This window comes from Miscanthus floridulus, chromosome 17 (assembly GCF_019320115.1).
Source record: "Miscanthus floridulus cultivar M001 chromosome 17, ASM1932011v1, whole genome shotgun sequence".
Lineage (NCBI taxonomy): Eukaryota > Viridiplantae > Streptophyta > Magnoliopsida > Poales > Poaceae > Miscanthus > Miscanthus floridulus.
In genome coordinates, this window is record NC_089596.1 from 64,419,744 (window position 1) to 64,491,832 (window position 72,089).

General features: G+C 45.8%; 1 protein-coding gene and 1 pseudogene across 1 annotated transcript in view; both read right to left on the reverse strand.

The window, feature by feature from the left end:
- Positions 1-3,080, reverse strand: part of LOC136516726 (cyclin-dependent kinase D-1-like) — a 12,919-nt gene extending 9,839 nt beyond the window's left edge. The window contains 4 exon segments of the mRNA XM_066510207.1: positions 386-511; positions 1,375-1,483; positions 1,545-1,846; positions 2,666-3,080. Coding sequence (XP_066366304.1) covers positions 386-511; positions 1,375-1,483; positions 1,545-1,846; positions 2,666-2,797 — 669 coding nt within the window. The 5' untranslated portion in view covers positions 2,798-3,080.
- A 3,085-nt stretch (positions 3,081-6,165) lies between these two features.
- LOC136519107 (uncharacterized) lies at positions 6,166-56,551 on the reverse strand (annotated as a pseudogene).
- Positions 56,552-72,089: the final 15,538 nt, after the last annotated feature.

The window sequence follows — 72,089 nt, forward strand, 5'->3', positions numbered from 1 at the left end:
TTAGTAGTTGGTCGTGTTTTATTTTGACAGGCGCGAATGTAACTGAAAGTTAAGGGGTGTGTGGGTGGTGTGCATGTTGTATTTTACAACTCTTCTTCTTAATGCAATGATACGCAGCTCTCCTGCGTATTCGAGAAAAAAAAAGCAGGCTGGTTGCAGCATCAGTCCTTTCACCTAACTAGGAACATACAGTTTTCCACATAAAAAATAGTCTGGTCCTGCTGCAAAAATGACAGCTGATGTACAAATCTAGTTAACACATGTAGTTAGTGCATCATCAATGAACAGAGACTTAGCCATGGACATTAACTTCTCAGCATACAAGCATTTCTTAGTTTAAATGGAGCAGGGTGAATTCCATTGAAAAAATTAAGAGGTTCTTAACCTGGAGAAAGGCTCTGCGAGTAAGCAGTTCAGCAAAAATACATCCAGCAGCCCAAATATCCACCCCAGATCCATACTGCTTCGAGCCAAATAATAATTCTGGTGCCCGGTACCAACGAGCAAAGACCTACATGTAAAAATAGTTAAAGCCACGTGCCTGCCACTACCAGGACAAAATAAATCTAGTCTAGTTAATAAAGGAATGAAATACAAGGAAAACGCTAAATAACTACTCAACACAGAGAAAACTAGAGCTGGCCTTTGACTGCATAAAATATTCTAAATAGGAACTATGATTAGCAGACCTTCCAGGTCTGTAATGCTGAGATGAAAACCAGTGATGGTAATTATGTATGAAAAATGATATCCTTCACAAATGAATAATACACTAGAATCTTCGCTAATCAGAAAAGTTGACTAGCTGGAAGCAACTTCCCAAATAAAAAAAAATCAGCATTTTTTCTAGTAGTGCTATGCAAGGAAAACAGCAATCTAAAAGCTTGTATATGAAGTAGGATGTCCACTGGGATATCCTGGAAATACACTAAGATCTTCCTCACGTATATGTATTTTGTTCCGTACCAGATTAAGCATTTTTCACTATTTAAGGAAGTCAGCAGTTACAAAGATACTTTGGTGGCTTAAGATATTGCATCGTTTGTATTAGCAGACAATTTCTAGCAAAAGGGCTATAATAAAGCTCCAAAATAGATTACATTAAACAAAGTACAAAAAGAACTAAAATAAATTTACTGACACAGTTCCAATTATCACTGCTCTTGCAAGGAAATTGCATAGAATCAACAAATTCTGGCATGCACATGTCATGGTTTTCCTTGGTAAAAGGAAAATTAAATCCATTTATCTGAATATGCATCAGAAACATAATGATAAAAGAAGGTGCTCTAAGTGAACCTTGCTTCTGCAACTAGCTCCTAAGTTCAGGGAACAATTAACTAGATGCACATATACATAAGTCTATAAAAATACCTGGTGAGTGAAGTTCCTTCCTGGACTCCCAAACATACGGGCCAGACCGAAGTCAGCAAGCTTGAGCTGCCCATCGGCACCAATGAGTAAATTATTTGGTTTCATATCCCTGCAACACAGCTTATCAAATGCTGTTTTTGTTAGAAGGGGATTAGCAAGATAGTAGGTACCTGTGTAGCACCCATTTCTTATGGCAGAATGCTAGGCCTTTTAACATCATCTGGACATATGATTTTGTGTCAGCTGGAGATAGTATTATGTTCTTATCTTTTATGAGAGCTTCCAGATCAGTCTCCATAAACTCAAATACAAGGTGCAAATTTTCCTTGTAAGGGAAACAATCAATCAGCTCTATAATATTAGGATCTTTCAGCTCCTTAAGTAGTTTAATTTCCCTCAATGCGGTGAAGTTGACACCTTCCTTCTTGTCCTTCCCAATCCGGATTCTCTTTACTGCGACTGTATTTCCAGTCTGAAAAGGAACAGCATCCAGCAACTCATGAACAAAACAGGTCAATCAGAATGAAAAACTACTACTCCCTCCATTCCAAATTATAAGTCATTTTGGCTTTTCTAGGTACATTGTTTTTATTACGTATCTAGACATTTTTTAGACCAAAGACGTTACGTACAGTACATACGTATCTAGACATAATGTATATCTAAGTGCATAGCAAAAGATATGTATCTAGAAAAGCCAAAACATCTTATAATTTGGAATGGAGGGAGTACAAAATATGAGTGAGCATTAAGAACAGCTGGAAGACTAAACTGTGGTGATGCTATCGCAGCCACATATACTTCACTGAGAAAAGAATAAACCGTGACAACACCACTTAAGAGTTAAGACCAGTGAGAACACACCCCACATCTGCTGTCACCCTTACACACCTGGAACAATACACAAGTCCACCAAAAAATCAATCCCGGTATCCAACAGAACACGAGAACTACAGCTGAACCATTCACATCGTAGTGTCTACACTAACAGTTCAATCAACGCACGGCTAAACAAAGCAACACAAAATCACCAATTTTATTCTCATCAGAGCGAATCGCAGTAGAACTACCCGAGTCCGAGTCAATCCAGAGCGAAGCCCCAACCACTCAATGACGCCAATTCATGAGCTACACCGTGCAAAACCCTCTAACCCCTAAAGCTAAATCCCGCGACCACCCTGGCCAAGCTCGAAGCCGCATGGATCGGACTAGCAAAAGCTCTAATTCTCGACTTGGTGGCCGCCGGCAGATCAGAAAGGGAGGGTTTAGGAGATTGGTGTGGGAAGGGGACCTTGGTGTCGATGGCCTTGAAGACGACTCCGTACGTGCCCTCGCCGAGGACCTCGCCCTTCTGGTAGCGATCCGCCAGGAGCTTCCCTCCTGCATCGTCGTCCCCGCTGCCGCTGTTGCCGGCGCTCGCCATGGGGAGCGGGTCCCCAAGCACCTCCGCCTCACACCGGGAGGGCGGCGGCGCGTCCGAGTGGGGCGGCGCGCGCTGGGCCAAGCGGGTCCGGAGGCGACGGCGCGGGAGAAGGGAGCGCACGCCTGGGCGAGGCGGGTCGGGTGCGGCGGGCGGCGCGAGCTGTGGTCCGGACTCTCGGCAGCCGCAGCACTGCCGTTCGGCGTTCGGCACCGGCGATGAATTGATTTTGGTTTACGTTCACTTTATTGATTCCGGCTCTCTAGTTCTGATTTTTCCTTTCTCGTTTTTTACGAGTAGTTTCGACCGTTCGACGGATGTGTGGGCAGTGTGAGGTGGCTGCGTTCCGTTCCGTTGCCCGTTGGGACCGGTTCTTCGCGCAACCTGCTCCCTGACCGTTGGGACCCATTTGATACTAAACCGAATAGAGGCAGAAGGACAATGTATTCTGTATCGCTAATGATAAGCGCGCCGCACTCCATCTGCGTATTAAAAAAAAATCGCTCATCTTCTCCGGCAGGGTCACTCATTGCAGGCAGCGCACCCTCCGTCGTGGTCTTCTCCAGCATAGCGGTGCCGCAGTCACGCCCCATCTCTAACTGCTCCGCGGTCCGCGCCACCATCCACCTCACCCATTGCGAAGGGGAGGCATGCGCTTGCGCCCGGGAGGTTGTGCCTACGCCCCCATCAATCTCGCATGACGGTAGGAAAGGGAGGCTTGTGCTGGGGTGTACGTTGGGCCATTGACATCCCTCGACTAACGCATATTGAAAGAGTATGTTTCAAATGTTTCAGATACTGTAGAGATATGTTGCAAGTGTTGTATATCAATGTTGCACGTGTTGTAATGGCTATATACACGTATGTTTTAAGTGTATGTTTTAAATATTTCATCTATTTCAGACGTACGTTGCAAGTGTTTTATCTGGACGTTGCAAAATTAGATCTGAATGTTGCATATACATACATGTTACAAGCATATGTTTTCAAGTATTTCATATGTATGTTTTCAAGTGTTTCATTTGTTTTCAATGGTTTTCAAATGTTTTTCAGGCGTTTTTGCAAGTGTTTCGGATGCTTGTTTCAAGTGTTTCATCTTTTTTTTTATGTTACAACTGTTGCATCTGGATGTTTCTAGATTAGATCGAGTGTTACACATGGGATACGCATGTGAAGCGGCTGATGGCGCAGGGGATGTTTGGGGCGGCGTGGACGACGTCTAGGGCAGCATGGGCCACAGCTAGTGCGCTCGCTTGCGAGCCCAACGCTAGGCACTCGCTCCTTCCCTATGTAGGCATCGTCCGAACGCTAGTGCTCGAATCAGATGTCCGAGCGCTAGCAAAGTCCGATTTTATATGGATTGTTCGTCTTATATTTTATTTATAAAATGGGTCAATAATTGGTCAAACGATTCTATCTAAACGGAATGGGTCAATAATTGGTCAAACGATTCTATCTAAACGGAAATGATATATATATATATATATATATATATATATATATATATATATATATATATATATATGAAGAGTATATTCAGTAGCCAGTTACAAAATAAGTTATTTCGTAGCCACCTCCATTTACGATAATTTTATATACTAATTTACGATAATGTCAATATATATTTATGATAGTTGGGTTACTATAATACATGAGGGTATTTACCATAACGTTAGAGTAAACTACTTAGTAAGGAGTTACTATAATCTCGTAAATTAACATAGTAATTATCGTAACTCAAAGTGGCTACAGAATAAGTTATTCTGTATATATATATAGACGGAAGTGAGCATGTAGATAGGTTGTTTGGTTTAGGCCTTGTTTAGATAACTGTTAGGAATCAGTATTCGACACTGTAGCATTTTCGTTTGTATTTGATAATTATTGTCCAATCATGGTCTAACTAGGCTTAAAAGATTCGCCTCGTAATTTACAATCAAACTATGTAATTAGTTATTTTTTTATCTACATTTAATACTTTATGCATGTGTCCAAAGATTTGATACGATGGAAAGAGAGTGAAAAAACTTGGAATCTAAATAAGGCCTTAAATAAGAAATGATTTGGAATGAGGTGGTACATCATGTGTTTATTACATGATTTTAGCTTTTGTGTTGCTTCATGGGGCAGGATCGGATGGGACAAGGCGATTCTAGATTCATAGGATGTGTTTGGTTACATGGGCAGCATGGGCCGAAGATACTAACGCCTCGTTTAGATTGCGAAAAAATTTCAAACCGATGAATAGTAGCACTTTCGTCTTATTTGACAAATATTGTCCAATCGTAGACCAACTAGGCTCAAAAGATTCATCTCGTGATTTCGAACTAAACTGTGCAATTAGTTATTTTTTTACCTACATTTAATATTCCATGTAAGCGGCTAAAAATTGATGTGATGGAAAGAGAGTGAAAAAACTTAAAATTTAGATGGCATCTAAACAAGGCCTAAGACCGCCTACGGAGACGCAGGAGACCGCCGCCAGAGACATCGCGGGCCGAGAGGGATGTGACGGGATTCTTGTCCGAAGGCACTGATAGCTAGCACAAGAGCACTGATAGCTAGCACAAGAGCACTCAGGAGACCGCCGCCAGAGACATCGCGGGCCGAGAGGGAGGTGACGGGATTCTTGTCCGAAGGCACTGATAGCTAGCACAAGAGCACTGATAGCTAGCACAAGCATGGCTTACTGGAAACGGCCATCTCTCTCGTTTCCAGGAAGCCTGGCCAAGGTGTTCCATTTGCACTAGTAAATCTGGCTACAACCGTAAAACAGACAACCAAACAAGTTTAGGTTGTACTAGGGAAGCCTGGTTGGGGGCTAAGCCACCCAACCAATCACACTCACAGTGTTTGGACGAGAAGCACATCTTTCCAGTGACATTTGCGGATATGAAATTGTACTGGGGTTGTCCTATCTTTGGTATGTAATGGCCACGTCATGCTATGCGTTGGATATATGGAGCTCCTACTGAAACTACTCAGATGCAAGGTCAAAATTTAAAAAACGACTAACTGAGCTCATCATACGCACCATGTGCCAAATCATGGGAGGGCACAAAGAAGTGAGAGTAATAAACATAATTCAGCTTGAGTAGATAGAAGCACATGCACGATGTCAAATCTTCCAAATTCTAAGAACAGGCACATCATGACTTCATTTGTCAAATTTGATGAAATGACGAGATTCATAAGACTAGTACTAATTGTTAGTTTACGAGGAATGAGCTGAAGAAGGATCAACCCATTTCATTCTACAACCAAACAAAAAAGCGAGAAATGAAAATATGATAAATAACTCATTTCTCAAACAAAACACCCTATAAATATTATCTGATCGCTCTCATGCAAGAAGGGTGTAATACTGTAATGTATTATTCATACGAAGGGTAACACAGGACACAAATCACGAGCTCCGACTACGCCAATACAACAATGAACTCCCCCAGCAGTAAACAAAATGAAAATTAAAGATGGAAATGAATTAATTTGCATTTGCTGTTTCCTCGGGATCAGTATCTCTGCAATTAGCCCCTTTCTCCGCCAACTTGTGACAAACACAAATGAAATGCGACTCTGGATCTTTGAGAACATAGTCAGGTGGTAGTTGACCATCGTCTGTGAGTGCAACTTCCTCCATGATAGGCTGTGGAGCACCTTTACTCATTCTCAGTTGGTATCCAGGTGTGGCTGTGAACAAAAAAAATAGATCTGATGTCAAGTCTGTACAATTCCAACATTAAGGTATCCATTTGCTTTCGCTATAACTTTTTTCATTCAATATTGTTTGTTGCAATAAGAAGTTTTTTCATTATCAAAGAACCTTTTGAAAATTTCAAATGCTTTTTGGCTTTGATTGGTTGTTTGCGTGACCCCTTATCCAAACCTTGTAGTGCAATTCACCCCTGATTGGTGCAATTCCAGTAGGACCCTTATTTAAGCCATAAAACAAAATTTGAGGGTCATAGAAAAAAAAAACAGCTCCAACAGACCTCCTGCTAGGACCCTAAATTTGAGAGGCCCCTCAAATCTGTTGGTCCCTCGACTGCCCTGCACTGGTAAGCAGTAAGCTTATCAGCATACTCACTCATTATGCCTAGAGGTAGAAGAAGATATTGAGAACAGCTCACACACACAGCATAAGCCCAGCGCTGGCCGAAAGCTCTGCTTCTGGATGTGGCAAACTGAACTGCATTCACTGAGTTGCAGTGGGAAACTATATATACAACTCTACCCATTTAATCCTAGTACACAAATATGTCAGGCTGCCATGCTACTACAGTGACTAGATGTGACAGCAGGGCTGACTTTGGCGTTTGCCCCTGCTGTGGCTACAGTGCGGCAGGGGAGCCTTTCGGCGCCTGCTCCTGCCGCGGCTACAGTGCAGTAGTTGTGGAGTCCTTTCGGTGCCTGCCCCTGCCGTGCGTACAGAGGGAGAATCCTAATCCTGCTGCTAACCCTAGAACCTCCACCATGCCGATCATCTTCTTTAGCTCCGTGAACCGAAGATGGCCGAGCGGCTTGGTGAGGACGTCCGCGAGTTGCCGACCAGTTTTGACGAACTCGATGACGATCTGCCTCCATCGACACAGTCCCTGAGGAAGTGGAACTTGACGTCGATGTGCTTGCTCCGGTCGTGGAGAATCAGATTCTTCGCGAGGATGATGGCGGGCTGGTTCTCCACCATCAGTGCTGGTGGGTGAGCTTCCACACCGGTCAGCTCGGCCAGCAGCTGGCGCAGCCACACAGCTTGGCATGCCACTGTGGCCGCCGCCACGTACTCTGCTTCGCACGTGGATAGCGCCACCACCTTTTGTTTCAGTGACAGCCATGAGATTGGAGCCGACCCGAGGAAGACGAGCACGTCAGAGATGCTCCGCCGTCCGTCGATGTCCCCCACCATGTCTGCATCGCAGAACACAGTGAGTTGCATCCCACTTCCACCGGTCTTGGGGAAGACGATCACCTGATCCACCGTCCCCTTGATGTAGCATAGCAACCGCTTCACCGCGGCCCAGTGATCCTCTCGGGGATCCTCCATGAAGCGGCTGGCGTAGCCCACGACGAATGCAATGTCCGGCCTTGTGTGGACTAAGTACCACAGACCACCGACGATGCTCCGGTAGAGTGTTGCATCTACCTTCGCCATGGTACTGGCCTTCGTCAGCTTCAGCCGCTCCTCCATCGGAGTCACACACGGCTTGCACTCAGCCATGCCGCTCCGCTCCAACAGCTTCGAGGGGTACGCGCTCTGACCGAGCGTGAGTGCCTCCTTCCCCTATCTCACTTCTATGATGACGTAGTAGGAGAGCGTGCCAAGATCGCTCATTCGAAAACGAGCTACCATCTCGCGCTTGAAGCTACCGATGTCCTCCGTACACGCGCCGGTGACGATCAAGTCATCCACATACACGTCGACGATGAGCTCCTCCTTCCTCCGTCACCGCGTGTAGAGCGCGTGCTCGGTTGCACACCGCGTGAACCCAAGCTCACCGAGCGTGGTGTCAAGCTTGGCGTTCCATGCTCGTGGGGCCTGCCATAGCCCATAGAGCGCCTTGTGCAGTCGGAGCACCCTGTGCTCCACTCCCTTGACGGTGAAACCCGGAGGTTGCCTGACAAAGACCATCTCCGCCAGCTCGACATTGAGAAAGGCCAATTTTATGTCCAGGTGATGGATGCGCCAGTCCTTTCACTGCTACCAAAGCCAACATCAGTCAGATAGACTCCATGTGCGCTACCGGCGCAAAGACTTCCTCGAAGTCGATGCCCTCACGCTGGACAAAGCCTCAGGCGATGAGACATGCCTTAGTGCTTGACAATGGCACCACACTCGTCCCGCTTGACCTTGTACACCCACTCTAGGCTGATCGGACGGCATCTTGGAGGTGTATCGATGAGCTCCCAAGTCTCGTTTTCCTCGATCGCCTTCATCTCCTCCAGCATCGCCCGTCACCAATTTGCATCACGCTCAGCCAGCGTGAATGTGGATGGTTCCTCTACACTGATGAGAAGTAGCTCTGGGTCATTGAGCAGCCGACTCACCAGGCTTGAGGACACTGTGCCACCGATGATGTCGTCTAGCTTGTGGAACCGCACCTCTTCACCACCGTGGAAGGCATCCATGAACTCGGTGATGTCGCTTGGAGGTGAGGCGAACTCGATCGATGTCGATGGAGTCCCCTATTCCGCTGGAGTGGTCGGCACAGCACATGGAGTGCTCGGCACCCTGGCTGCAGTGCTTGGCACTACTCCTAGACCGCTCGTCACCACTCCTAGAGTGGTTGGCACCACTATAGGAGTGCTCGACACCAGAATTGGAGTGGTCGGTACCACTACAAGACCTCTCGGCTTCGCTACGAGAGTGTTTGGCACCCATCCTGGAGTAGTCGGCACCACTGTAGGACCGCTTGGCACCACTCCTGGAGTGCCCGACACCCCTCTTGGAGTGCTCAGCTCTTTTGCTGGAGTGGTCGACACCTCCTCTCCAGCGTCTCCACCACCGTGGATGACCAAGTGCTCGACAACGAAGGTGCTGGTGAAGCCACCAGCTTCCCCCATGCCCGGACTATCCTAGTCCTAGGCCACCTTCTTGTCGAACACGATGTCGCGCGAGACAACCACCTTGCCTCCATGTGGGTTGTAGAGCTGGTATGCCTTGGTGCCCTCCTTATAGCCCAGGAGCACCATCGGCGTGCTCCTATCTTCCAGCTTGTCGAGGTGAGGCTTGGTGTTCTTCACATGGCCAACGTAGCCAAATGTCCTGAGGAAGGACACATTCAGCTTGCGTCCATGCCAAGCCTCGAATAACGTCTTGCCCTTCAGGGCCTTGGTGGGCGCACGGTTGAGGATGAACACCACCGTGGTCACCGCCTCTCCCTAGAACTTTGCCGGCATGCTTTTGGCCTTCATCATGGATCGAGCCATGTCGACCACCGTCTGGTTCCACCGCTCCACCATGGCATTATGCTATGGCGAGTACGGCGTGGTGTGGTGCCACATGAACTAGCTGTAGTCATCCATCAGCAAGATGAAGTACTTGTGCTCGCCGTGCATCGACGGTGTGATCAGCCCACAGAGGTCACCATGGACCAGCTTGAGGGCCTCTACCGCGTGGTACTTTGCCATCTTCGAGAATGACAGCCTTCTTTGTTTCTCGACCAGGCAGCTGTCACACAGCACGTCTACGTGTTCGATATGAGGCAACCCAGTCACCATCTTCTCTAGCTGACCAAGAGCATCGAAGCTGAGATAGCCATATTGGGCATGCTACAGCCATGGCTCCTTCGTGTGTCGTGTAGCCAAGCAGATGGGCTGCTCCACCTTCAAGTCGAGCAGGTACAGCTGATTCTAAGACCTCTTCACCTTTGAAAGAAGCCGCTGCTCCCGGTCCCTGATCCTAAAATGCCGCCCTTGATCAGTATCTCGCTGCCGCGCTCATCCAGCTATCCAATGCTTATGATGCTTGAACGTAGTTGCGGGATGTAATATACATCCACTAGCCCGCGGTGCTCATAATATACACACCTGAAGATGATGGTGTCGTGCCCTCAGATCACCACCCTTGAGCCATCACTGAACTTCACCGTGTCGGTCACATTGCCGTCGAGCTCAAAGAAGGCTTCCTTGGAGCCCATCATGTGGTTGTCGGTGCCGAAGTCCAGGTACCACCGCTGCTCCTGCTCATCGCCCACATGTCTGAGGTGGACTTGGACGCATGGTTCGTCGAGGTTGACAGCCTTCAGAGCCTTGCCATGCCCTTCCACCACCATCACCTCTCCCTTCTCCTTGGCCTCAATGTCGTGCAGTGCATAGAATGTCATCATCAGGAGAGTAGCCTCATCATCCTCATTTGCCTGCACTAAATGAGCCTCAGCTTTTTTCTCCTGCTTGTGATTTGGGCACTCCTTTGCCCAATGGCCCGTCTTCCCGCAGCGTCGGTAGGCGTTGGGGTCGACCTTCTTCTTCTTTTTCTCTAAAGAAGCCTTGCCGCGGCACTTGCCATCGCCACCGTGGCTGGAGGAGGCTTCCTTGGACTTCTTCTCCTTAATCCAGGGTAGCCCACTCCTCCTCTATCAGCAGCAACTTGCCGTTGTCCGTCATTGCAATGGACTGCTCCATGCGCTCATCCACCGCCCGCAGATGGCCTATCACATCCTCAATGGTGAGGGTGGACAAGTCCAGCATCGTCTCTATGGAGAGAGCGATCTGGATGTACTTCACCGACATGGAGTGGAGGTACTTGGAGACCATCTCTTCTTTGTTGATGGTGACGCCATGGCTCCTCAGCTTGCTGATGAGCGACTGCAAGTAGAGGGAGAAGTCCTCCACCACCTCACCATTCTTGAACTTGAGGTTGGCATACTCCTGCTTCAGCAGCTAGGTCATCGCCTTCTTTGCACGGTCGAAGCCGACGGGCTTCGCTGTAATGGCCTCCCACGCCTCCTTAGTAGAGTTCTTTGCCCCAACGGCTCCCTGTACTCCGCTAGCACAGCAGCGAGGATAGCCTCCAACGCTGACATGTCATCTTCTTCATTGTCGGTGCCCTTGTCAATGGCATTCCAGAGTCATCGGGCTCTGAGCTTGACCTTCATGGTCACCGCCCACTCGCCATAGTTGGTGCGAGTCAGCATCAGCCAACTAGTGCCACTGACCTTTTCACACCATGCACATGACGACCTCTTATCGTGGCTGGGTAGCCACAGCAGCGCCACTGCTGTCGCCCATCTTCGAACCGTCCATCTTCGTCAGCGGTTAGTCCGGTGATGGCGCATGTACGGCTCTGATACCACTTGTTGGTCCCTCGGCTGCCCTACACAGGTAAGCAGTAAGCTTACTAGCACACTCACTCACTCTGGCTAGAGGTAGAAGAAGGTATTGAGAACAACTCACACACACATAGCACAAGCCCAACGCTGGCTGAAAGCTCTGTTTCTGGATGTGGCAAACTGAACTGCCTTCACTGAGTTGCAATGGAAAGCTATATATACAACTCTACCCATCTAATCTTAGTACACAGATATGCCATAATGTCATGCTGCTATAGTGACTAGATGTGACAGTAGGGCTAACTTTGAGGAGCCTTTCGGCGCCTGCCCCTGCCGTGGCTACAGTGCAACAGCAGGGGAGCCCTTTTGGCGCCTGCCCCTACCGCACGTATAGAGGGAGAACAGCAAATTACTTTACAAAATCACCCTCCCACCCCTCATTCCTAGGGACCCTACTCCAAGCCCTCAAACAATAGTTATGCTTGTTTCCCTCTCCACCCATGTAGAATTGCATCCGCGCCTTCCACATCCACCTCGCGCCACCCTCCCTTTTTCCTGGCTCTTCTACACTGGCAACCTCTCTCCTAGCGGTGACCTTCAGCGCGACAACCTCTAGCATGGCTCCCTAGCGAGGAATATTGTCCGACGTAGCTCCCCTATCGAGGGTCCTCGGCCCGATGGGGACACGCATCAGTGTGGCTCCTCCCTTTCTCGCCTTCGCCCGACGCAACTCCCCGCTGAGGGACCTCCATAGCTCCCGCCAAGGGACCTTGACGCTCGATGCACCTCCACAAGGGACCTTCGCCCTCGTCGACCTGACATGGGGTGCTCGGCATAGTTCCTTCCCTTCGCAGTGACGCTTCCACCGGCATAAATCTCTCTATGTTGCCCATAGCTCTATTGAATAGAGTGACACTAGATATGGGAGAGAATGAGGAGTGTACGACGCTGGATATGGGAGAGAATGAGGGGTGCGTTTGGCAGAATAGATTTGAGGGCTTTGATTTGAGGGGAGTTATTGGAGTAGATGTAAAAAAAATTAGGCCTTTAAAAATAGGAAAGTGCCTCAAATCAAAAGTAAGGGCCCTAATTTGAGGGCTCCTGCTAGAGTTGCTCTTACATGCACAAATCCATATGCAAGCTATCACTATCCTCAATCCAAGCCCAACCTGCATCCCACAATTAGGCCAAATCCTACATATCTTTCTATGCACCCTCCTTCCCACACCCACTCTTTCTTCTCAAAATCCCAAAACAAAAGGTGATGAGTTGCAATCCCATTCTAAGGATTCTTTTGGTTCCGAGGAATCCAGTTATAGGAGAACCAGGAATGGAGAGCTCTCCCCCTTTGCCGCCTGACTCTTTGATCTTAACTTAAGAATACTAGTTTTAAGAATGAGTGATTGCCCTTCTCCGACCCTTACTGCCCAACCAGAGAGTGGATGGCTAATGTGTTCCACTTATTGAACAGGATCTATAGTTGGTCCATGACCCTTGGATGCCGAAGGCGTGCATGGAACCTATCACACATATAACACCGAACAACCTCCTATTTACACGAACCAAACAACAGCTAATTGTGTATCCTTATGCAGATAAGGATATGCTGCATAACTAATACGATGCAATAATAATGCAAGGAACCAATTAGACCCTTTGAGTTTTACAGATATGAATAGAAGCGAATGAAAAGAATATTCATTTAATTTTTATCATTTAGTGAAGAGAATCCTCAAAAATAAGGATCCCATGTTACTAGTCATAACAGAGGACATGTATTAAGAAACAACAGACTAGGGCAGAGTGCTCTGGCGGAAGGGAGAGTGATTCAAACTTACGCATGATGTAGAGTGTAATACTCCAGCTGCATCTAGACTGGTTCAGAAGTGGGACTCGTTCCTTAGGAGTACCATATGTTATATGCCAGAAGACAATCTCTCTTCATATAATAATCTCATTAGGATTCAGAACATAGTGGTTTTTGAACTCAAATGATGTACCAATAAGTAGACCCCATGAGGCATCAGAAGCCTGCACGAATATATACAGTATACATAAATTCAGGAAAACTGATGCATCAGTCTAGATTGTTTGATAAGCAAAGAGTGAAGAAAACTTTTGCCTTAAACCTTGCCACTTCTGCTAGCATTTTGGAAGCACCATGAGCATCATCAGCACACTGGAAAATTATAGCAATACCGATCTCAACAAATGCCTAATCAGAAAGCTGATATGTACTTCACTTGGTAGATAGTGCTTACCACCATAGCATCCAGGGTTCCTAAAGAGAAAGGTTCAACAAACTAACCCATAAATGAAGTAGCACAAAATGGATCGATTTGTATGACATTCGTAAAAAAAGATTTCAATTGAGCACTAAAGTAATGAAGTAATTCCATTTTAATGGCTTTGGAGTAAATGTGATACTAATAATTTACCTTTATCAAGGACACAATCAAATGATTCATCACCAAAGAAACCCATGTCCCTAATATCCATCTGCATATCTTAAAGCATAAGAAAACGAAGTCAATAGACTAATATAGAGGCCCTAAGTTATGAAGATGAAACTATCACAAGCACTACATGTTAGCTATGTGATCTCCTTGTGTTTCTCTCTCATCTGCTCGATGACCACAGATGAAATGTCTATGTTTACAATGTCCTCATAACCATCCTTCGCCATATCCTCTGACAAAACTGACCAAATCAAGATAAGAACAATATCAGGTAGCATCACGAAGTTGATTGCTCAGTACACGTGATACCAAAATAATAATCTTCGGCAGCCAAATTACAATATAACTTCAGTGTCATCAAGATTTTAAACCCACATTGCTTACCATAGCTAGCTTGCAGAAAGTGGGATAGAGCCAGCCAACATGAAAAAAATGCATGGAAGAAAGGGAGTCAAGGGAGCACTGAGCAAAGGCATACACAATTGGAATACCACAATGGATGAACGGTATAGTTATGTAGAGCCGAAGCTAACAGACGCTCCGAGCTGCCGACAAATAAGCATTTAAATAAATTGGTGAATTTTTCATCAAAAAAATTAGTGAATTTAAAATGTCTATGACTATCATTTTGGAACGCAATTCAAATTAGTTCGATCTCAGAGCAGCCGGATATTTCAGACCCGGTGTCGGACACCAATACTAGGGTACCCGAAGAGGAGGAGCTAATGACCATCAACACTGACTCATCCGAGCAGTCAACAGCACGACTACGGCTCTAACCGACAACCCAGCGCGCAAGCTCCGCTTTGCCAGGCCTCTAGGAGAGGGACCACCTCGCCTGACCTTTTGGGTCTGCGCTCTGCCTCGCCCGACCCTTGGGTCTGCGCTTTGCCTCACCCGACTCTGAGGCCGTGGGCTCCGCCTCGCCCGGCCTCTGGGGGAAGGACTTCGCCTTGCCTAACCCTGAGGTCACGGGCTCTGCCTCGCCCGACCTCTGGGGGAGGACTCCACCTCACCCAACCCTGAGGTCACGGGCTCTGCCTCGCCCGATGGAGACCCATACCGTCGCCAACCACTCTAGGTCCAAGCGTATGGCCCTGAGTCAAAGCTCTGACACCAAGGAAGAGACCAGCACGCCCTGATGTAACCCGTGGCCTTGGCGGGCCATACCGGAGGATTCACATCAAGAACAACATCGGGCGTACCGGTGCTGTTCTGCCTAACCCCCGTATGAACACTGATGGGTGTGTTAGTTCACCACAACGTTCGCCAGGACAGAGTGGAGTGCCATGACCAACATATGACGTCTGCACATGGCGCTAGAGACGGACAGGACCGCGACGCGAAGCCATCCCTGTTGACATCTATAGGGTCGGCGGGACCTGCATGAAGGAGAAGAAGGACCCAACGATCCTGAAGGCCTTTGGCTCTCTCTCTCTCATTCTTCTTTTTCCTCCGCTGTAACCCATGCTTTCCCTTGGCCTATAAAAGGGAAAGCAGGGCATTCCATAAGGGGCATCGCAACACATCACATTGATTTAGGCTAGATCCGATCAAACCATCATGAACCCATCGAACTCGAACACACGGCGGAGTAGCAACCAAGCTCTCTCAGCACCCATTCACTCCTTTCACTAGAGACTTGGGACATGTCCCTCTCTCACCCATTTGTAACCCCTACTATGAACTTTCAGTGCTAGTAACACGAGCAGCAGCAACGAACTGGACGTAGGGACATTCTGCCCTAACCAGTATAAACCCCATGTCCTCTAAGCACACCATCTGAGCCAGACGCACAATATTAGAAATTTACTTGTTGGTGATAACTCAAAACACTGACAGTTGGCACGCCAGGTAGGGGCCTTTTACATGTCTTGACATCCACACTAGGCCTCGGATGGCTAGTCACAACCTCAACTGGGTCTTGGGCGCGCACGTGCACTTCGAGAACCTGGACTTCATCGTCATGACGGAGGGAGAGTTGGCATGGCTCCCGCCGTCGTCCGACCTCTCCACTCCACCGGCCTCGACCCGATCGCTGAGGCGCTTGAGGAGTTACAGCTGCACGCACCGGAGGCCCACGCCCCCATAAGCGACCAGCTCCTTGACTTTGACTATGGGAGGTTAGAGCATCAACTCAGCGCCTTCCTGGGACCCTGACTGTAACACCTCGGGTGTTAGCCTTGCATAACTTGACTTGCATAACATGAGCATGATCATCACGCATTCATAAACAAGCATTTACAATTGGAACATTGAATTGAAACATATGCAACGTTGCTTGTTATTGCATGTTTCTTTGTACATATGCAAATGATCATGAATGTAAACATGTACTTGGTAGATTTGAGGCACCAAAATATTTTGGCAATGCTTAGGTTCACAAATGGAACATGGATCATGAATGTCATTTTTCATGGTCAAGTCTTTAAGGCATATTTCATGTGATTACTTTAAATAGCTCTATGAGTGACTACTACATGAAATGATTGAATGGCCTTGCAAATTGCTTAAACATGCTTAGGATATCTTTATGAACAACTTTGGTATTTAGGGCTAGGGCTAGTTTGGTCATTAAGCCATGCTTTGATGTGTATCATCATTTAAAAGTGACATGTTTGACCAATTTGGAACTAGGTGTTAGAGACCTTGCATGGAGGAGTTCACTAAAGCAATGTTGTAGTGTTTGACATAAGGAACAACTTTGATTTTTGGGTTTTGGACTGATTCAGCTCCTAACATGTTTGAAATTGGATCACAAAAATCAGTAAAACACTCATTGCAACACTTAACAAATTTTTTCTAAGTCAAGTTCGCTGACAGCCTGACAAACCAATCTTTGTGATGATATAACTCGAGTTTAGTTGAGGGTTGGCACATGATCCCTTAACAAAAGTTGTAGCTGGTACATAGGGCTATGAGTTTTGTTTAGATCGTTTGCACTTTGGAGCTTCGGTTTAGCAGTTAATTCACCGTCAAAACGCGTCGTCAGGCTCAGCTTGCTTCTCTGAATCGACTGAACGAAGCCGTTCAGTGGCCGACACCGGTAGGCTTCGCACACCACGTGGCGTGGGAAACGGCCGCGCATCGCCACCAGTCTGTTCGCGTAGGCCACGATGTGCCTGGGCGCGGCCTTAACCCCGCCAACGTCCGCCCGACCCCTTCCACGCTCCGTTTTTCATTTCCTCGGCCTTCTTCCTCGCCCGCTGCTGCAGCCATTCCCGCACCAAGAGCCGCTGGCGCCATTGCCGACGATAGCTCATCCTCGCTGCTCCTCCGCCACCGCAACAGCACCACCGTCACCCTAGCAACTCCAGATGTCCCCCATTGCCCGCTGTTCCAGCTTGGTAAGCCGCAGCAACGCACACGCTTTTGCCGAAGTTCGCCACCGTGTTCCGTCATCGTGACCACGCCATTGTAGTCTACCATTCCACGCGATAGCTAATGCGCTAGGTCCGCCGTAGTACACTGGTGCTCGTCCGAGCTTTAGATCAAGCCACCGAGGTCATCACCGGCGTTTTGCCGTTGTTCTGCCCTGCCGTGCCATCATAGCCGTCCGCCATGGTCGGCGGTGAAGTGCTTCGGTGCTCCTTCCATCCATACGAAGGCCACCACCGGGTGCAGGTGAATGAGTAGACCCAGTAGGTGTAGTCGCTACCGCCGGCAAGTTCACCAGCGATGAGCTAGGGCTGTGCCACGTCGAACGGCACCGTCTCTGTAACACCCTAGGTGTTTGGCTTCCATTTAATTGCATTTCATTTCATAAACATGTGCATCATCTATGTCATCATGCCATTTGTCACTGAAACATGCATATGCAACATTTGCATATTCTGTCTGTTCATACTTTCTTGCGTATGAATGGTAGTAGTGCAAAAATGAGAATGCAACATTTATTTCTCATACCTGGAAACATGGCACCATGGTAGGAATGTGGCAAGTTAGGCTTGCAACAAAAGTCATGCAACATATGAAACATTGCATTGCAACATATGAGTGAATTGCTTGTTTTAGTGCTTTATCACATGTGATCGTTAGAAGTGGTATACCAACTTGGTAAAGTGGTTGATCATGGTCTATTTACACCTTAACTACACTTAGGTTACTGGTTGGAACATTGTTCATGTAGATCAAAATGACCAAATTACCCTCAAGTGAAGGTTTGACTAGATTTGACCCTTGGAGTGTCACGGTTTGACTGATTCAAATGACCAACTTAGAAACCTTGCATGGCTTTACACTCTTTACAAAAGTTGTAGCTAATTTATTAAGAAACAAAAGTTGTTTTATGACCAACTCATGAAAATGTGTGGAACATGTTCAAACAAGGCCCACAAGTCAAATATCCATGTTGTTTTCACTGAAAATTTTGTCTAAGTCCTAAACTGAAATTTCAGTTGGATCAGGTCAACTTTGGCTTCATGTAACTGCTGATCCATGGCGATTTAGGGCTTGGTCCTTGAAAAGAAAATGTAGCTGGTTGGTACATCTACAATTTTCATGAATACTGTTTTTACAAACGAGCAACGGATTAGTCAGGATATTGTGTTGAAGTGGCGCTGTCAGTCATCATCGATGAACCTGAATCGCTGTTTTCAGAAAACGGTCAGTGACCGTCATGGCCGACCGGTTCAGAATCCGCTGGCCGTGTGGCGCCACTCGTCGCCGCTCGCCTGAGCGCGCTGGACACGCGCCGTGGGCACCCTGGCATGGCCAGCCGCGTCTTGAAGCCACCCACACCTGCCCGACCGAGTCGCCAGCCCCAGTTGCTTTTCTCACCTCCCACAGCGCAGCCCGAAGCCGCCCGCCATTGCCGCCGGAGCTTCGCCCTTGCCTAGCTCCCGCGTTTTGGCAAAAACGTGTTGCCCAGCTTACCCAAAGCCCCGCCGTGATCCCCTCTTCCTTTTCCACCGTGTTCACGAGTTGATCGTGCATCGGTATGGGTCAATCGCCGATCTTTTCCCCACCACCACCTTGTCGGACCTCGCCGGAGTAGCGCTTCTCACAGCCAGTGCTCCTCGCGTCCTCCCATTCCCTCCTCTGGCTCGCTTTAGGTCATAGGAGTACCACCAGAGCCCGTAGAGTCACCGTTAGGAACCTTGACGCCGTAGCGTCGTCGGAGCCGGCCATGCCGCGGCCGTGCGCCGCCATTGCTCGTCGCCGGCCCTGTAGCCGCGCCAAAAGCTTCAATCAAGGGCACGGCTAGTTGCACATTGCTTTAGTGAGCACCGTAACGCCGTTGGTCTCGCCGGAGAAGCCACCGACGGCGAGTCCTGCCGTCGTCTTCTTCCTTCCCCTGCTTCTTTCTCTGTCGCGCGGGTCCATTGTCTGGGCCGCGCCAGCGTCGCTCGCGGGCCGCCGTTCTTTGGGCCGGCCCAACAGCAGTAGACTGTCTTCTTATTTGTTTTGTTTTTATTATTTCATAGATTGGTATATAGATTCAAAAATGTATATCTCCTAGTTGGTAGATCCAATTGCTATGGCTCCAATTTTGTTGTGTTCCTAGTAATGTCTAGTATTTAATAAAAATATTATATGAGCACATGTTTTAGAAATTCTGGATAAATTAAATAGGACTTTGAAATGTGTTTTTGGATACATGCAAACTTGTTTGAATTTTATCTTGAGTTTCTGTGGTCCAAAAATTATGAAATTTTGTGGGTGAGCTCTTCTTGATGAGTAGAATCTCTGGTAAAAGTTTGAGGGTCATTGCATGTATAGTTTTTGAGTTATAGATTTTCCTTTTATCATTGGGCAATTCTTGTGTGAATTTTAGTAATTTATTTATGAATCTAATCACTATGAAATTTATTGGAGAATGTCCTAGTACCTTAAGGATGCTAGGAAAAATATGAAATCTGTTGCTTGACACTTTTCACTAGAGTTTCCTATTTATGCCATTTTAAGCCTTTATGCCTTGTCATTTTTGTGTAGGATGAGATACTTGTTCAATTGAGGTGAAATTTATGTAGTAGCCTATTGGAGACATGTATATGCTACTGTAATTTTTGTGGAATTTTATGTACACTTTGGATATGTGTTTATTATTTAACCTAAGTATCTAAATAAATTATTAAAGGCATGAGAATAATTTAGTTAGGAATGGACACTATGTTTTCTGGTGTTCTTTCAACATGTATGATGAGTTAGTAAAGTTGGTCTTGTCCGTTGATATGTTTACAACGTAAGTTAATAATTATTTCTTGCGTTGTGTCTTTCTGGCTAATTCTGGGAACTTTATAAAGTTCCCCATGATAAATTGGTTTGCTGGGAAAATGGTTAATAACAAGGTTGTAGACAATTTTATAAGCTTTTCCAGAAAGTCTTAAATCATGGTATTTGGATCTGTAGAACTCCAGTTATGGATCAAACTTGTAGCTGCTGTTTACAGCCTGAAAACTATTGAGTGCAGTAACTGACTGGTTTGCTTTATATGAGTCGATGTGATGATTTAGATGCTAGGCTAATTTAAGATAAATTGTTAGTTGCAGGTGCTAGACCTCTTACCGAAGATGAACAACTTTATCTTAGGTTATTAGAACTTGGTGAGTGTGCCATTCTTGTTTTCTAAAAAAGATATGCACCTACTCGGTAAAAATCAATGTTAATCTTGCATCATTATGTCTTTCATGCGTCCATTCATACATGGCTATACATTTCATCATCATCTTCCATCTCTTGTGCATGCACGATTCTTACTATGCATATGCATGCAATAGGTGTTCCGGAGGGAGTTACGCTTCTGGAATTCGAGCAGTACTTCCGGAGGAGCAGCAGCAAGCTCAAGAGCAGGAGGTGCAAGCCCCCGAAGAAGGAGTCAGCGAAGAAGTTCTTGAGTGCCCCGATCACCAACCTTCATCTTTTCTGAAAGGCAAGCCCCGGAGCATTCTAAGACTCCTATGTTTTCAAAATGGTTACTTTGAGTATCTTTATTTATTGCTGCATTAAGTGATAGGAAATTGGATGCGAACACTTGTTGCATATATATATCTATTCCTTGGCCAGTATACGTACCCTGAATCCTATTTAGGTCCAGGAGCGAATCAAAGCTTAGCCATGCTTAGACCGGTAAAAGTCAGGTGATTTCCTATCACCTGCATATTAGAAAAATGTCTGGTCACGGTTGGCTATAATTGCTATCGTGGAGAATAACCATGTGTTAATAATGAATTGTGACCGGGCGGGAGGTCGATAGAGAAGCAACAAGGCAAGGAGGTCTTGGTTGTGGATCTATCCCCGTCTGTGTTGGTTAAGGACTGATTCGCTGTACGTCCTCATGTCATGTTGAACGCATGCCTATCACTTAGTTGGCTGGATAACTCGTTCCGACCGCGAAGCCGAGTAGCTCAACTCAGGCCGGAAGACCGAGAAGTGAAAGTGTGCACCCTGGCGGTAGTAAGGATGTGTGGGGAGCTATTGGCGTAAGTCCGAGGTGAGATTGACCACCTGGCAGAGTGGACTCCCTGAGGGTGCGGCGCTGCTCGGAGCCGCAATTCCTGAGATGTACCAAAGGTGACCTAAGGCTGCCTTCGCGAGGTATGTCTGGGTTTGTGTTAGGAATACCCCTCCAGCTGGATAGGAATCGATTCGAATCGCCGTCTCTCCCGGATAGTGAGAACTTGACTGAGCAGCGGCAATGTAGATGCACTTAATTGAACTTGATGGTTAAATTGATGATGATGATACCACATTATACCAGATATGGTTACTAATGTTTGGAGTTAATCAATTGCTTGCTCTAGTACAGGTGCTAATCTAGTTGATAGGTTAATATTGTTAAATTGCTGCTTACTCATAAAGCAAATTATGCTCTCGTATCACTAAAGCGTTTTTGCAAAATGCTTGTCAAGCTAGATCCACCGATAAAGCCTTGCATAATCCTTGGTGTCATTTATTTCTGGTTTACGACGGGTAAGTCTAGCTGAGTACCTTCTCGTACTCAGGGTTTATTTCCCCCTTGTTGCAGATGACGTGCTATATAACGGTTACTGCAAGTATTGTCTCCACCCTGCGGGGGATGAAGACTAGATCATGGGCATGATCATCTATGTTATCTCATCTTACTGCTTTTGCTGGATATGACTATGGTACTGGCTTGTATTTGAACTAAGTGTGTGTGATGGTGTTAAACTACTTTGCTTCCGCTATTTGTGAACTCGTTTTGTAATAACTATGTGTACTCTGATGTATGTGGTACTTATGAACTACTTGTGAAATGGATGTAACATGTGGCTTGTTATGTTGAATTACTGTGATCTTGGTTGTATGCAAGTTGGTTTGAAATTCTTCGTGGTTTCAGTTGACTACCGGGTTTATATGGGTTCAAGTATGACGGTTTGATCACTCCGGTGATTGCTTTTGTACTTGTGCTCTTATAAATTGGTCGGTTCTGTTACAGCTGGTACCAGAGCTAGATTCAACATTAAACATGTCATATGTGTATTTAAAACAAAAGCTTTTGTTTGCAAAAATCAGTTTTGACAAAATTATAGTTATCGTTATATAGGTGATCAAATCTGAAATTTTATCTAAAGTGCCAGTTGTCATATCCTCTATGCCCAAATAAGGACTTTCAGGCGGCTTATTTAAGTAATAACTTTTGGGGGATAATTGCTTTCATTTTATTTCGTCGTCCATACGGCGTGCTATTGTATGGATGCCATCCGCTTGGGTGGTAATGTATGGACCAATTGCCTCTGCACCCAGGTAAAGTGAGTTGTGAGAGCATGACCGTCCAACTGTCGGTCTAGGGGAGAGTTAGTTATGGTTACCGGAATATTTACATGTTGCACACATGTACATATGAAGGAACTTAATTGTGGGTGTATCCATCGGGTAGCTTTGGATACCGAAGTATATATATCCGGGGATGTATATATGGAGAGTATCTTAGTTTACTGCTTTCATTGCGTACTTATTTCTTTTGTTGGGATGGGCTGCAATGAAATTTTCTGCAGGTACACTAACAACGCAACGTGTAGCTCGACTAGATACGTATATGAGAGAACGTATGTATGCCACCGCCTATGTCGCTAGAATGTTAAATTTCTTAAGATTCGTGAGGACGTACGGAACGTGCATGCATCATGTTTACTCATGCCATTACATTTTTGCATTACTCCCTCCCTTATCTAATTATTCCATTATAGTTTCTCATCCTGTAAGGTAATCCTCTCACACCCAAGTTGCCATGCTACTACTGATGGCCGCACTACCACTACCGCCCTGGAGCAGTCTCGTTATACGTAGATGAAATTTCTGAAACTTGAAGTTGATAAAAAATTTTTTGGCATATGAGCGGCTGCATCACATGAATGTGCGGAGTAAAGTTATGGCGATGTTATGAGGATGAATTATTGTGCCTCTGTTTATTGTATGAAATTATTCTCTCCAATAAGTTCAGTTTGGCATAATTCTACAATCCGTCTGCATTATATCTGACATCGTCCATCATTACTCACAAATGCGCTTCTGCAGATGTCGCGCAATCTACGTTCAGGCCATGGTGGGGGTAGTGGCGATGATGATCTTCCACCGCCACCTTCGTCCACACCGTCTGATCTGTTGGCCATGCTCGTGGAAGGTCAGCGCGCGTTGGGTGATGCTATGCGTACCATGGCCCAGCATCAAGCCCAAGGCCGCAATCAACGTCAGGGGCCAGAGCCCAACCAGTTTAGTGATTTCAAGGAATTCCAAGATACCAAACCACCCGTCTTCAAGGAAGCTGAAGAGCCACTCCAAGCAGAAGAGTGGCTAAACACACTTGAGCACAAGTTCCGTTTGCTCAGGGTGACAGAGCTGATGAAGGCGGAGTATGCTTCGCATCAGCTACAAGGACCAGCAGGTATATGGTGGCGACATTATCGGTCCACACTACCAGAAAATGCCCAGATCACTTGGAATCGATTTCAAGAGGCTTTCAAGAGTCATTATATTCCTCCCGGGTTGATGGCCATCAAGCACAATGAGTTTATGAAGTTGGTGCAGGGCACCAAGACACTCACTGAATATCTTCATGCCTTCAACCATCTGGCAAGGTATGCTCCAGAATTTGTTGATTCAGAAGCTAAGAAAATTGCCAGCTTTAAGAGAGGGCTTAGTCCCAAACTGATGAAGTCCATGGGGAACAACAAAAGTGTCACTTTCAATGAGTTCGTAAGTGATGCTCTTACTCAAGAGAATAACGATAATGTCTATGCTGCTTCCAAAAGTCGCAAGAGGGTCTTTGAGGCAGGTGTCTCTCAGGCTAGAGCTCCAGTAGCGAAGACTCAGTTTCGCCCACCCACTACAGCCGTTCGGTACCGGCCACCACAAAAGAAGAATCAGGCAAAGACTGGGTTCAAGAAGGCATTCACTGTACCTCTTCCAAAGGCTACCACAGGACCTAGAAATTCTTTTGTTCCGCCAGCTAATAGGCCCTGCTGGAATTGTGGCAGGATAGGTCATTGGTCCAAGAATTGTCCGTATCCTCAGAAGAACAATCAGAAGCAAGGGAATTCTGGTGCTCGTCAAGGACATGTTAACTACACCAACGTGACCGAGATACCCTCAGGAGAGGTAGTCACCGCGGGTAAGTTTCTTGTGAATCACCATCCGGTAGTTGTACTATTTGATTCTGGTGCCTCGCATTCATTTATGAGTCCAGCTTTTGCATCAAAATACAATCAGAAGGTAATTACAGTATCCACGGGTAGTTATTGCATTAGTGCAACTGGAAGTAATATTTCGACCAATCAAATAGTGCTGGGGGTAAGGATTGAAATAGAGGGCCGAGTGTTCATGGCCGATGTGGTAGTCCTACCGGGATTAGGGATAGATGTAATCTTGGGAATGAAGTGGATGAGCGGTCATGGAGTGCTCATTGATACTTCCACTAGGGTCATTATGTTGAGGGATCCTATCAGCAATGAAGCCTTCCTTGTGCCACTTCCCAGAGAGCTAGAACTCCACAACACTGCTAATGCTATCCAGACCCCGAGAATCGAGGAAGTCCCAGTAGTGTGTGAATTTCCAGATGTATTTCCTGATGATCTACCTGGTTTACCGCCGGATCGAGATATTGAATTCAAGATCGAGTTAGTACTGGGCACTGCACCTATTTCTAGAAGGCCTTATAGGATGCCACCCAATGAGTTAGCAGAGCTTAAAGTACAGTTACAAGATCTGTTAGAGAAAGGTCTTATCCGACCTAGTGCTTCTCCCTGGAGTTGTCCTGCTATATTTGTGAAGAAGAAGGACAAGTCATTACGCATGTGCGTGGATTATCGTCCACTCAATGCGGTGACCATCAAGAACAAGTACCCATTGCCCCGCATTGATATTTTGTTTGATCAGTTGTCTAAGGCAAAGGTATTCTCTAAAATTGATCTGAGAGCTGGTTATCATCAGATAAAGATTAGACCGGAGGATGTGCCTAAGACCGCTTTCTCCACCAGATACGGGTTGTATGAGTATCTGGTTATGTCTTTCGGCCTGACCAATGCTCCTGCATACTTCATATATCTGATGAATTCTGTGTTCATGGAAGAACTGGACAAATTTGTAGTTGTCTTCATTGATGACATCTTAATCTTTTCTGTAAATGCTGAAGAACATGCCGAGCATCTGAGAGTTGTTTTATCCAGGCTACGGGAACATAAGCTTTATGCCAAGTTCAGTAAATGTGAGTTTTGGCTTAAGAAAGTACCTTTCTTGGGTCATGTGTTGTCCGATGAAGGGATTTCGGTTGATCCGTCTAAGGTGCAAGAAGTCATGAATTGGAAAGCACCAACTTCAGTACATGAGATCAGAAGTTTCCTTGGTTTGGCTGGGTATTATCGTCGATTCATCCCAGATTTCTCTAAGGTAGCCAAGCCCATGACCAGGTTGCTCCAAAAAGATGTGAAGTTTGTTTGGACTCCAGAGTGTGAGACTGCTTTTTGCACTTTGAGGACCTTGTTGACATCAGCTCCTGTGTTGGCACAACCTGACATCGAGAAACCTTTTGATGTGTTTTGTGATGCATCAGGTACTAGTTTAGGATGTGTCCTTATGCAGGAAGGTCGAGTTATCGCCTATGCCTCACGTCAGCTAAGGAAGCATGAAGCTAATTATCCAACTCATGATCTTGAGTTAGCTGCGGTTGTGCATGCTTTGAAGATATGGAGGCATTACTTGCTCGGTAACGTGTGCCATATTTATACCGATCATAAAAGTCTCAAGTATATATTCACTCAACCAGAATTGAACATGAGATAATGAAGATGGCTAGAGTTGATTAAAGATTATAACTTAGAAGTTCATTATCATCCGGGTAAAGCAAATGTTGTTGCCGATGCTTTGAGTAGGAAATCCCACTGTAATTCTCTATTGGAGGCAGATTATCATTTGGCGCATCTGTTACATCCTGCTGTGTTGCACAATATTACCCTTAGTTGCTCTCTAGAAAGTAAGATCATCGAGCTTCAGAAAACCGATGTGGGTGTGTTCCACATCAAAAGAAAGATGAAGGAACAAGAGACAAAACACTTTCGTATTGATGAGAAGGGTGTTCTATGGTTTAAGGATAGACTGGTAGTACCGAAGGACAAAGAGCTTAGAAACCAAATCTTAGAAGAAGCTCACTCATCCAAGTTATCTATCCACCTGGGAAGTAGTAAAATGTATCAAGATTTGAAATCCCGCTTTTGGTGGACTAAAATGAAGAAAGAAATCACAGCTTATGTTGCAAGGTGCGACAATTGTTGTAGAGTCAAAGCAATTCACATGAAGCCTGCTGGACTTCTCCAACCATTGTCTATACCAGGATGGAAGTGGGAAGAGATTAGTATGGATTTTATTGTTGGACTTCCCCCTACCCAAAAGAATTTTAATTCCATATGGGTGATTGTGGATCGTTTAACAAAGTCTGCTCATTTCATACCAGTTAGGGTTGACTATCGGCCAAGTGACTATGCTGAGCTATATTTTAACCAGATAGTACGTCTCCATGGTGTTCCTAGGACCATTGTATCTGACAGAGGACCTCAGTTCACCGCTCGTTTTTGGGAACAACTGCATAAGATGATAGGGACCAACTTAGTTAGAAGTTCTGCTTATCATCCCCAAACCTCCGGACAGACAGAGCGGGTAAATCAAATATTGGAAGACATGTTAAGAGCTTGTGTCATATCATCCAAAGGCTCATGGGATAAGTGGTTACCCTTGGCTGAATTTTCCTATAATAATAGTTATCAAGAAAGCATCAAGATGGCCCCTTTCAAGGCGTTGTATGGTCGCAAGTGTAGAACTCCTTTGAACTGGGTTGAATCTGGAGAAAGGAGATACTACGGCATTGATTTTGTCGAAGAAGCTGAACAACAAGTCCGCACTATCCAAAAACATATGAAAGCCGCTCAAGCTAGGCAGAAAAGCTATGCGGATAAAAGAAGGAAGCCCATTGAGTTTGAAGTGGGTGATCACGTTTATCTGAAGGTATCACCGATGAAAGGTGTGCAGCGATTCGGAGTAAAGAGAAAGCTTGCACCTAGGTATGTAGGTCCATATCCGATCATAGAGAAGAGTGGGAATGTAGCTTACAAGATAGAGTTACCTTATGAGATGAGAGCTATCTTCAATGTTTTTCATGTATCTCAATTGAAGAAATGTCTCCGTGTTCCCGAAGAAAGAGTTTCACTTCGAGATGTCAAGTTGAAATCAGATTTATCCTACGAAGAAAGACCAGTGCGGGTTATCGACACAAGAGAAAGAGTAACCCGGAATCGTGTGGTCAGGTTCCACAAGGTTATGTGGAGTAACCAGGGTAGTGAGAGCGATGCAACGTGGGAGCGGGAAGATTATTTGAAGGATGTATACCCTACCTTTTATTCAAAATGGTACGCTTTTCAAATCTCGGGGCGAGATTTTTATAAGGGGGGAGGGCTGTAACACCCTAGGTGTTTGGCTTCCATTTAATTGCATTTCATTTCATAAACATGTGCATCATCTATGTCATCATGCCATTTGTCACTGAAACATGCATATGCAACATTCGCATATTCTGTCTGTTCATACTTTCTTGCGTATGAATGGTAGTAGTGCAAAAATGAGAATGCAACATTTATTTCTCATACCTAGAAACATGGCACCATGGTAGGAATGTGGCAAGTTAGGCTTGCAACAAAAGTCATGCAACATATGAAACATTGCATTGCAACATATGAGTGAATTGCTTGTTTTAGTGCTTTATCACATGTGATCGTTAGAAGTGGTATACCAACTTGGTAAAGTGGTTGATCATGGTCTATTTACACCTTAACTACACTTAGGTTACTGGTTGGAACATTGTTCATGTAGATCAAAATGACCAAATTACCCTCAAGTGAAGGTTTGACTAGATTTGACCCTTGGAGTGTCACGGTTTGACTGATTCAAATGACCAACTTAGAAACCTTGCATGGCTTTACACTCTTTACAAAAGTTGTAGCTAATTTATTAAGAAACAAAAGTTGTTTTATGACCAACTCATGAAAATGTGTGGAACATGTTCAAACAAGGCCCACAAGTCAAATGTCCATGTTGTTTTCACTGAAAAATTTGTCTAAGTCCTAAACTGAAATTTTAGTTGGATCAGGTCAACTTTGGCTTCATGTAACTGCTGATCCATGGCGATTTAGGGCTTGGTCCTTGAAAAGAAAATGTAGCTGGTTGGTACATCTACAATTTTCATGAATACTGTTTTTACAAACGAGCAACGGATTAGTCAGGATATTGTGTTGAAGTGGCGCTGTCAGTCATCATCGATGAACCTGAATCGCTGTTTTCAGAAAATGGTCAGTGACCGTCATGGCCGACCGGTTCAGAATCCGCTGGCCGCGTGGCGCCACTCGTCGCCGCTCGCCTGAGCGCGCTGGACACGCGCCGTGGGCACCCTGGCATGGCCAGCCGCGTCTTGAAGCCACCCACACCTGCCCGACCGAGTCGCCAGCCCCAGTTGCTTTTCTCGCCTCCCACAGCGCAGCCCGAAGCCGCCCGCCATTGCCGCCGGAGCTTCGCCCTCGCCTAGCTCCCGCGTTTTGGCAAAAACACGTTGCCCAGCTTACCCAAAGCCCCACCGTGATCCCCTCTTCCTTTTCCACCGTGTTCGCGAGTTGATCGTGCATCGGTATGGGTTAATCGCCGATCTTTTCCCCACCACCGCCTTGTCGGACCTCGCCGGAGTAGCGCTTCTCGCAGCCAGTGCTCCTCGCGTCCTCCCATTCCCTCCTCTGGCTCGCTTTAGGTCATAGGAGTACCACCGGAGCCCGTAGAGTCACCGTTAGGAACCTTGACGCCGTAGCGTCGTCGGAGCCGGCCATGCCACGGCCGTGCGCTGCCATTGCTCGTCGCCAGCCCTGAAGCCGTGCCAAAAGCTTCAATCAAGGGCACGGCTAGTTGCGCATTGCTTTAGTGAGCACCGTAACGCCGTTGGTCTCACCGGAGAAGCCACCGACGACGAGTCCCGCCGTCGTCTTCTTCCTTCCCCTGCTTCTTTCTCTGTCGCGCGGGTCCGCCTTGTCAGCCGCCGTGGCTGAGGCGGGAGCCCAGCGTGGGCCGCTCCATTGTCTGGGCCACGCCAGCGTCGCTCGCGGGCCGCCGTTCTTCGGGCCGGCCCAACAGCAGTAGACTGTCTTCTTATTTGTTTTGTTTTTATTATTTCATAGATTGGTATATAGATTCAAAAATGTATATCTCCTAGTTGGTAGATCCAATTGCTATGGCTCCAATTTTGTTGTGTTCCTAGTAATGTCTAGTATTTAATAAAAATATTATATGAGCACATGTTTTAGAAATTCTGGATAAATTAAATAGGACTTTGAAATGTGTTTTTGGATACATGCAAACTTGTTTGAATTTTATCTTGAGTTTCTGTGGTCCAAAAATTATGAAATTTTGTGGGTGAGCTCTTCTTGATGAGTAGAATCTCTGGTAAAAGTTTGAGGGTCATTGCATGTATAGTTTTTGAGTTATAGATTTTCCTTTTATCATTGGGCAATTCTTGTGTGAATTTTAGTAATTTATTTATGAATCTAATCACTATGAAATTTATTGGAGAATGTCCTAGTACCTTAAGGATGCTAGGAAAAATATGAAATCTGTTGCTTGACACTTTTCACTAGAGTTTCCTATTTATGCCATTTTAAGCCTTTATGCCTTGTCATTTTTGTGTAGGATGAGATACTTGTTCAATTGAGGTGAAATTTATGTAGTAGCCTATTGGAGACATGTATATGCTACTGTAATTTTTGTGGAATTTTATGTACACTTTGGATATGTGTTTATTATTTAACCTAAGTATCTAAATAAATTATTAAAGGCATGAGAATAATTTAGTTAGGAATGGACACTATGTTTTCTGGTGTTCTTTCAACATGTATGATGAGTTAGTAAAGTTGGTCTTGTCCGTTGATATGTTTACAACGTAAGTTAATAATTATTTCTTGCGTTGTGTCTTTCTGGCTAATTCTGGGAACTTTATAAAGTTCCCCATGATAAATTGGTTTGCTGGGAAAATGGTTAATAACAAGGTTGTAGACAATTTTATAAGCTTTTCCAGAAAGTCTTAAATCATGGTATTTGGATCTGTAGAACTCCAGTTATGGATCAAACTTGTAGCTGCTGTTTACAGCCTGAAAACTATTGAGTGCAGTAACTGACTGGTTTGCTTTATATGAGTCGATGTGATGATTTAGATGCTAGGCTAATTTAAGATAAATTGTTAGTTGCAGGTGCTAGACCTCTTACCGAAGATGAACAACTTTATCTTAGGTTATTAGAACTTGGTGAGTGTGCCATTCTTGTTTTCTAAAAAAGATATGCACCTACTCGGTAAAAATCAATGTTAATCTTGCATCATTATGTCTTTCATGCGTCCATTCATACATGGCTATACATTTCATCATCATCTTCCATCTCTTGTGCATGCACGATTCTTACTATGCATATGCATGCAATAGGTGTTCCGGAGGGAGTTACGCTTCTGGAATTCGAGCCAGTACTTCCGGAGGAGCAGCAGCAAGCTCAGGAGCAGGAGGTGCAAGCCCCCGAAGAAGGAGTCAGCGAAGAAGTTCTTGAGTGCCCCGATCACCAACCTTCATCTTTTCTGAAAGGCAAGCCCCGGAGCATTCTAAGACTCCTATGTTTTCAAAATGGTTACTTTGAGTATCTTTATTTATTGCTGCATTAAGTGATAGGAAATTGGATGCGAACACTTGTTGCATATATATATCTATTCCTTGGCCAGTATACGTACCCTGAATCCTATTTAGGTCCAAGAGCGAATCAAAGCTTAGCCATGCTTAGACCGGTAAAAGTCAGGTGATTTCCTGTCACCTGCATATTAGAAAAATGTCTGGTCACGGTTGGCTATAATTGCTATCGTGGAGAATAACCATGTGTTAATAATGAATTGTGACCGGGCAGGAGGTCGATAGAGAAGCAACAAGGCAAGGAGGTCTTGGTTGTGGATCTATCCCCGTCTGTGTCGGTTAAGGACCGATTCGCTGTACGTCCTCATGTCATGTTGAACGCATGCCTATCACTTAGTTGGCCGGATAACTCGTTCCAACCGTGAAGCCGAGTAGCTCAACTCAGGCCAGAAGACCGAGAAGTGAAAGTGCGCACCCTGGCGGTAGTAAGGATGTGCGGGGAGCTATTGGCGTAAGTCTGAGGTGAGATTGACCACCTGGCAGAGTGGACTCCCTGAGGGTGCGGCGCTGCTCGGAGCCGCGATTCCTAAGATGTACCAAAGGTGACCTAAGGCTGCCTTCGCGAGGTATGTCTGGGTTTGTGTTAGGAATACCCCTCCAGCTAGATAGGAATCGATTCGAATCGCCGTCTCTCCCGGATAGTGAGAACTTGACTGAGCAGCGGCAACGTAGATGCACTTAATTGAACTTGATGGTTAAATTGATGATGATGATACCACATTATACTGGATATGGTTACTAATGTTTGGAGTTAATCAATTGCTTGCTCTAGTACAGGTGCTAATCTAGTTGATAGGTTAATATTGTTAAATTGCTGCTTACTCATAAAGCAAATTATGCTCTCGTATCACTAAAGCATTTTTGCAAAATGCTTGTCAAGCTAGATCCACCGATAAAGCCTTGCATAATCCTTGGTGTCATTTATTTCTGGTTTACGACGGGTAAGTCTAGCTGAGTACCTTCTCGTACTCAGGGTTTATTTCCCCCTTGTTGCAGATGACGTGCTATATAACGGTTACTGCAAGTATTGTCTCCACCCTACGGGGGATGAAGACTAGATCATGGGCATGATCATCTATGTTATCTCATCTTACTGCTTTTGCTGGATATGACTATGGTACTGGCTTGTATTTGAACTAAGTGTGTGTAATGGTGTTAAACTACTTTGCTTCCGCTATTTGTGAACTCGTTTTGTAATAACTATGTGTACTCTGATGTATGTGGTACTTATGAACTACTTGTGAAATGGATGTAACATGTGGCTTGTTATGTTGAATTACTGTGATCTTGGTTGTATGCAAGTTGGTTTGAAATCCTTCGTGGTTTCAGTTGACTACCGGGTTTATATGGGTTCAAGTATGACGGTTTGATCACTCCGGTGATTGCTTTTGTACTTGTGCTCTTATAAATTGGTCGGTTCTGTTACAGTCTCCCCTGTTTTCAGTCGATGACAAGCGGGCCCGGCTGACCGGTGGGCCCCGGTTGCCAATGACTGTATTAGAAAGCTCGTTCATTCTTTTCAGATTTCAACCCTAATTTCATGTGTTTTGTTATTTTTGTATCTTTAGTTTGGTAGCTCCTAAATTTGTGAAATAAATTTTGTAGTGTTCCTTAGGAAGTGTAGTATTTAGGAAAAATATGTTTTTAACATTTACAGTAGAAAGTTTTGGAGATTTAAATAGGGATTTGAAATGTGCTTTTGAATGCATTCAAATTTGTTTATTTTATATCTAGAGTTCCTGCGCTCCAAAAATTATGAAATTTTTGTGGTAAGCTATTCTTGTCATATATGAACTCTGGTAAAAATTTGAGGACCAGTGCATGGGTGGATTTATAGTTATAGATTTTTCTTTTATGGATAGTCAATCCTTGCATGAATTTTCATAAATTTATTATGAGTCCAAAAGTCATGAAATTTGTTGGAGCTAATCCTAGTACCATATTGATGTTAAGAAAAATAGGAAATCTGTTGCTTGACACTTTTCAATAGGATTCTCCATTTATGCTATTTCAAGCCTTGCTGCCTTATCATTTTTGTATAGAATGTTCTACTTAGTAAAATGACATGAAATTTTTATAGTAGTCCTTTGATAGCATTAGTAAGGCACTGTAAATTTTTGAGAATTTATGAAGTATATCTAATATATGTTTATTATTTAACCTAGATATCTAAATAAAATAATAAAGGCAATTAAATAAATAGTTTGGGCTTCATCATTATATTATATTACATGTATTTAGTATGCTTAAACTGTTGGTAGATTCTATGTTGTCAAATTTTGAATGATTACATGAGGTAGAAGTATTATTACTTTATGTTGCATATTAAATAGTTTCCGGACTGATTCTAGAGTTTGATGAGTTGCATGTTGAAACTAATGGGTACTGTAAAAATGGTTAATAACAAAGTTGTAGAGAATTTGATAAGCTTTCCAGAAAGTCTAGGATCACTGTTTTTGGATTAGTAGAACTCCAGTTATGAGTGAAACAAATAGCTACTATTTGTGGCATAGTCGATGCATTGTCGAAGTAGATTCAGTAATAATCGAGAAGAGATATGCACCTACTCAATAAACATGATGCACTTGTTAACATTATGCATTCGTGATACTTATGCCATACTCATGCATCTAGGATTGGAGGAAGAGATCACGTTGCTGGAATTCGAAGAAGCAGAGGAAGGGAATCAGCAGGAGGATCCGCAAGCCGTAGCCCCCGAAGGCGTGGAGCAGAACCCTAAAGAGCTTCCAGAGTGTCCTGACCATCGCCCTACTTCCTTTCTGCGAGGCAAGCCCCGGAGCATTATAAGTCTCCCAGTAATTTACAAATGTTTACTTACGTATTTATGATTGATGCATTAGGTTATAAGAGTTGAATGAAACCACTTGATGCATGTACATTCCTTGTCCAGATTTTACACCTTTAACCGGTATAGGTCCAGGATCGAATATATATGCTTAGCCATGCTTAGACCGGTAGAAGTCGGGTGATGTCCTGTCACTTGCGAGATATAGGTGGATACCGGAGCACGGTTGGCTATATTTGCTATCATGGAACAAGAACCATGGGGTAAAAGTAAATTGTGACCGGACGGGAAGTCAATAGAGAAGCGACAAGACATGGAGGTCTTGGGTGTGGATTTGTCCCCGTCTATGTTGATTAAGGACCGTACCGTTGTTGGCGCTTTTGACAAGATGGAACGCATGCCTCTCACTTAGCTGGCTGGATAACTCGTTCCGACCGCGAAGCCGAGTAATTCAACTCAGGCCGGGAATCGTTCTGTTGTGCGCTCCTTCCGGGGAACAATCAGACTGAGCCCAAGGGCAGGCTTGGCCTGAGCATCCTGGCATCTGGTGTTCTAGATTGTGCGGCGCAGTACGGACCCGTGAAATGTGTACCGGAGTTGTACCAAAGGTGACCTAAGGCTATCGTGGCTGGTAGACCTGGGTTTGTGTTAGGAATAAATTCCCAGCTGGTTGAAATCGATTCAAATCGCCGTCTCTCCCGGATAGTGAGAAACTTGGCTAGTCCCAACATCGTAGCAACTATGTTATAAAACATGATGGTTCGGATAAAAAGGGAATTACAATACCTGCTATGGTTACTATTGTATGCTTCTAAATGATATACCACATGTTTGGCACAGGATAGTTGCTAACCTAGAAATGGATAGTCATAATTAACCTGGTAAAGAATTTGTAACTGCACCATGACTCAATTGCTTTTACGCAAAATGTTGGCAAGTTACGTCCACTTATATAGCCTTGCATAATCCTTGGAGTCATTTTATTTCTGGTTCATGACGGGTAAGTCTAGCTGAGTACTTTCTCGTACTTAGGGTTTATTTTTCCCATTGTTGCAGATGGCACTGTGTATCATGGGTATTGCAAGAGTTGCTTCTATCCCGCTGTGGATGAGGAGTAAGCCTTGGGCAGGCTTCTTTATTAATTCCTATCCTTGCTTTTGTGGACCGTGATCTGGCTTGGCACTGTATCAAACTATGTTGGAAACTTTATCTTCGAACTTATTTGCTTCCGCTTTATTTATCAAACTTGGTTTGTAATAACTTTTATGCGTACTCTGATGACGAAATGTATCTATGAACTTTATGTAATATGTGGCATATATGTTGAATCCTGTACGATCTTGGTTGTTGTAAATCATTTATCGAGACCCGTCGTGGTACTCGACGGACTACTGGGTTTATATGGGTTCAAGTATGACAGTGCGACTGCTTGCGAGCTGCCATTGTACTTGTACTCTTATAAATTGGTCGGTTCTACGACAGCTGGTATCAGAGCAAGATTCAACGTTATTTGTCACAAGTGTATTTAAAACAAAAGTTTTTGTTTTCCAAAAACCCTTCTCTAGCAACTAATAGTGATATAATAGGTATTTGAAATCTAAAGTGTGCCAATGATCACTTTCCTTATGCCCAAATTAAGGACTATTAGGTGGCTATTTAAGTACTAACAAGGGGGTTTTTACTTCGTCGTCCATACGGCGTGCTATAGTATGGATACCATTCACTTGAGTGGTAATGTATGGATCAAATGCCTCTATGCCAAGGTAAGATGAGAGTATGACCGCAAGATGTGAGCATGCGGTCGGGAAGAGTTAGCTTTGGTATGGCTATGTATACATGCTTGCATGTGTATATGGTACGTATTTAATTGTGGTTTAAATTATTGTCGGGTAGATTGATACGGAAGTATATGTATGGGTATACATATATGAAAGTATTTACAATTACATTCTACATATTTCATTATGGGTTTAGGGTTGAAATGAAATTTTATGCAGGTACACTAACAACAAAACGTGTAGCTCGACTAGTTATGCTATTTATGGGAGAACGTATATATGCCACCGTGTCTACCGTTAGAAACAAAATTTTTCTTAAGTTTGTGAGGACGTACGGCACGAGCATGCATCATGTTAAATTACCATTCACATAATTACATTGTTCATTCCCTTATAAAATTCTTACTCGGTTATGTAACTCTTATCCATTATGGCATTGTCTCACCAAAGGGTACATGTTAATGGTGCAGATGGCACGCACCAAGCAGACTGCTCGCAAGTCCACCGGAGGCAGAGCTCCTAGCCGTCAGCTTGCTCCACGTACCCATCAACGTCACACGTTCCTTGGAGAGTTTGGGATGCCTACACTTTTGTGGAGAGTGCTCAGCTATGTAGGCTATCCTGATGGAATGGAACCCCGCTACTTCTGGGCGAATGAGCGGTTGGGAGAAGGTCTCTTAGTTACTATGGAGGCCGTTGTTCATCCCCGAGGTGACGATTCTGAGTGGATAGGCTGGTGTTATGAGTCAACTGGCAGGACTGCTGAAGAAGCAGCTGGCAGGGCAGCCTTTGGGATCTTGAGGAATATTATGGATCGTTTTCCTCAAGAGCTGGCAGCCGCTTTGGTTGGAGTCTTTCCAAGAGGTAACCCCTCCACTGACTCATGGCAGCAGGCAAGAGGAAGATCTTTGGAGATTGGTGTAGCAGAAGGGCAGAACAGCGATAACCCTTCCATGAGCGCCATGTTCGCAATGATGAGAGTGCTAGATGGAGTTGAAGGTAGCCTCAGACGTGTGTCTGGTGCTCTTGGTCATGCCCACGAGGATCGACGTCAGCTTCAGAGGGAGCACGACGCTGAGATTGAGAGGCTCACTGAAGAGATGACTCGGTTAACTCACCAGCGAAATGCAGCTTGGTCCAGGGAAGATGTCCTAAGAGCTCGACAGTTTGAGCTGGGACAGCAGCTGGCCAATGCGGAAGAATACAACGATAATCTGCATGAAGAGGTTCATCTACTGAACAATCAGCTCCACCCTTATGTCCCACCTGGAGCCACAGAAATGGATCTAGAAGGGTACGAGGAAGAAGAAGAAGTGGAGCCTGAAGAAGAAGTAGAACCTGAGGAAGGAGATGATTCTGCGTCCGACCTCGATAGTGATCATGAGGAGGATTAGATCGCTTAACACTTAGTGGAAGGACTAATGTATCACCTTTATTCATGTACTGGACCCATAGTTCGAATTTGGCATTAGTACCCAGACTATTATGTAATGTTAATCGCACGTTTGGATGAACATCAGTGCAATTCTAGTCCTTTGTCGGTAATCACGATTAAATTTGCATGCGTTATGAGCACGATAAGTGGTCAAATTGGGGATGTCATGTTGCAAGAATGAATTATTATGCCTCTGTTTTTATTGTGCTTTTGAGAATTTTCTCCAGTAATTTCAGTTTGGCATGAGTACCTAATTCATCTGCAATCTCTTGGCATCAACCAATAATCGCTTATTGTTGCAACTTCGCAGATGACGCGCACCCGTGCTGGAGCTGGTGGCAGCCAGGATGGCAACCATGATGACTTGCCACCCCCACTGCCGCCGTCTGCTCAGGAATTCTTTACCTAGTTCCTAGGGAGCCAGAGGACAATGGAAGAAGCTTTGCGCCTTATCGCGCAAAACACTGCTCGTGGCCACCCACATCAACCAGGGGCCGAGCCAAATCAGCACAGTACATTCAAGGAGTTTCTGGACACGAAGCCTCCGATCTTCAAGGTGGCTGAGGAACCACTGCAGGTCGATGAGTGGCTGAATACCATTGAGCAGAAATTTCATCTGCTAAGGGTCATAGAGCACCTGAAAGCTGAATATGCTTCTCATTAGCTGCAAGGACCAGCAGGAATCTGGTGGACGCACTTCCTGTCGTCTCTACCTGCTAATGCGCGAGTTACCTGGGAATAGTTCAAGCTGGCTTTTAGGGGACACCATATTCCCCCGGGCCTGATGTGCATGAAAGCAGCCGAATTTATGAGGCTCACTCAGGGAACAAAGTCACTCACAGAATATATGCACGCATTCAACAACTTGTCAAGATATGCTCCCAGTTTCGTGGATACCGAGGAGAAAAAGATAGAGAGTTTCAAGCGAGGTTTGGGTACCAAACTGATGAAGACTATGGCAAATTCTCGATGTGCCACGTACAATGAGTTTATTAGTGATGCCTTGACCCAAGAAAACCACAACAACATGCATGCAGTTGCTAAAGGTCGCAAGAGGGCATATGAGGCCGGTGCATCTAGATCTTTCCAGTCGAAAGTGCCTATCACAGCTAGGCCACAATTCTGTCCACCTGCACCCAAGTTTAGGCCTCCACCACTGAAAGCTCAGAATAATAGGCCACAGAAACCATTCCGTAAGGCGTTCACTATTGCCTTACCAAAAGGAAATGGCAATCAGGATAGCTCCACAGGATTCAGAAGTAATCAACTATGTTTCAACTGCAACCAACTGGGTCATTAGTCCAAGGAATGCCCCCACCCCAAGAGGAATGGCAACCCAAATCAGAACAATTAGAGGCAGGTGAATGCCAGGGCACGTCAGGGACAAGTGCATTATACCGCTGTGGAGGAAGTGCCCACCAGAGAAGTTGTCACGGCTGATATGTTTCTCGTCAACAAGCATCCCGCTGTTGTTTTATTTGATTCGGGAGCTTCTCATTCATTTATGAGTCAAGCATTTGTATCTAGACATGATCAAGAAATAATTGAAGTAAGCAAAGGGGGTTTTAACATAAGTTCAGCAGGGGGAACTGTTACTACCAAAAAGATAGTCAAAAATGTACTCATCTTGATACAAGGGAGGGAGTATACAACAGATTTGATAATATTGCTGGGGTTGTTGATAAGTGTAATCTTAGGCATGAATTGGATGAAGTATCATGGTGCTCTTCTTGACACTAGCACCCGCACTATTATGTTGAGAGAACCCACGGGAGGGAATGCTTTTCTAGTCCCACTCTCCCGCGATTTCGAACCCCAACATTTAGCCTGTGCTATCCAAACCACCACAATATGTGATATCCCCGTGGTTTGTGAGTTTCCGGATGTATTTCCAGAGGAATTACCAGGTCTACCACTAGATAGGGACGTGGAATTTAAGATCGAATTAGTGCCAGGTACCGCACCCATATCCAGAAGGCCCTATAGAATGCCACACAATGAGTTAGCGGAACTTAAAGTTCAATTGCAAGATCTATTGGACAAGGGTCTTATCCAACCTAGCTCATCTCCGTGGGGATGTCCAGCCTTGTTTGTGAAAAAGAAGGATAAGTCACTGAGAATATGTGTAGATTATAGACCACTCAATGCGGTGACCATCAAGAACAAATATCCGTTGCCCCGCATAGACATCTTGTTCGATCAGCTAGCGAAGGCAAAGGTATTCTCCAAAATTGACTTGAGATCAGGTTACCATCAGATAAAGATCAGACCAGAGGATATACCTAAAACTGCTTTCTCTACTAGGTACGGCTTATACGAGTATTTGGTTATGTCTTTCGGACTAACAAATGCTCCAGCCTATTTCATGTACCTAATGAACTCAGTATTCATGCCCGAACTTGATAAGTTCGTGGTCATGTTTATCGACGACATATTGATTTATTCAGAAAATGAGTCAGATCATGAGGAGCATCTGAGGATTGTCCTATCCAGACTAAGGGAGCATAAGCTATATGCCAAGTTTAGTAAATGTGAATTTTGGATGAGCAAAGTACCTTTCTTAGGTCACATTTTATCAAGAGATGGAATTTCAGTAGACCCATCAAAAGTACAAGAGGTCATGGATTAGAAAGCCCCAACTTCGGTTTATGAAGTTCGGAGTTTTCTAGGATTAGCAGGGTACTATCGTCGGTTTATTCCAGACTTCTCAAAGATAGCTAAGCCTATGACCAGACTACTTCAGAAAGATGAGAAGTACAAATGGACACCAGAATGTGAAACAGCTTTTCACACCCTCAGAACTTTGTTGACTATAGCACCTGTGTTAGCACAACCAGACATTGAAAAGCCGTTTGATGTATTTTGTGATGCATCAGGAATAGGTTTGGGATGTGTGCTTATGCAAGAAGGGAGAGTAATTGCATATGCTTCTCGGCAATTGAGAAAACATGAAGTCAACTACCCTACACATGATTTGGAACTTGCAGCCGTTGTTCATGCATTAAAGATATGGAGACATTACTTGTTGGGCAATGTATGTCATATCTATACTGACCACAAAAGCCTCAAGTATATCTTTACCCAGCCTGAGCTGAACATGAGACAACGAAGATGGTTAGAATTAATTAAGGACTATAATTTAGAAGTGCATTACCACCCGGGTAAAGCTAATGTAGTAGCCGATGCACTCAGTCGGAAGTCCCATTGCAACACTGTGGAAGCATTGTTGGAAGATGGATTCAACTTGCTACATCCTGCTGTACTATATAATATCACAATCAGTTGTTCGCTTGAGGGCAAAATCATAGAGCTACAGCAGACAGATGTAGGAATAAGTCACATCAAGAGAAAAATGCAAGAGCAGGAAACCAAACATTTTAGATTGGACGAAAGAGGTGTATTATGGTTTGAGGACCGACTAGTGGTACCAAAAGACCATGAGCTAAGGAATCAAATTTTAGAAGAAGCTCACTCATCCAAATTGTCTATCCATCCAGGTAGTAGTAAGATGTATCAAGATTTGAAACCCCGTTTTTGGTGGACTAAGATGAAGAAAGAGATCGCAGCCTATGTTGCTAGGTGTGATAATTGCAGTAGAGTGAAAGCCGTCCATATGAAAATTGCTGGATTACTTTAGCCATTGCCTATTCCAGGATGGAAATGGGAGGAAATCAGCATGGACTTTATCACAGGCCTTCCAACGACGCCACAAGGTCACGATTCAATCTGGGTCATTGTTGATCGTCTCACCAAGTCAGCACACTTTATACCCGTGCACACACGGTATATAGTTGGGAAATACGCTGAGATATATGTTTCCAGATCATGAGACTGCATGGAGTACCCAGGACTATAATCTCAGATCGAGGACCACAGTTCATAGCTCGTTTCTAGGAGCACTTACACCAGGCTTTGGGAACCAAGCTAATCAGAAGTTCAGCTTATCATCCGCAAACTTCAGGACAGACAGAGCGAGTGAACCAAATCCTAGAAGATTTACTTAGATCTTGTGTTATATCTTCAAAAGGTTCATGGGAGAAATGGTTACCTTTAGCTGAATTCTCCTATAACAACAGTTATCAAGCGAGTATCAAAATGGCTCCATTTGAAGCCTTGTATGGCAGAAAGTGTAGAACTCCATTGAATTGGATTGAGCCCGGTGAAAGGAGATACTTTGGTATTGATTTTGTCAATGAAGCCGAAGAGCAAGTACGTATCATCCAACAACATATGAAGGCAGCTCAATCAAGACAGAAGAGTTATGCCAACAGAAGAAGAAGACCACTAACTTTTGAAGTGGGTGACTATGTATACTTGAGGGTATCACCCATGAAAGGTGTGAAAAGATTTGGGATGAAAAAGAAGCTTTCACCAAGATATGTAGGGCCATACAAAATTTTGGAACGAAAAGGAAATGTTGCATATAAGTTACAACTTCCACCAGAGATGAGTGCAATCTTTGATGTGTTCCATGTTTCTCAGTTAAAGAAATGTCTTCGAGTACCTGAAGAAGCGATTGCACCCACCAACGTGCAGCTTTAATCGGATTTGACCTATGAAGAAAAGCCAATTTGAGTAGTAGAAGAGATGGAGAGAGTGACAAGGAGTAAGATTATTAAGTTCTATAAGGTGGTGTGGAACAATCATAGTGAACAAGATGCTACGTGGGAAAGAGAAGATTATCTACGAGAAGTTTATCCCACCTTTTTCCAAGAATGGTAGGTCTTGCAAATCTCGGGATGAGATTTTTATAAGGGGGAGGGGCTGTAACACCTCGGGTGTTAGCCTTGCATAACTTGACTTGCATAACATGAGCATGATCATCACGCATTCATAAACAAGCATTTACAATTGGAACATTGAATTGAAACATATGCAACGTTGCTTGTTATTGCATGTTTCTTTGTACATATGCAAATGATCATGAATGTAAACATGTACTTGGTAGATTTGAGGCACCAAAATATTTTGGCAATGCTTAGGTTCACAAATGGAACATGGATCATGAATGCCATTTTTCATGGTCAAGTCTTTAAGGCATATTTCATGTGATTACTTTAAATAGCTCTATGAGTGACTACTACATGAAATGATTGAATGGCCTTGCAAATTACTTAAACATGCTTAGGATATCTTTATGAACAACTTTGGTATTTAGGGCTAGGGCTAGTTTGGTCATTAAGCCATGCTTTGATGTGTATCATCATTTAAAAGTGACATGTTTGACCAATTTGGAACTAGGTGTTAGAGACCTTGCATGGAGGAGTTCACTAAAGCAATGTTGTAGTGTTTGACATAAGGAACAACTTTGATTTTTGGGTCTTGGACTGATTTAGCTCCTAACATGTTTGAAATTGGATCACAAAAATCAGTAAAACACTCATTGCAACACTTAACAAATTTTTTCTAAGTCAAGTTCGCTGACAGCCTGACAAACCAATCTTTGTGATGATATAACTCAAGTTTAGTTGAGGGTTGGCACATGATCCCTTAACAAAAGTTGTAGCTGGTACATAGGGCTATGAGTTTTGTTCAGATCGTTTGCACTTTGGAGCTTCAGTTTAGCAGTTAATTCACCGTCAAAATGTGTCGTCAGGCTCGGCTTACTTCTCTGAATCGACTGAACGAAGCCGTTCAGTGGCCGGCACCGGCAGGCTTCGCATGCCGCGTGGCACGGGAAACGGCCACGCGTCGCCGTCGGTCTGTCTGCGCAGGCCACGACGCGCCTGGGCGCGGCCTTAACCCCGCCAGCGTCCGCCCAACCCCTTCCGCACTGCGTTTTTCATTTCCTCGGCCTTCTTCCTCGCCCGCTGCTACAGCCATTCCCGCACCAAGAGTCGCCGGCGCCATTGCCGACGACAGCTTGTCCTTGCTGCTCCTCCGCCACCGCAACAGCACCACCATCACCCCAGCAACTCCAGACGTCCCCCATTGCCCACTGTTCCAGCTTGGTAAGCCGCAGCAACGCACACGCTTTTGCCGGAGTTCGCCACCATGTTCCATCATCGTGGCCACGCCGTTGTAGTCTACCATTCCACGCGATAGCTGATGCGCTAGGTCCGCCGTAGTACACTGGTGCTCGTCCGAGCTTTAGATCGAGCCACCGAGGTCATCACCGGCGTTTTGCCGTTGTTCCGCCCCACCGTGCCATCATAGCCGTCCGCCATGGTCGGCGGTGAAGTGCTTCGGTGCTCCTTCCATCCATACGAAGGCCACCACCGGGTGCGGGTGAATGAGTAGACCCTGTAGGTGTAGTCGCTACCACCGGCAAGTTCACCGGCGATGAGCTAGGGCTGTGCCGCGTCGAACGGCACCGTCTCCCCTGTTTTCAGTCGATGACAAGCGGGCCCGGCTGACCGGTGGGCCCCGGTTGCCAGAGACTGGTATTAGAAAGCTAGTTCATTCTTTTCAGATTTCAACCCTAATTTCATGTGTTTTGTTATTTTTGTATCTTTAGTTTGGTAGCTCCTAAATTTGTGAAATAAATTTTGTAGTGTTCCTTAGGAAGTGTAGTATTTAGGAAAAATATGTTTTTAACATTTACAGTAGAAAGTTTTGGAGATTTAAATAGGGATTTGAAATGTGCTTCTGAATGCATTAAAATTTTTTTATTTTATATCTAGAGTTTCTATGCTCCAAAAATTATGAAATTTTTGTGGTAAGCTATTCTTGTCATATATGAACTCGGGTAAAAATTTGAGGACCAGTGCATGGGTGGATTTATAGTTATAGATTTTTCTTTTATGGATAGTCAATCCTTGCATGAATTTTCATAAATTTATTATGAGTCCAAAAGTCATGAAATTTGTTGGAGCTAATCCTAGTACCATATTGATGTTAAGAAAAATAGGAAATCTGTTGCTTGACACTTTTCAATAGGATTCTCCATTTATGCTATTTCAAGCCTTGCTACCTTATCATTTTTGTATAGAATGTTCTACTTAGTAAAATGACATGAAATTTTTATAGTAGTCCTTTGATAGCATTAGTAAGGCACTGTAAATTTTTGAGAATTTATGAAGTATATCTAATATATGTTTATTATTTAACCTAGATATCTAAATAAAATAATAAAGGCAATTAAATAAATAGTTTGCGCTTCATCATTATATTATATTACATGTATTTAGTATGCTTAAACTATTGGTAGATTCTATGTTGTCAAATTTTGAATGATTACATGAGGTAGAAGTATTATTACTTTATGTTGCATATTAAATAGTTTCCGGACTAATTCTAGAGTTTGATGAGTTGCATGTTGAAACTGATGGGTACTGTAAAAATGGTTAATAACAAAGTTGTAGAGAATTTGATAAGCTTTCTAGAAAGTCTAGGATCACTGTTTTTGGATTAGTAGAACTCTAGTTATGAGTGAAACAAATAGCTACTGTTTGTGGCATAGTCGATGCATTGTCGAAGTAGATTCAGTAATAATCGAGAAGAGATATGCACCTACTCAATAAACATGATGCACTTGTTAACATTATGCATTCGTAATACTTATGCCATACTCATGCATCTAGGATCGGAGGAAGAGATCACGTTGCTGGAATTCGAAGAAGCAGAGGAAGGGAATCAGTAGGAGGATCCACAAGCCGCAGCTCCCAAAGGCGTGGAGCAGAACCCTGAAGAGCTTCCGGAGTGTCCTAACCATCGCCCTACTTCATTTCTGCGAGGCAAGCCCCAGAGCATTATAAGTCTCCCAGTAATTTACAAATGTTTACTTACGTATTTATGATTGATGCATTAGGTTATAAGAGTTGAATGAAACCACTTGATGCATGTACATTCCTTGTCCAGATATTACACCTTTAACCGGTATAGGTCCAAGATCGAATATATATGCTTAGCCATGCTTAGACCGGTAGAAGTCGGGTGATGTCCTATCACCTGCGAGATATAGGTGGATATCGGAGCACGGTTGGCTATATTTGCTATCGTGGAACAAGAACCATGGGGTAAAAGTAAATCGAGACCGGACGGGAAGTCGATAGAGAAGCGACAAGACATGGAGGTCTTGGGTGTGGATTTGTCCCCGTCTGTGTCGATTAAGGACCGTACCATTGTTGGCGCTTCTGACAAGATTGAACACATGCCTCTCACTTAGCTGGCCGGATAACTCGTTCCGACCGCGAAGCCGAGTAATTCAACTCAGGCTGGGAATCGTTCTGTTGTGCGCTCCTTCCGGGGAACGATCAGACTGAGCCCAAGGGCAGGCTTGGCCTGAGCATCCTGGCATCTGGTGTTCCAGATTGTGCGGCGCAGTATGGACCCGCGAAATGTGTACCGGAGTTGTACCAAAGGTGACCTAAGGCTATCGTGGCTGGTAGACCTGGGTTTGTGTTTGGAATAAATTCCCAGCTGGTTGAAATCGATTCGAATCGCCGTCTCTCCCGGATAGTGAGAAACTTGGCTTGTCCCAACATCGTAGCAACTGTGTTATGAAACATGATGGTTCGGATAAAAAGGGAATTACAATACCTGCTATGGTTACTATTGTATGCTTCTAAATGATATACCACATGTTTGGCACATGATAGTTGCTAACCTAGAAATGGATAGTCACAATTAACCTGGTAAAGAATTTGTAACTGCACCATGACTCGAATGCTTTTACGCAAAATGTTGGCAAGTTACGTCCACTTATACAGCCTTGCATAATCCTTGGAGTCATTTTATTTCTGGTTCATTACGGGTAAGTCTAGCTGAGTACTTTCTCGTACTCAGGGTTTATTTTTCCCATTGTTGCAGATGGCACTGTGTATCATGGGTATTGCAAGAGTTGCTTCTATCCCGCTATGGATGAGGAGTAAGCCTTGGGCAGGCTTCTTTATTAATTCCTATCCTTGCTTTTGTGGACCGTGATCTGGCTTGGCACTGTATCAAACTATGTTGGAAACTTTATCTTCGAACTTATTTGCTTCCGCTTTATATTATCAAACTTGGTTTGTAATAACTTTTATGCGTACTCTGATGACAAAATGTATCTGTGAACTTTATGTAATATGTGGCATGTATGTTGAATCCTGTATGATCTTGGTTGTTGTAAATCGTTTATCGAGACCCGTCGTGGTACTCGACGGACTACTGGGTTTATATGGGTTCAAGTATGACAGTGCGACCGCTTGCGGGCTGCCATTGTACTTGTACTCTTATAAATTGGTCGGTTCTACGACAGTGACCATCCCAGGAGGACCTACACCATCTCACCTTCTCATTCGCCAACATCATGGCGTAGCTTGCTAGAGGGGAGCCGCTCTCTCTGGAATACCTCATCTGGAGTGCCCCGATAGCGCTCCTGTTCGGTCTTCACACGCACGCCTCCATCCCCCATGAACGATGAGTTCATGGGGATGACCGAATATGTTGCCGAGTCTTTCCACGACCTCCTCATGGGAGAATTAGAGTCACCCTTCAGTTCTAACTCCGAGAGGGGAGCCATCACCCCTCTCGTGGAGGTACCCCCAAGGGACACATCGAAAGCATCCATGAGGAAGAGGCTACCCCAATGAATGACCTCGACGATGAGGTCAGGGGGGATGTAGGGGCCCCACCACGCCTATAGGTGGAGCAGCTGAAGGCCCGACACTAAGAGCTCGAGGTAGCGTGACTCTAGCTCGAGCAAGAACGCGTGGAGCTTAATCGAGAGATCGAGCGCCACAGAGACGGTGGGCATGCACGTGCCATGGCCCACGACATGAACCAAAGGATCATCGATGATGATGAAGCACTCCCGTACTTTGCCCGGGAGAGCTAGAAACATCACCGCTGTGGTGAACTTGCTCCGGGGGCTTCCAGGGCCCACAACACCCAAAGACCATTGGGCCCATCACGAGTTTCGCACGCTACTCGAGCATGCAGCGGCACAGTAGGCCAAGAGCTCACTGTCTTGGCGACACGAGCTCAATGCCAGCCAGCGCATGCCCTCGAAGTGACCCGACAAGGATGCGTCAGTCCACCAGGTGCCACAAAGTGGCAGGCTGCACACTGCGGTCTTGGTATGTGAGCGTCTTGGCCGCAACCATGATGCGCGTGACACCCTCGACGACCGTAGGCGTGCCCATGGTGATCCGAGGGAGGGAGCTTGCCATGGCTACCACCCTCATCGTGGCAGACGCTATGATAGCAGCGAGGACCGAAGCCCAAGCCCTAGCCTATCAGGACCTTAGGCCTTCGGCCGACACATCGTCAATGCCACCTTCCCGCCACGGTACCGACCGCCAATCAACATCCCAAAATACTCCATGGAAACAGACCTAGACTGTGGCTCGAGGATTGTAGGCTTGCTTGCCAAGCTAGTGGAGCGGATAATGATGATTTCATTATCCACAACCTTCCATTCTTCCTGGCCAATTCGGCGTGAACATAGTTGGAACACCTTCCGCCCAACAGAATCCAAAGTTGGGTGGACCTAAAAGCGATCTTCATGGGAAACTTCCAAGGCACGTACAAGCATCCTAGAAACCCATGGGATCTAAAAAACTACTGACATAAGACCAGAGAAACCCTTCATGGATACATCTGGCACTTCTCCTGGCAGTGCAACGAGCTGCCCAACATTGCCGATGCCGACGTCATAGGAGCCTTCCTGTCTAGGACCACTTGCGAGTCCCTAGTTCATAAGCTAGGACGTAAGGGTCCATGAACCACCAAGGAGCTCCTCGACATCACTACCAGCCATGCCTCGGGCGAGAAGGCGGTTAGAGTGATCTTTGACCATCTCAAGGGCAAGGCAAAGTAGGATGAGGACGCCGGTGAAGGCACCTCCAACCGTCCCAGTAAGAAGAAAAACAAGCAACAGCACGAGGGCTAGCTCATCGCCGCCACCGACCACAAGGGGGTGGTTGAAAGCTCGCCGAGGGTACCTCAGACCACTAAGAGAAGCTGCTCCAAGGGCCATGCCCGAACCATGCTTTCCCCATGAAGCATCTATACAAGGACTGTGGCCTCATGAAGCAGTTCTTGTCTAGAGGCTTCAACAAGGGAGGGCATGGGAAGGACCCTGAGCCAACCGCGGACAACGCCGTGGGGAGGGACGACGGCCTTCTAATGCTGGATGGCTACCTCATGATCTTTGGAGGGTCGACGACCTACAACTCCAAGCGTTGCTAGAAGCTTACGTGCCGTGAGGTCTATATGGTTGAGCCAGCCATGCCTACCTTCCTCTAATGGTCGGAGTCCGCCATAACCTTTGATCGGACTGACCACCCGGAGAGCATCCCGCAACTAGGGAGATATCCACTCATGGTCGACCCAATCATCGATATGAAGCAGCTCACCAAGGTACTGATGGATGGAGGTAGTGACCTCAATATCATATACGCCGAAATGCTCGATGCCATGGGCATCAACCAATCATGCATCCGACCAACCCTGAGCGCCTTTCCATGACATCGTGCCTAGAAAGTAGGCCATGCCACTTGGGTAGATCGATCTGCCTGTCACCTTTGGAGATCCGTCCAATTATAGGATGGAGACCCTCACCTTCGAGGTGGTTGGGTTCCATGGAACCTACCACGCCATCCTAGGATGTCCATGCTACATGAAGTTCATGGCCATCCCCAACTACACCTACCTAAAGTTGAAGAAGCTAGGACCATGCAGGGTCATCACCATTGGTACCTCCTTCCAGCGTGTCTACGAGTGCGTGGTCGAGTGCTACGATCTTGTCGCGACAATCGTCGCCTCCAGGGAGCTTACGGCCATCAAGAAGGAGGTTGCTGAAGAAGCACACGACCCCAAGTGGTTGGTCAGGTCTTTCGAGCCTGTGGAGGGCACCAAGGAGGTCCTCATAGACCCTAGTGGCTCCAAAGGCAAAGTTGTGTGCATTGGCACCACACTTTCCTCCAAATAGGAAAGCGCGCTTGTCGACTTCCTCCACGCCAACAAAGATATCTTTGCATGGAACCCCTCGGACATACCAGCATTCCAAGAGAAGTTGTTGAGCATGCCTTGAAGATCAGACCAGGATCCAAGCCAGTGAAGCAGTGCCTGCGTCACTTCGATGTGGGGAAGCATAGGGCCATCGGCGAGGAAATTGTGAAGCTTTTAGCAGTCAGGTTCATCAAGGAAGTATTCCACCCCGAATGGTTAGCCAATCCCGTTCTTGTATGAAAGAAGAGTGGGAAATGGAGAATGTGTGTTGACTATATGGGTCTCAATGAGGCGTGTCCAAAGGATTTGTTTCCTTTGCCACGCATAGACCAAGTAGTCGACTCAACCTTAGGGTGCGAAACCCTTTGCTTTCTTGATGCGTACTCCGGGTACCATCAAATCCCAATGAAAGAGTCTGACCAGCTCGCAACATCTTTCATCACCCCATTTAGATCGTTCTGCTACGTCACAATGTCGTTTGGTCTAAAAAACACAGGGCTATGTACTAGCGTTGTATGCTCAAGTGTTTCGGGGACCTCATCGGGTGAACCATTGAGACCTATGTGGATGACATCGTGGTCAAGTCCAAACAGGCTGACTAGGTCATAGCTGACCTTGAGCAAACCTTCACAAAACTCCGAGCAAACGACATTAAGCTCAACCCCGAGAAGTGCATTTTTGGGGTCCTGAGGGGTATGCTGCTAGGTTTCATCATCTCCGAGCGTGGCATTAAGGCCAACCCAGAGAAGATCTCGGCCATCACAAAGATGGGCCTGATTCAGAACATAAAGGGGGTACAATGAGTTGCAGGGTGCCTTGCTGTGCTCAGCCACTTCATCTTGTGCCTCGACAAATGAGGTCTCCCCCTCTACCAGCTTCTTAAGAAGGCCGACCATTTCGAATAGACGCCCAAGGCCTAGGAGGCACTTGACGCGATCAAACTGCTACTGACGAAGGCCCCGATCCTGGTCCCTCCAACCAACGAAGAACCGCTTCTACTCTACATTGTGGGCACCATGCAAGTGGTCAGCGCCACCCTGGTGGTGGAGTGAGAAGAAGAGGGGCACAGCCTCAAAATGCAGCATCCCGTGTACTTCGTTACCAAGGTCTTGTCCGATTCCAAGACCCGCTACTCCCAAATCCAGGAGCTCCTGTACGCCATCCTTATCGCCAAGAGGAAGCTACGTCACTACTTTGAGTTGCATATGATGATGGTCATGATGTCCTTCCCCCTTGGCAAGGTTGTCCAAAACCAAGATGCCATGGGAAGAATCATAAAGTGGGCACTCGAGCTGATGGGTCAAGGCATTTCGTATGCCCCCCTGGACGGCTATCAAGTCCCAAGTGCTGGCTGATTTCATTGTAGAGTGGACTGAGGTCCAAATGACACTGGTAGTCATCGACCAGGAGTACTGGACGATGTACTTCGATGGATCGCTGATGAAGAAATGCACCGGAGCGGGGCTGGTCTTTGTTTTGCCCCTCGGGGTACGCATGAGGTACATGGTTTGTATCCATTTCCCCTCCTCCAACAATGTGGCCGAGTTTGAGGCGCTCAATAATGGCCTACGCATCAGCATCAAGTTGGGTATCCAATGCCTCGATGTCCGGGGCGACTCCCAGCTAGTCATCAACCAAGTCATGAAGGAGTCGAGCTGCCACAATGCCAAGATGGTTGCTTATTACCGAGAAGTCCGCCAGCTAGAGGACAAGTTCGACGGTCTCTAGCTCAACCACATCCCAAGGTGTCTCAATGAGGCGACCGACGCATTGGTGAAAGCGACGTCCATCTGAGAGCCGGTGCCAATGGGCGTCTTTGCCAGCGATCAACACAAGCCCTCGATCCACTATGAGGAGTCAGAACAGGCTAGTGACGGGCCGCCTACCCTGGGCTCGGGGGCTAACCAACTGTTGGCTCCATCTGACCCCGAGGTCATAGAGCTTGATAAAGATCTAGTGATAGAGCCCAACCCTCTGGTCGACTGGAGGATCCCTTACCTCAACTACCTCCTCCGTGAGGTGCTGCCGACGGACTAGATGGAGGCTCGGTGGCTCGCGCATCATGCCAAGTCCTTTGCCATTGTTGATGGTGAACTCTATAGGTGGAGCCACACTAGGATCCTGTAACGCTGCATCCCCATCGAGCAAGGGAAGTAGTTGCTGAGTGATATCCACGGTGGGGTCTGTGGTCACCATGCCGCGTCTAGAACCCTGGTCAAAAACACATTCCAACAAGGCTTCTACTGGCCGACCGTAGTAGCCAACACTGAACATATTGTGCACATCTACGAAGGGTGTTAGTACTATGTCTAGCAGACCCACCTGCCGGCCCAAGCACTCTAGATAATCCCCATCACATGGCCATTCATGGTCTAGGGGCTCGATCTGGTTAGACCTCTCAAGAGGGTATGGGGGGCTATACGCACTTGCTTGTCACCATAGACAAGTTTATGAAGTGGGTAGAGGCTCGAACGATCTCTGCAATCAAGTCCAAGCAAGCCATGTTGTTCTTCCTCAACATCATCCATCGCTTTGGGGTTCCAAACTCCATTATCACGGACAATGGCACGCAGTTCATCGGAAAGAAGTTCCCCTGATTCTACGATGAATACCACATCTGCGTCAATTGGGCCACCATGGCACACCCCCGCATGAACAGGCAGGTCAAGCGCACAAACAACATGATCCTACAAGGCCTCAAGCCTAGGATCTTCAACCGATTGAACAAATTTGGTGGATGATGGGTTGCTGAACTACCCACGGTGCTCTGGAGCCTGAGAATGACCCCTAGCTAGGCCACTGGCTACACACCGTTCTTCATGGTCTATGGTTCTGAGGCTATCCTCCTGACCAACCTTGACTATGGAGCGCCAAGGGTCAAGGCATATGACGAACAGGGAGCCGAGGTGTCCCTCGAAGATGCCATGGACCAGCTAGACGAAGCGCGTGATGTCGCCTTCCTCCACTCATCCAAATACCAGCAAGCATTGCACCAGTACCACAACCGTCGACTATGGGGTCGGGCCTTCAACGTCGAGGTCCTGGTGCTCTGCCTTGTCCATAGCAACAGGAATCTCCAGAAGCTCTCTCTGCCATGGGAGGAACCGTACGTCGTCGCGAAGGTTCTCCGACCGGGCACATACAAGCTCAAGACCATCGACGGTGAAGTCTTCGTCAATGCCTGGAACATCGAGTAGCTATATCGCTTTTACCCTTAATTACCGCACACTTTCTCTTATCAGTTTTGCTTTCAAACTCCCCGATCTTTAGTGACACCAGACCCCAACAATGGCAAGGGGTCGGCCTCACTCGGGGGCTAGTAAGAGCATATTTATCAGGAAGACATTCTCTACGCCCGACCCTTTCTCATGTTAAGACCCAGAAGCGAAGTTTGCAGAAACAAATGCTGAGTAAACCTGGTTGGACTGCGAGAAACCTATGCCTCGGCGTCTACGGCGTCTTTGCTCACCAGCGTGATTAGAGTTTTTTTCCGCACCCCGAGATTTTTTGCCTTAGCTATGGAAAGAGTCAGTATGCGTTTAAGAGTCTATTCGCCTGACAAGCATTCTCCATGCCCAACCCTCTCTCACGATGAGACCTAGAAGCTAGGCTTGCAGAAACAAACTTTGAGTAAAACTGGTCGGACTACGAGAAACCTATGCCCCAGCGGCTACGGTGTCTTTGCTCACCAGTGTGATTAGAGTTTGTTTGCCTGCACCCCAAGCTTTATGGCCTCAACAATGGAAAGGGTAAGAATGCACTAACCTTTTTATACGAAAAGGGGAGAAGGGCTAAAAACTGTTAGTCCACAACAAAATTTAAGAGCTTGTCCACTTATTACAAGTTCACCACATGGCTCATCCGCCTAACTAAATTCTTAGAGGGGATGATCTCATCCTCTATCTCCGTAGGAAAGCCCTGTGCTAGTGGGTTACCCAAGCCGCTCGAATGGCTCGGGTCGCTGCCGAGAGACGGTTAGGGTGCAGTGGAATGCCACACAAGGGTTATGCCGACCCCGTTACGAACAACAAACCCAGGTTCCACCCAGACATATCTAGTAAGAGCTCCCTAAGCCCATCACTCGAGCCATCGAGGTAAGTCCTGTGCCAGCGGGTCAGCAAGTCGATCGGACGGTTTGGGCCACTGCCGAGAGATGGGTCACCCTTAATTTATGCATGTTTTCTCTTATTGATTTCGCTATTGAGCCCTCAACCCCAGCAACGGCAAGGGGTAGGGCCTCACTCGGGGGCTAGCAAGCGTATCTATTCGCTAGACATTCTTTATGCCCGACCCCTTCTCATGTTAAAAAACTAGAAGCAAGGTGTGCAAAAACAAACTCTGAGTAAAACTAGTCCGACTGCAAGAAACCTACGCCCTAGTGGCTACCACATTTTTGCTCACCAGCGTGATCAGAGTTTTTGTCCCTGCACCCCAAGCTTTAGCTTCTGCCTTCTTGGGAAAGGTTTGGAGGGGCCTACCTATGGAATCTCCATCGAGGAGAGGCCAGTAGGTCGCCCAAAATCGATCGGATGGCTCTAGCCTCTACCGAGAGATGGGTAGGGAGCATCGGGATGTCCCATGCAGGTCACACCAACTCCATCATGAACGACGGACCTAGACCCACATGGACATATCTAGTAAGAGCTCCCCGAACCCGTCACTCGAGCCATCGAGGTAACTTTACCAACCCCCACTTCACTTTCCCAATACATGAGCATTCATTCATCCATTCTCATGCATGCATTCATCCATACATTCATCTCATACATCCAAGCATTGCATATGCAATTATTGCATCACAACACTGCACGTCGCGTCACGAAGTGGTAGTCATCTCATTCAACATGAGCGGCGACTGACCGAGGTTCGAAGGCTAGCCCGGAAAGGGCTCGAGGCCACCTCATGTCAAATAGAGCTAGGGGAGAAAAACAAAGATGAGCCCCAGCGGCCCTTGCTCGACCCCGCTTAGAAGCGGACAAAGTCATCTTGACCTTTCTCGTTTGATCCTAACCTCGAGCCAAGCCCACAAAATCTCCATCGAGGAGAGGCTAGTGGGCCACCTGAGTTGCTCTTTAGAGCGACATGGGCATCTACCAGGAGGTGGGTTAAGGAGCAGTGGAATGCCACATGAGGGCTATGCCGACCCTGTCAGTGAACGACGAATCCGAATTCCACTTGGATATGCCAGTTAGTGAGCTCACCGAGCACGACACTCGAGCCAACAAGGCAAGTGTCGTTAGCTCAACCCCTCTGGTTACGGAAACTGTGGATGGGGTGATGATCATAAAGACAAGCTGACCCTCGACCAGACCCTCGCTACATGTGGGGGCTCGAGGAAAGTTGGACTCATAAGGAGATCGAATGCGCGGTCGTAGAACGACAGACCCCCAAAGGGGTCGGAATTAGGGAAGAACATTTTCCGATCCACCAAACCTCATGGCTATACCTCTAAGGGGTCTGATCTCGATGAAAGGGAATCATTGTCCCCAGGTCACGCTGTGGGCGACAAAAGAAGGCCAAGGCCATCAGAGTCCTCCCGGTCGAAAAAACCTCCGAAGGAGTTTTCTACTCCTTCGTAGACTCGGAGGCTACTATCGAGGACCAATACTAGGGTACCTGAAGAGGAGGAGCTAATGACCATCAACATTGACTCATCCAAGCAGTCAAGAGTGTGACTATGGCTCCAACTGACCCCCCGGCGTGCAAGCTCCGCTTCGCTCGGCCTCTAGGAGAGGGACCGCCTCGCCCAACCTTTTGGGTCTGCTCTCCGCCTCGCCCGACCCTTGGGTATGCGCTTTGCCTCACTCGGCCTTTGGGGGAGGACTCCACCTCGCCCGACCCTGAGGCTGTGGGCTCTGCCTTGCCCGACCCTTGGGCCTACGCTCTGCCTTGCCCGGCCTCTAGGGGAGGACTCCGCCTTGCCTGACCCTGAGGTCACGAGCTCCGCCTCGCCCAACCCTCGGGTTTGCGCTGCACCTCGCCCTGCCTCTAGGAGAGGACTCCGCCTGGCCCGACCCTTGGGTCTACGCTCCGCCTCATCTGACCCTTAGCCCTATGCTCTGCCACGCCCGACCCTTGGGTCTGTGCTCTGCCTCGCCCAGCCTCTGGGAGAGGACTCTGCCTCACCCGACCCTGAGGTCGCAAGCTCTGCCTCGCCTAACCCTTGGATCTGCGCTCCGCCTCACCCGACCCTAAGGCCGTAGGCTCCGCCTCGCCTGACCCTCGGGTTTGCGCTCTACCATGCCTAGCCTCTGGGGGAGGACTCCGCCTCGCCCGACCCTAAGGCCGCGGGCTCTGCCTCACCCGACAGAGACCCATACCGCCGCCAACCACTCCAGGTCCAAGCGTATGGTCCTGAGTCAAAGCTCTGACACCAAGGAAGAGACTGGCATACCCTGATGTAACCCGTGGCCTTGGCGGGCCATACCAAAGGATTCACATCAAGAACAGCGTCGGGCGTACCGGTGCTATTTAGCCTAACCCCTGTACGAACACTGACGGGTGCGTCAGTTCACTATGATGTTCGCCAGGACAGAGCGGAGCGCCATGACTGGCTTATGATGTCTGCGCGTGGCGCTAGTGATAGACAGGACCACGATGCGAAGCCATCCCTGTTGACATCTATAGGGTCGACGGGACCGCATGAAGGAGAAGAAGGACCCGATGATCCTGAAGGCCTTTGGCTCTCTCTCTCTCTCTCGTTCTTCTTTTTCCTCTGCTGTAACCCATGCTTTCCCTTGGCCTATAAAAGGGAAAGCAGGGTGTCCCATAAGGGGCATCACAACACATCACATTGATTCAGGCTAGATCTGATCGAACCATCACGAACCCATCGAACCCCGAACATACGGCAGAGTAGCAACCGAGCTCTCTCAGCACCTGTTCACTCCTTTCACCAGAGACTTAGGACATGCCCCTCTCTCGCCCGTTTGTAACCCCTACTATGAACTTTCAGTGTTAGTAACACGAGCAGCATCAACGAACTGGACGTAGGGACATTCTGCCCGAACCAGTATAAACCTCGTGTCCTCTAAGCACACCATCCGAGCCAGATGCGTAATATTAGAAATTTACTTGTCGGTGGCAACTCGAAACACCGACACCCGGTGAGGGGAACTGCAAATATGCAACACCAAGCTATATGCTCTAGCTCCGCCGTGAAGCATGGAAAACATAGTAGTTACAGTATGCAAATAACAGCAGCTTGTGAGTTGTGATTGAAGGGAGACGTACGGGAGTTACCGCAGCCGAGCATGAGGATGCGGGAGGAGGCCAGGATGCGGGCGCGGAGGAGCGACCGCAGCGCCGGGTACGTCTGGTACTAGTCGAAGAACCCCACAACCGGTGGCGGCAGAAGCTGGGGAGCTGGAGGAGTAGCGGGCGTCCCAGTATGCGGCGCCGCCGTAGTCATTGCTCTTGCACTCGCCTACCCCCATCCGACTCGTGGTGCTGCTCCCTTCCTTCCCTGTTTGCTCACGAAGAGAGGGGAGAGCGGTTTGAGGCAGGCGGCTGGGCGGCCGGACAAGGCGTCAAGGCGTGTAGCCTTATAGCACCTGTCTCAGGATCCATGGCTAAAGTTTAGTCATCGTCAATGTTTGGAGACTATTACAAGGAACAGACATGGGCTAATTCTAAAACTAAGGAAAAATTGATTCTATAGCATCTAAAGATGACCAATTTCGAAAAATAACATTGAAAGTTCGCCGTTCCATAAAATAGCATCGAAAGGATGAAACGTTCCCCTAAACTAGCATTCCATCATATTTGCTGTTAACGTCAGTCTGTTGGTCGTCGTTTGGTCCGTCCAAGCCTGTACTCAATGATTTCCTCCGGCTCAGTGCTCACAAACGGCCATGGCATCTTCCGCCGAGGCGTAGACACGCGCTCCGCTGCGGTGACTCTGTGAGGCTACTAGCGCCCGCGCACCTTCGCTCGCCATTCGCGATTGCCATGCGCGTGGTTTCCAACGATGACGTCAACACGTGGCACCGCCAGGAGGACGTACCGCCAGTGGAGCTGCCCTTGCGAGGTGCAGCAACGCGCCGTGGCACGATGATCTGCAAAAGATGGAAATATAATTATATATGTACATGGCTGAAACAATTAATATGGTCAATCAACAGATTGAGCGTTCGGCGACCGCAAACGGCGAGCAGAGCTACGAGCGGAGATGCGCTAGTTACATTGATGCAGGCCGAGGCGCGGACACGGACTCCAACCTCGTGGGGTGTTCAGAAGTTGCAAGAGATTAGGCCACCACCACACATACCACAAACTCATTTTTGGAACATTCTTGCTCTTATGCTGCTGGCACATCTGGAAACACAGGAACAACACGGTCTTTCGGGATGATCGGACTACGCTGGCAGGCACTTTGGCAGCGTGTAAGACAGAGGCAAACCTGTGGCGAGTCCGTCTGCCGACAAAAGATAGGCAGACAGCAGATGCTTGGTGCTCTATCCTTACTGCCACAATGTAAACCTGAACTAGTCTTATCTTTGAACCGTGTACTGCCATGTATTTCAAACATCTGGCCTAGAGGGACACTGAAATCAATATAATCTCAGGTGGGGGATCCTCACCCCAGTCGACTTATAAAAAAAACTCGTGGGGTCACCGCAACGTAGCGCGGCCTGCATCTCGGACTGGAGCCCTAGACCATGGAGTGCAGCGAACGCGACTTGCGCCTGGCGGATGCTACCATGACCGTTTGCTGACCCGCCTCGCTCGCATGTCACCGGCATGATCCTCCTCTCCGACGGGCAAGACACTTTCGGCTGTTGGACGAGCGTCAGGCTCGACGGCACCAAGAGCTAAGCCATCCTTGTGCCGTCAAAGCAGCCGGCCGGCGCCGATCCTCACGTTCGGCTTTGACACCGACCACGCTGCCGTCGCGATGCACGCCGCCGCGGAGGCCACGGGCGGCACCTTCTCCTTCGTCGGGAACTAGGCGGCGATCCAGGACTCTTTCGCGCTGTGTCAGTGGGCTCCTCTCGGTGGCCGTGCAGGAGGCGCGCGTCGCCATCGCGTGCCTGCACCGGGGCGTCCGAGTCTAGGAAGGCAAGTCCGGCGCCTACGGCAGCGACTTGGAGTCGATGGCCGCGCCGCCTCCATCGAAATGAATAGTCAGGAACGGCGTTAACGGCAAACGTGATAAAATGCTAATTTAGGGTAACGTTCAGTCTTTCAATGTTATTTTATGGAACGGCGAACTTTGGATGGTATTTTCCGAATATATCCATCTTTCATTGCTATAGAACTATTTTTTCTAAAACTAATTGCAGAACCCATAAGTTAATTTGCGAGACGAATCTATTAAGCCTAATTAATTCATCATTAGCAAATATTTACGGTAGCACCACATTCTCAAATCATGGACTAATTAGACTTAATATATTCGTTTCGCAAATTAGCCTCTATCTGTGTAATTAGTTTTATAATTAGTCTATGTGTAATACTCATAATTCGTATCTAAAAATTCGATGTGACAGGACTAAACTTTAGGCCGTAGGAAACAAACATGAAATGTGCGCGTGCGAGAAGCGAGATGTTCTTGGGACAGGCAGCCGAACTGCAGGAGGTGTGTTTGAACGAATGGAGAGAGTAGTTTTCGTGAACAGCGTGATTGCTTGCTCGTATGATCTCGGTCTATTCACCACGCTCTAATGTATGACCATCAAAGATTCATAGTCCTATACACCATTTGGTTGATGTGGTCAGAATATCTCCAACATTTTGCAATGTTGCCAAGTCAGAATTCAAACAAACTATATCATTTTGGGCAGCAAACTAGTGAGTAACGATGATTACAAACTAAACACAGAAGCATAATAATTGAACTGAAATCCATGTTGCATAGCAAAGTATTTTGTGCAATTTCTGAAAGGAACACAATTTCTTCAGCATTATATAGTCCTATACACCTTTTTTTGGTCAACCATCTTGTATTATTTATAGATTTAGGACTGCTTCTAAATGTAATTGGCTAGAGGCTAAAATTAGAGCTAATCCATCCAAACCCCTTAAATCAATAAATCTTATTAATAGTCTAAATTAAATCACCTAACTAATAAAATGCTATTAGCTTAGTTCCACAAGTAAAGTATAGCCAACTCTTAGCTCTAATAGATATATAAACAACCTAACCAATGGTCTAGTTAATAAAAAAAATAATCTAAAAAAGAATGACATTTCAGTTTGTCCAAGTTAAACTATCTTGAGTTTGATAAGTTTATACAAAAGCAGACAATATTTATATCACTAAATAAATGCCATTCAAGAAATGTAGTTTCATGGTATACCTATTTGGTGTTATAAATATTAGCAATCTTAACTACTCCCTCTATTCCAAATTATAAGATGTTTTGACTTTTCTACATACATTACTTTTGTTGTATATTTAGACATAATGTATATCTAAGTGCATAACAAAATCAATATATCTAGAAAAGTCAAAGCGTCTTATAATTTGGAAACGAAGGGAGTATAAATTAGTTACATTTAAAATAGTTTGATTTAGAACAAACTAGAGTTTCAATTTTTGGTGGGGGTAAGGGGATGGAGGCCTCTGGTGGGGTGCTTCCTCCCTTCATCTTGAGTGGGTATATGCAGTGGGACCACTTAATCACGTCAGTTTCTTTACTTGTAGGCCCTTCAATCCATGTAACTTGATCTTGAGACATCCAGAAGAAACACAACTTTGATTCAAGGGTGGATATTGCTTGAGAGTGTGTTTCTTGGCTCGTGGAAGGATTGAGGGGTAGTGGGATCCACTAGGATGGTTGGCCAACCCCCTAGGGTAGGCCCACTTGACTCCATTTTGTGGCAGAACCGCCTAATCTAATGCCCTCTCAAAAGTACTTGTCTTCCATTAGACACGATGTACCCAAGAGAGTGCACTAAATCGTGCCGTTCCGTCGAGCACACCCAAGGGAGAACTCGAAATCCATAATTTTTCGTTAGGATCATAAATGAGAGAATAAAGCTTACAACTTCTTTAGCCATTTCTTACATCACTTTATTACAGTAGCAGAATATTACCTCAATTGATTATAACAGCGAAATATAATAATGCTATCAGAGCTTTCAGCGGAAATGTATATAACGACAAGTTTAAGCGCTAACATGAGGAACATTTATACACATGGAATGATAACAGACTGTAAGTCTTTTCCTTTGCAAAAACATTTTGTGACAATTTGAATAAACTCTACGTCAGCAACGGAAGGAAATCTTCGCTGAGCCCACCAGGAGGTTTCCACACACAAAAGTCGTCTACCATCCATCGGTCACCTATAACAGGGGGAATAAAACCCTGAGTACTTGATTGTACTAAAAAAGACTTACCTGACAGGAGGAAAATAAAATACTCCATGGATATGCAATGCTTATTTGGCTTGTGGGTTATTGCATCTGCGGAAGCATTACTAAACGTGCGTCCTTATATTCAATTTTATTAGCAGTCATCATTAGTTCCTTAACTAACCATTCTATGTAAACACCTATGCTACTTTCAAACAGGTGGTAAGCAATCAGAACCATTTTACCATCTTTTATATTCTAGTTCTTACTACGGTGATAGACCATAGCCAAGTCGGTACTGTCTCACAGAAACGGCGATTCGCGAATCAATGTACCCCAGTTAGCTACCCTGAAGCACACTCCTAGATTGTACCATAGGCACAAACAAGACCAAGCCATTCTTCTCATATCAAGAGGTCCAGGTCCCCATACAAACTTGGACTCCAAGCCCCCAACACCTGAGACCCGGCCTCAGTATGGTGCTTAGACCTCCACCTAATACCCACCCCTAAAAGCCGGTCCGGAAAGAGCCGAAACCCATGACAAGAGAGTAACAAGTCTTCCTGCTCCCATAAGCAAGTATGTGCTCAGGATAATAAGTCGGTGACCTGACTACCATCCACAGGAACGGACGGTCCTCAATCAACATAAGCGGGACAAATGCAACCAGAGCCTCGCTCGGTTGCCTAACCAAGTCCAAATCACGAAGCTCTAGCCATGGTCATGCCATGGAGTGCACCCGAGCATGGCAAGTGGATTAAGACGGGGTGGCTCCATTTGATGGCGATAGCTCAAACACGTGCGCACAGGTGACAATTCATGGGCTTGGCACGACGCGCTTGAATGGAGCAGCAAGACCTGAGCGGGGCTCACTGGCATCGGCTAGCGGGCGAGGCAGGGAAACATCTCATCACCACAGTGACCAGGGTCATCGACCGAGGCGCGGTGGCAGCGGCACACGTCCAAAGACTCGACGTGGTAGGTAGGATGAAAGGTGGGGCGAGCGCCATGATGGCAAGGCGGTGATAGCCATAGCTCTGCCATGGCCCCACTCGATGGCTGGCGTTGGCGTGCGCACACCGTGGCCGGGTGACCAGACCACTGCCAGCTGGGTTGGGCCACGCAAGACCTAGGCGCAGCACGGCATGGGCCTAGCGCACGCGTGAGCCAACGACCGTGGCTTGGTCACGACATGACCCCGATGCCACCACGCTGTGTTTGCGGTGACCACGAACCCAGTCCAAACGGCTACCCTAGGTGACGTGCATACATTCCAAAGCATAGCAAAAGTCACTAACAATCACAGTTGAAGTTCAACTAACTCCCCTATCGTAAAGTCCGTATTACCAATGACCTAGCAATGCCATCGCCATGACCAGAGGACCACCAGGGAAGGAGGTAGATGGATGCCAATATGAGCTCATCGCTCTGAACATCAGTTCATGAACAGAGCACCAACGACATGACTTTGACACATTTTAACGAGGTTCGGGCAATTTTTGTGAGGGTATCGTGACACCCAACACCACTACCACTTAAGCCATGCTCAAGTACTCACTTAGAGGTAGCCAATAGTATGAGAACATGTAGTTAGTGTTTAAACAATTTGGTTAGAATTTGAGTGTTAAAACAGCATGGTCTACTATCATTTCCGGACTTAGAAGAGGGCAAGGTTCGGTTAGAACTAACAACTGTTAGCACTTTTGTTGCAATTTTTTTAATATGTCTAAACCTTATTAATTTCAACCAATGAATATTTCACTCAATAGCCCATACTACATACTAATCCATTGAAGCAAAACATTTAAGCACCTTTTAACTATTTTGCTCAATATAACTCACCAAAAATGACGTTCGTAACCTAAGTTCAATTTCATGTCGATTCAATGGAAAGTTCTAGTTTAAATTTCGAATTCGATTTTTGAGCTCTCAAGAACACTAGTTAATAACATTTATTTTCAAAAAATTAAAGTCGCATTTTCAACTACACCACATGCTCATCATCTTTACTTAAGTACTACACACAAGTTATATTTTATTTTTTTTTATATAAATTGTTTTTCGTTGACCTTAACCTAGGCACTAAGCAAGCTCATAACACCAAAGGTGTTACAACCTTCCCCTCTTAAAAGAATCTTGTCCCGAGATTCGAAACCGGAATCAGAAAAGGGAAAAATGTGATTACACTTCGTAGATCTGAAATTACACGGAAGATTACACGACGTCGAATACTAAACCACATAGAGATTTAGAGATACATAGTTAAGAGCAACCTAGTACAACCAAAGCTTAATCCAGAAGTCGAGATAGACGAGGACAATGGAGAAATAGCAAGGTAATGATCAACCAAAACATGACGTATGTCCAACAGATCCGGAAACATGAGAGTGAGATATCGATCATCGTGAACCCTAAGACTTAAACTAACTAGAGGTGGATTTAAACTTCTTTGACAAAAACTAGACCCCTTCTTCTTCTCAGTTTACACAATCACCTCTGACTGACGACCCTAGTTCCATGAACGATGACTAGATCTCGTAGCTCTGCTTCGGATTTGAGGGGGATGGGGATGAAGGAGGAGAGCAAGGGCATCTTATAGTGGTGAACAGAGGTGGGGCGTAGTGCACCGAAAGTGGAGGCGGCGTGGATGGGAGACACTAACGGTTCATGAGGTGGGGAAAAAGTCGGCCATGGTGCACTCCTTGCGTGAGCTTGAGCGTAGGGAAGATAAGGAAGAGGGGAGGGGATTCGCTCGATGAGGGAGGCGTGTGGGTGGCCGTGTCCCCAAAAAAAGGAGAGGGAAAGGGGGGTCCGGTATGGGAGTGAGGGCGGATATCAAGAGCCGACAGGGTGCGGGAAAAGGAGAGAAAGCGCACAACGCAAATGGGCAAAGCGTGCGTGGCACAATACCATGGCCAAACGAGAGCGGGGGTGCAAGAGGGTCCTAGCACAGACGGTGTCCGCAGGGCACGCAGCGAAATGACCCGATATGCATAGTGCAGTCAAGCTAGACATAGGGCTTGGGACATGACGTCTACTCAGGCTTTTCAATCACTCTCGACTACCCGAGGACTAACTCTTCTGGGTTCCTCTTCTTTTTCTTTCCCTTCCTTGACCATAGTATGCGCCAGTCTTTTGTATGAACTGAGATCATGACATATGTACTTCCTCCAAAACCACATCATCTCAATTACTTTGAAAGAACACTATTTCATCAAACTGTTGTGCATTTCCCATTCGAACACTAGAATATTTTCCAAGGGGAATATTTTGTAGCAAGAGCGGTACGGCGGTGTAACTTGGCAAAGGTGCTGGTCAACAACCTCGGTACCAGCACATGCCGAGTAGCATCACCATGTGGCAACTGTTCTAGAGGGGCCCTCGGTTTCATCACTACACCATAAGCTATTAACCAAGCCACTTTACCAACTTACACGCAGTGAAAATAGTGGGGTCATAGACCACAGAATAAGAGGAGTATTGCGAGGGAAGACTCAGACAACAAGGGTTCATTTCACAACATGGGGCAAGGAATTCAAATTCCACAATGGATTTGATTTAAGAGATCCAAGTGTTCTACTGGAACATCCACAATTAGTTGATACAGTGTCCTACGTTATCCCATCATGTCCGATCTGCTCGCACCTGAATAGTAACTCCTCTTGTAACCCACTTAACATCATCTTGAAAACCCTAAGCACGTCTAACGAGACCTAAGGGTAGATGGATGCAATAAACATAATGAAATAAATAAAATGCACATACCAAACGTCCTTATGCTGGTGCAATATTTAGGCACTCACTCTCCCATTGTCGACACATCGTTTAGCTTTCCTACGACTAGATGATCATAACAACTACAGATGAAATACAACAGAAGGATTACACACTAGAGGATAGCGATGAGAAGCACCACACACTATGGATACACCTCCCTAAGGCAACTAATCTACTTTGTCAGACCACATAGCTTCATCCCCGGGCTCGGTGGTTTCTTCTACTACCTGACTATGGATCTACCTCCTCTCTTGGTAGTGGCTGAGTGAGGGGAAGCAAGGGCTCTCCTTCTGAAACCTCCAAGGGTGGGGGTGCTTGCAGTACTACAACACCGATTCTCCATCTTTCCAGCGGGTGGACAAGGATTCCCTCCAAGATCAAGGGATCCTGCCTTTTAGTGGCCAGCATCCTATGCTTAGCACTAGTGACAAGGTACGCCTCCTCTAGCTGATGGGCGTGCTGATCTTTGGCCTCCTTCAGGGCTTTCGACATGGTAGTTTCATGACTCTCTACGGCTGCCACATCGGCATGTGCTTTAGCGAGCTGCACCTGCAGCATCCTGGAGAAGATCTTAGCTTCCTCGACACGGTGGAGACACTTCCTTAGCTCCAAGGCCTGCCTATCATACTGCTCATCTAGAGTAAGCAAGTATGTGGTTAAGTGCACCATGGTTGGATTGTCTTCTTGTGCATCCTGCCCTTGCAAAGCCTCTATGCGAGCCCTCCATACCCATTGATTCTTTTCCAAAGGTGGAAAGAACCTCATGGGGGTACGAGCAATGGGCTCTTCATAGATTTGGCAAAGGTGCCGCAAGGCTTTGCAGGCCACAACCTGGTAGGTGTTGATGAAACAAAACCCTGTTGCGATCACATTCTAGGCTTTGGTGATATCGGGGAACTCTTCACTCTTCCCAATATAGACGGTGACCTCACATCGCTCAGTGACATGCTTCTCATACTCATGGCCCTCATACTCAGGACGATATTTGACTCCATGCTTTTGCAGGGTGGTATACAGGATTTTGGGAAAACCCTCAGTGTTTAGGCAGTAGCTGCTAACCCAGGCTCCTACCATCCTGATGGGTGGTTGCAAGGGAGGATTGAGCAAAAAGCTTGCTCAAGAGGAAGGGCTAGGTGAGGTGGAGTGCACCACATGGTGGTACCAATGGCTAGGCTAGACCCTTTTGTAATGGTAGAGTGGTCAGTGGTCCTGGCGTAGTCCACCTTCGGTTCCTATGTGGGGTAACTAGAAATAAACCAGCTAGAATTTGTGTGCGCTCGAGGCGAGCTGTGTCCGAGGCCATTAATGACTAGTACGGCTATAGGACTAGGATACGACAAGAGCGCAGAAAGGAGTATGGAAAGACGTGAGTCACAACAAGCGTGAACCATAGACTAACATGGAGCATGAAGTTATAGTGCAGTAGTAACTCCTGAATATGGATGGGTCAGTCGTGCACAATGCAACACATGTGACACCTATGGATGACACACCTGCAAACAATATGGGCATGACAACCAAGGCAATACCAACGCGACGGACTTGAACATCATATACTACGCGAGAGTCCATCCACTGAAGAAAGCCTAGTTAAACCTATTTCGAATGCTCAACCATTACAATAGGGCTACTTATATACTTCGTAAACAAACACCCTAATTTTTTTTTGCAAAAATAGGTTATCATATTTTAATTTAGAAAAGGGTTTTGATGCTTTATTTCCTCATTTATGCTCTAATACCACATGTGGCAGAACTGCCTAATCTAATACCCTCTCAAGAGTACTTGTCTTCTATTAGACATGAAGTGCCCAAGAGAGTGTACTAAATCGTGCCATTCCATCGAGCACACCCAAGGGAGAACTCAAAAATCCACAATTTTTTGTCAGGATCATAAATGAGAGAATAAAGCTTATAACATCTTTAGCCATTTTTTACATCACTTTATTACAGTAGCAGAATATAACCTCAATTGATTATAACAGCGGAATATAATAATGCTATCAGAGCTTTCAGCAGAAATGTATATAACGACAAGTTTAAGCGCTAACATGAGGAACATTTATGCACATGGAATGATAACAGACTGTAAGTCTTTTCCTTTGCAAAAACATTTTGTGACAATTTGAATAAACTCTACGTCAGCAACGGAAGGAAATCCTCGCTGAGCCCACCAGGAGGTTTCCACACACAAAAGTCGTCTACCATCCATCGGTCACCTATAACAGGGGGAATAAAACCCTGAGTACTTGATTGTACTAAAAAGACTTACCTGACAGGAGGAAAATAAAAGACTCCAAGGATATGCAATGCTTATTTGGCTTGTGGGTTATTGCATCTGCGAAAGCATTACTCCTTAAAACTTAATAGCAATAGCAAGTGGGTTTCATTCAAGTCCTTAAAACTTAATGCTCAAACATATATGCAAGTGGGTTTCATTCAACTCCTTAAAACTTAATGCTCAAACATAAAATAAGTGCAGAATAATAGGGGTCATGCACCGGGGCTTGCCTGGGCAAGATATAACCAAGGATTAGCATTCCATCGGGGTGACATGATCACCAAGGCTCCATCTTTTCTGCTTTTGTAGTTGACTCCATGATCCATCGTTGTCCCTATTATGATTATGTAGACGCAACGCAGAAAACGTAATTAACCAACGACAACCGTAACTCTAAGAATACGATTACGCCTCGCAAGCTAACGAGCTAGCTCTAATGACTAACGTACTAGTCTACGTATCCATGTCATCAAGTAAGGCTTCATTTCCGTAAATTGTTTTAGTTCTACAGTCCCAAGGTGTTTTGGCATTTTATTGATTAAATATATATTTTCGAACTAGGGCTCATTTAGCTACCCTAGCAAATTAATTATTATGGAAACACAAAAATTACAGTGAACACCTAATAATGTTAGGAATTTTATGTAAAATTCTAGAGCCAACACTACTACCAATTCCTCACAATAATTCCTACAAGTTGATGTTTTAACAATATTAATTGCTTCCAATTAATTAGATTACTCTTGAAATTTCTATGAAACTATGTGAACAAAATACACTAACAGGTGTAGGGTCGAGATGGTGACTAGAGGGGGGGGGTGAATAGTCCTTTCTAAAACTTATTCTCGTCGGCTAACCGAAACAAATGCGGAATTAAAACAATCGGTCTAGCTAAGACTATGCCCCTCTATCGAAGTTCACAAGCACCTTATAAAGATCCTAATTAAGCAACAAAGGTGCCGGACTAGCTAGAGCTCACCTATCCAATTATAGGAGCAAGGTCACACAAACCTATGCCACTAGTGTTTTGCACACCGGGGAGCTTCTACACAATTCTAGTAAGCAAAAGCACAAAGATCCTAAGCTCACTAGCAATGCTCAATAATAAGACAACCAATGCCAAATTAGAGAGCGCAAATACTTAGCTACACAAACTAAGCAATGTGACTAACAAGGTTACACAAACCAAATTAGCCACACAAGGGAGCTACTTCTGTGCTACACAAGCAAGAAGGTAACTAGTGAGCTACACAAGCTAACTAATTACAAGAGCAACTACACAAGCACAATGTATATGAAAGTAATTACAAGCTTGTGTAAGGGGATTGCAAATCAACAGGAAGAACAATGTTGACACGGTGATTTTCTCCTAGGGTTCACGTGCTTGCCAATACACTACGTCCCCGTTGAGACAAGCTCCAAGGTTGCCGCTGGTCCTCTTGCTAGTGGTGACCCGCAAGTCACACTCTCCCATGTGGAGTGTTTACCACAAGCTCTAGCACTTAACCCGGCTGGACCACTTGTCGCCCTTCGTGTCTCGCTCTACTAGTGAGCTACATAAGCTAACTAATTACAAGAGCAACTACACAAGCACAATGTATATGAAAGTAATTACAAGCTTGTGTAAGGGGATTGCAAACCAATGGGAAGAACAATGTTGAGACGGTGATTTTCTCCCAAGGTTCACGTGCCTGCCAACACGCTACATCCCCATTGAGACAAGCTCCAAGGTTGCCGTCGGCCCTCTTGCTAGTGGTGACCCACAAGTCTCACTCTCCCACATGGAGTGCTTACCACAAGCTCTAGCACTTGACCCAGCCGGACCACTTGTCGCCCTTCATGTCTCGCTCTACTAGAGTTGCTCTTCGTGGCTCCCATGGGGCGAGCACAATGCCCCTCACAAAGCTCTTCTCTAGAGCACCACACAAGCTTTTTGCGGGCTTCAATGGAGACCACCACCAAGCCATCTAGGAGGTGGCAACCTCCAAGAGTAACAAGTACCACCAGCTTGCAACTCAATCGCCTAGTGCCACTCGATGCAACCTCATGATGCAATCGCACTAGAATCACTCACTCACTCACTCAATCGGATGAACACTATCAAGCTAGAGTGAGTTAAAAGGCTCCTAAGCACTCTCAAGCATGGACACAAAGTCCCCCAAGGTTCTCCACATCAGCCATGGCCGAGAATACCTTCTATTTGTAGCCCCCACAAAAATAGAGTCGTTGTACCCCTTCACTGGGCACTGCTCGGGGTGACCGAACACTCCGATCAGATCGACCGGACGCAGCCTACCAGCGTTCGGTCAATGGATGCACATCACTTGTCGCCTCTGTTCAACCTCAGTTCCTTGATCTTAATGGTCAGCTGCCATGCGCCAACGGTCAAGTGATGACCAGACGCAGCATAGTGCTAAGACCGGACGCACCTCTACCAAGTCCGGTCATTTCCAGAGAGGTCCTGAGAGGGCCAATTGATGACCAGACATGTTAGTTTGATCATGATCGGACATAGGAGGGGCAGCGTCTGGTCGAGTCCAGAGAGCTCCTAGAGCTGCTCAACTATGACTGGATGCGTCCAGTCTATCACGATTGAACGCAGCATCAGCGTCCGGTCTTTCTCCTCTTCTCTATGCCGCCACGTCAGTGGGACCGGATGCACCCATCATGCGTCTGGTCATGAAGTGATCCAGCATTCGATCGAAGACCGACGCTAGCGTCTGCACTGCTTCCACTGACCGGATGCACTGGTCTAGTTGAGGCCAGTGTCTGGTCTACTCTATGAAACCCTGTCTTTTCTGTACAGGGCGCTGGTGAAGTTTTGAACCCTTGCTCCCAAGTGCTAAACACAATGTGTATCACCTTTCTGCATGTGTGTTAGCATATTTTCACAAACATTTTTTCAAAGGATTAGCCACTCAACTTGCCATGTCACTCGATCCTCATGATGATGCAAAGTTAGATCACTCAAGTGGCACTAGATGACCGATATGCAAATAAGTTTGCCCCTCTTGATAGTATACCATCTATCCTAAACCTAGTCATGAACTTCTCTACACACCTATGACTGGTGAAATGAAATGTCCTAGGTTATACCTTTGCCTTGCACATTCCATTGCATCTCCTCCAATGTCGATGCAACACATGCACCAACACGATCAATAGTGATATGATCCACATCATATCATCACGTGATCATATTGGTTCATCGATCTTGACTTCACTTGCTTTTCACCATTGCCTTCGTCCATCGGCGCCAAGTCTTGCTTAAGTTTCACCGCCACGCGGTCCATCGCTCCAAAGCCTCCAACTTGCCCTTCACGCTTGCAACCAGTCCATCAAGCCAAGTCATGTCTTGATCTTCTCCATCTTGATCACATGACTCAATGTCATGTACCATGTGCAATGAGATCCTTCATCATCACATGTATGAGCTTTGCAACATCTCCGAGCCATTTCCACCTTCATGGCAAATGTTGCTCACACACATGTACCTATGGACTAATCACCTATGTATCTCACATAAACACAATTAGTCCACCTAGGTTGTGACTCAATTACCAAAACCACACAAGGACCTTTCAATCTCTCCCTTTTTGGTAATTGATGACAACTCTACAAAGATATGGAAATTAAGCTCTTTTGGATTCATGTTGCTTGCCCAAGCAATTTTACCATGTGTAAATGATTTTGGACAAGTACCACAAACCCAAAATGGTTGTATTAGCTCCCCCTACATATGTGCTAGAGTGTTTGGTTTTAAGCTCGCACATATGCATAGATTGGAATTATGGGAGAGTAATTACTACCAAATGATGTTAAGGTGTATAGAGTAAACCTTTGAAGTGTGATACCAATCGGAGTTGCACCTTTAAGTTCATCCTTAGCACCATGGTTAGCTAGATATCACTTGGAAATCGAAGCACTAGATACCTCATGAGATCAACATTAGAAGCAAGGTACTAGCATTACTTGAAAAGCATACCAAGTGTCTAGCTATCATCTTATGCATGCTAGTTTTCATTTCATCAATCAAATTCTACAACTAGCATACACCACACAAGCATGCATATTGAATTTAAAAGCTTATGCAATACAAGCAAGCACTTGAATATGCACATATCAAATGCAATTAATCAAAGTTCATGAGCTTGCTCCCCCTACTTATGTGCTTCTCTTGTTCAGGAATTTTGATCCTTTCACATCCTTCAATGTTGCTCCCTCTTTGTCCATGTCCATGTCCAACCTCTACTTCTTTGTTTCAATCAATCTCTCCCAAGCTTTCATATCTTTGTACAATCTCTCCTCCTTTGTCATCAATTTCCATAAAAGGTGTGCTTCTCATTGATGCAAAGGTTTGCATTTGGGGTAGATGGTTGAAGCTTTAATCTTGCATTTTTTATGGACATCACTTGATTGTTGGAATGACACCACTTGTAGATATCACTTGTAGGTGACTTGTAGCGCTTCTTGAGATACCACACATAGGATCTTTGATCTTGATACCAATTTGTGAGACACCTCCCCCTATGTCATAGCATGGGTCATCCATTTGATAAGCTTGAGCTCTTGTAGGTGAGGGATGCATTCTTCATTTGATGATCACTTAAAGTTGAGGATCATTTATGGAACCATCATCTTGCATGATTGATACCACGTGTAGATGTGATACCACTTGAACAAATTTTCTAGTATGGAACCATTTATTGGATTTATCAATAAAAACTATTTCTTGAACCTTTGTTATCTTCATGAGTACCACTTATAGGATATTACTTGTGAGTTGATCTAGACATCACTTATGAATTCTTGATGAAATACTTGAATCTAGATACCACTTGAAACAAACAAACTAGATATCCATTTGCATTGTTGTCTTGTGCTTGTACTCTTATCACTATCATGAGCTTCTATGGTTGACTTGAACTAAATTGATTTACCTAAGCTTCCAAGTCCGGTTTGAACCAATGACAAGCTTCTTCACACCTCTTGCAAGGGTTATCTTGCCAATGTTGTACTTGTCACTTGTTGGCAATCCAAATTAAATCAAGTACTTGGGTTCACTAGCTCATGAACAAATTCATATGCTAACCACTAGATCAACTAGTCATTCAAGCAATAGTGGTATGCTATGAATTTAAACATTTCATTTGGTATGCATGATCCTATGAAGCATGTACTATATGCACTAACCGCATACTAGTAAGGGATGAAATGATCTTGCACATTGCAATGATACCTTTGCTATGTTGGAGTAGAGGATAGTCACATAGATTCCAATTTATTACTCCAACAGCAATGTGAAGTCCAATTATAAGCTTGGTGAAGATCAATAGATACCATTTTGAACTCCATTCTTCACCCATATGAAATGAATACCACTTAAGATCAAGTGCACTTTCTTGTGGTTGGCTTGTTTCATCTTTTGATCAATGCTTGCATGAGAGCATCAAACTGAGAATACCACTTGAAAAAAATCATGATTGGCTTTCTTTTGGGTGTTGCTTGCTTTTCTTGATCAACCCTTTTGATTGCTTCAACTAAGCATCTTAAATGTCCTTCGGATCACCACTTCCATGTTAGCCTTCCAAGTACCACACTTGGTTTACCTACACA